Source organism: Centroberyx gerrardi, chromosome 14 (genome assembly GCF_048128805.1).
Source record: "Centroberyx gerrardi isolate f3 chromosome 14, fCenGer3.hap1.cur.20231027, whole genome shotgun sequence".
Lineage (NCBI taxonomy): Eukaryota > Metazoa > Chordata > Actinopteri > Beryciformes > Berycidae > Centroberyx > Centroberyx gerrardi.
This window is the reverse complement of record NC_136010.1, coordinates 23,674,213-23,746,301: the sequence shown is the minus strand read 5'-3', so window position 1 is coordinate 23,746,301 and position 72,089 is coordinate 23,674,213. Positions and strand designations below refer to the sequence as shown.

General features: G+C 43.2%; 2 protein-coding genes across 4 annotated transcripts in view; both read right to left on the bottom strand.

Annotated features, from left to right (window-relative positions):
* Nucleotides 1-976, bottom strand: part of lamb2 (laminin, beta 2 (laminin S)) — a 34,810-nt gene extending 33,834 nt beyond the window's left edge. Inside the window, exons 1-2 of the mRNA XM_071927560.2 lie at nucleotides 940-976; nucleotides 595-606 (exon numbers count right to left, since the gene is read on the bottom strand). Of these exons, the coding sequence (XP_071783661.1) occupies nucleotides 595-606; nucleotides 940-976 (49 nt within the window). The remainder of the gene's footprint in view (nucleotides 1-594; nucleotides 607-939) is intronic.
* Nucleotides 977-14,712: 13,736 nt separating this feature from the next.
* Nucleotides 14,713-58,878, bottom strand: lamb2l (laminin, beta 2-like). 3 transcript variants are annotated; one of them, XM_078288276.1, is made up of 35 exons: nucleotides 58,815-58,878; nucleotides 51,198-51,277; nucleotides 42,216-42,385; nucleotides 38,100-38,235; nucleotides 37,401-37,474; nucleotides 36,592-36,780; nucleotides 35,717-35,780; nucleotides 34,881-35,083; nucleotides 34,633-34,753; nucleotides 34,089-34,277; nucleotides 33,824-34,003; nucleotides 33,526-33,638; nucleotides 32,744-32,823; nucleotides 32,412-32,568; nucleotides 29,626-29,766; nucleotides 27,454-27,615; nucleotides 27,177-27,298; nucleotides 24,190-24,310; nucleotides 23,221-23,413; nucleotides 22,955-23,098; nucleotides 22,341-22,572; nucleotides 22,050-22,213; nucleotides 21,700-21,924; nucleotides 21,259-21,473; nucleotides 20,981-21,077; nucleotides 20,025-20,397; nucleotides 19,595-19,779; nucleotides 19,036-19,283; nucleotides 18,045-18,260; nucleotides 17,798-17,942; nucleotides 17,459-17,666; nucleotides 17,190-17,331; nucleotides 16,546-16,722; nucleotides 15,729-15,894; nucleotides 14,713-15,472 (listed from the first exon to the last, which is right to left on the bottom strand). In XM_078288276.1, exons 2-35 carry the CDS (start codon nucleotides 51,235-51,237, stop codon nucleotides 15,339-15,341), a joined length of 5,526 nt encoding a protein of 1,841 aa, XP_078144402.1. In that variant the 5' UTR covers nucleotides 51,238-51,277; nucleotides 58,815-58,878; the 3' UTR covers nucleotides 14,713-15,338. The 3 variants fall into 3 exon arrangements, with proteins under 3 accessions (XP_078144402.1, XP_071783632.2, XP_078144403.1); XM_071927531.2 differs by lacking the exon at nucleotides 58,815-58,878 and adding an exon at nucleotides 54,058-54,162; XM_078288277.1 differs by lacking the exons at nucleotides 14,713-15,472; nucleotides 15,729-15,894; nucleotides 16,546-16,722; nucleotides 58,815-58,878 and adding exons at nucleotides 16,737-17,041; nucleotides 54,058-54,175 and having other exon boundaries at nucleotides 17,085-17,331.
* Between the last annotated feature and the right edge of the window lie 13,211 nt (nucleotides 58,879-72,089).

Below are 72,089 nucleotides of genomic sequence, written 5' to 3'. Positions count from 1 at the left end.
CAAACAAAAAGGTGGGTAAACTAAGTGTAGATGGCTTTACCCTCCACTACAGCAAAGTTTTGAAACTTGAGACACGATTATCTTTATTGTCTATTCATTCTCCCCAGCACTCCTATTGTCATTTGCAGCACATACCCATATACTTATTACATTTACACTTCAAGCATTTGGCTAACACTGTTTTCTAGGGCAACTTACAATAAAGACTACAGCTGAAAAAGTCATAGCGAGCAGCCTTGTATAGAAAGCTATGATAAACCATATAAAATAAACTCTGTCAGAAGATGATCTTATCACAGGAATGAATGCAAAGGCGGCCGGGTGTGTAGGAGAGGAGAAACAGCCCGTGATGATGAATCTCCTGTTACTATCACACAAAAGCTATAACAGGAGCATCAGAGCATTCGCAGGTCATACAGTTGACAGTGATCAGACCACTGCTTGATATAAACCAGGGAAGGAAGCAGAGGGACGAGGAGGGAGGGAGGGGAGGAATAAAGTAGTGATAAATGAAAGGTGGCATCTGCTATTTCGCCTTACAGTACCATTACAGTACATTTTAGTGGGTGGCTCCGGTGGGAATAAACCCCTAACTCTGAGCTGGACCTGTAGACACAGGACACAAAAAGAAAGTGAAGAATAAAAGGATGAAAGGATGAAGGGAGGAGGGGATGTGAACAGGAAGAGGTAGGGGGGTTACAAGCGGTGAATTGGAATGATTGAAAAGACTTTAAGGCTGTGGGTGTGTGTTGTATGAGTGTGGCCAGTGGTGAGCTGGTTGTGGCTACCAAGGCGAGGCAAGCAGCCACAGAGCAGGGAAGTCACAGCAACAATGGTGAGATGTAGCAGATGAAACTTGTTCAAAAACACGGCGAACATCAGCCTTACTTGTTTATTAAAGTGCAGATTGGCTGTGTTCGGCGTCTGCTACCTCAATACCTGTGGAGGCTTTACGGATGCCAGCCTCAGGCTGCATGCTGTTTGAAGGCAGACAGCTCATCAACATGAGTGACAAGTGTGAGACGTGGGCACGGGGAGTATAAGGCGGGACTAACAAATACACTTCTTGCCTCAAGGCGAAGTCACATATTGTAGCTTTAAGTGCAGAGGCGATACGGCGGTTGATTAGACAGCAGCCTCTCTCTCTCTCTCTCTCTCTCTCTCTCTCTCTCTCTCTTTCTGCTTCTCTTTCTCTCCTCTCTTAGCCATAAATGGAGAGGTAGGGAGGAATGCAGGCTGACAGCTGAGGGAAGAGAAGGAGGGTGGTGGTGGTGGTGGTGTGTGTGTGTGTGTGTGTGTGTGTGTTGGGGAGGAGGGGGGTCTCAGCTCACAAAGCACTGCTGTTCAACCAGCCATTAGCCTGTAACAGCAGGATACGTACTGTAGCTCTGCACCACAGAGTGATACTATTCAGCTTGCTTGGCCTCTTGCACCCACGCACCACATACAGGTATTGTGAGCTGCTCTTAGTAACACATAGTTCACAATGCCCATATACCACAAGGAGTACTGTATCTAGTAGTTTATAGTAGGAATGATGCTGTATGGGCGGCCTAAGCAGGTGACACTTATTAACACTTATTAACCTATTCTCAGCTACTAGTAAAAGACACATGATATCATTATACTCATGTGCAGGGACAGTGAAATCTGACTCTGAGCAGACAGGTCATGCCACATGAAGCTTTTCTTGTAAAAGGCGGTGATAGAGAAAGCGTGGTGCAATCCGCAGGGCGACCGAGTCTCATTCCCACGGACGAATTCCATCGATCCCTCGCCACCCCCACGTGAGCTGTGCCTTTATTCCTGGCTTTCATCCCTGCCTTTGATTCCCTCTCTGCTTTCAACCAGTCTCAATAAAGAGCAAATACAGTACACAGGGGCGGCATGCACTTAACTCTTTTTTAAAAGGCTGCAGCAACTGTCTGGCTGCCTCCATCTTCTATGTAGCATGTGACAGAATTAACACTTGTCTTTCATCTCCTCTGAGAAGGAGTTTGATGCATGTGATGCGGCCCAGGAATGAATCTCCTTAGCTCATTAGATGCTACCATTCCCATAGTCCTCTGGTGTCTAATAGTTTGACCTATATTAGTTTGGAAGGCTTACACTAATATCGATACTTTTGGATTGAAGCTGATAGCCGAAACTTTCAATATCTCTAAATTTGACTATTTTCATGCCATAAAATTAGAAGTGCTCAGTGTTTCCCCCAGAATTTTATTCCTGGCAGGGTGGAAAAGCCTGGAACACTAAAACACTCCATTGAAACCCAGGATAATAATAATAATATAATCATGCATACTTGTGTAGAATCAATATGCTGCATTAGAATCAGAATTGTGTCTATCTATCTATCTATCTATCTATCTATCTATCTATCTATCCATCTATCTATCTATCTATCTATCTATCTATCTATCTATCTATCCATCTATCTATCTATCTATCTATCTATCTATCGAGCAGCTAACTTCTCCAGCTCTTCCCTAAGCGAGTTTTGTGTCATTTGTCTCTGGTTCCCTGGTTTGTGTGTGTGAGGGTGTGTGTGTGTGTACGTGTGTGTGTGAGGGTGTGTGTGTGTGGGGGGGCGATGTGGCATCAACATGACACATTCCTCCAGGACTGACTAGGGAGGACTAGGGAGGACAGAGGCGAGACACAGTTTGCCGTCACACATCTATGGGAACAAACAATGAGGGCAATTACTAAGACAAACAAACAAACAAACAAACACACACATGGACCGGCAAGCACACATGGACACAGTGCGCGCACACACACACACACACACACACACACATTTACGCAGAGGTTGAGACGGTGAAAGAAGACAAATATAGAGGCCGCACTGTTACAGCACTTTAACTGTTTTTCCATAAACAAAACGCAATGCCGAGAATATTCCAATGGTGAAATCCAGTATCAGCATGCAGATCAGAATAGCAATGTTTTAAGACAGGCAACGCACTGCATACCTGACCTGAGTGAGTGTGGGACTGGAAGGCGGCACAGATATGTTTAGCACTAGACATCAGAGAGCTACTTTCAAACCCGGGCAAGAGAAAAGTCAACAGCCTTTTATTTTTAACTCCTCTGAGCTAATTAGTTTACATTCTCTCTCTCTCTCTCTCTTCGCTCGGTGTTCGCTTGATGGATCGTCCGCTCCCATCGCCAAACATCCAGCTGTTCTCCTCCCTCCTCCACTCCTTATTATCCTCTGCTCCTGTCTCTCTCTCCCTCCTCTTCTAATATCTGCCTCCCTCGCCCTTTCTCTCTCTCACTCCCTTCTCTGACCCGTCGTTCACCTTCCGCTCCTTCTTTCATCCTCCCTTCCACCTTCAGAGCCCGGGAGCGGCGTTTATAACGAATCTCTGACCCGGATCTCATTTATCATTCCAGAATATGATTAAAGAAATCAATGAAGATGATGTCCGTAGCATTCAGACCTTGGGAAATAATCGAAGTTAGTTTTAGCTTTTCATATATCATAGAATGCTGTTAAACTGCTCATTTTTGAATCAAAAACAGTTTTATTTAATCTCACTTTTGGCTTGGTCTCACAATCTCTAGATCCTTATAAAGTTGTATGAGAAGCATGAAATCCTCTGGCTGCAGAAGAAAGGATGGTAGATGGTTTTTAAAATCTGTCATATTTTTGACTCGAGCAACCTTTCATTTCATTTTCCAGGCACTAGAACCAACAGCATAAGTGAAGCGATCACTTGCAAGATAATGCAGGGCAAACTCATGCTTTTTTCCTGCGGTGCTGTTGCCATGGCGTCATTGTCTTCAAGATACAATGGAGCTCAGTCAGGCGTCAGACACTTCACTTCTCTCCTGTACAGTACTTGAGAATGACATTTTCTACAAATGATGCCTGTTCTTTACCTTGCTGCTGATTGATGTTTGTGAAAAGTCTCTGGTTAGTCACTGGGAAATGAAGACTGTTGTTATGAAAAACAACACTGGGAAATGGTAAGTTTTATTATGAAACGAGATGAATTAAATGCGACACTGTTATTGTGAAAAGGGCTATTATGAAATGTTTATAAGAATAATTGGTATGTTTTAATGGAATATTTCAAAATAAAATGGTACTTATTGAACTATTGGTAATTATTGATTGATTTAATTATTTATTGATATAATAATTTTATTTTGAGTATTTTGGGCCTCCATACTTTATTGAGCAAAATCAAAAAGGAAAATTTAAGTTCTATTGAGATCTTGTTGATGTTCTGTGAGAAATTAACTTTAACATGAATCTTCACATCTTAGCTGCGATTTTTCATTCAACTCCCAGAATCCCCTTCTCGTATTTGGCAAAAAACATACATTACTGCCAGGAACTGTCTTTTTCCATATAGTCCAAATGTATTCGACAACTATTTACTCCCGGTCTGACAGTTGGTGTCTGACTGTTCCTCTGTTGTCTCTGACAGTGCTTCGCTGACCGACTGGCCGGCTGTCTGACTGACAGAGGGTTTCAGTGAGTGAGGCCAGACGCTGCCCATTACGCAGGCCGTTAGATTAACAAGGCACGGCACTGAGAGGCAGCTGGTCCCGCTGGAAGAGACATTCGCATTCCTGCTCCGACTTGGAGACGTCTGAAACATTCCATGTCGGAAAAGAGAGGGGGAAACACGGGACAACATCATCAGCAACAGGTGGGCACTGGAGAGCGGCGGTGGATGGAAATGCTCACATGCTATAGGAAACGCATGTTCTCACTCATGTGCATTTACATTTTGGATTTTGGACATTCTTATAGAGATCATAAACATGAAACATTCTTTCTGTTTTTTCTATCCGCTTATTCCTACTCAGGGTGGACTGGGGGGACTGGAACCTATCCCAGCATGCATTGGGCAGAAGGCAGAAGGCAGGGAAACAGATTTCCAATCCATCACAGGGCGAACACAGATAGACAGAGAATCACATTCATAACTATGGGCAATTTAGAGTCTCCAATCCACCTGACCTGCATGTCTTTGGACTGTGGGTGGAAACTGGAGCACCTGGAACACAGGGAGAACATGAAAACTCCACACTGTCGCTTCAGTTGGAGTTTCAATCCCCAAAACCTTAGTCCTGCTCAAAGTAAAATCCCCACCAAGTCCCCACAACAAGATTTTCCACACAATTCCTCTTCACTATGGACCCATAGTGCAGCCACAGTGTAGTAAATAAGCAGCACAGTGGGACTGATGATTATATCTGTAAAACTCTCCTCTATAAAGCCAGCTACCGGCCACAGCGTCTACACCATGCAGCCTGAATCCACCAGATGAGCGGCGCACATGTCCGACAGATGTTGGGTGCAGCCTGTTGGTCAGTCAGCTTGTCAGTCAGTCAGCCAACTAGAGCTGGAGCGAGTGGCTGTCGGTTGGATTTACGCAGTGATTACGGTGGTGTGTGTTTGCCCCGGTGCTCGCCAGCTGCTCAGGGAGACGCGGGGCTCCCCACCCGACGTCTCCCAGAGACAGATGTGCTCACTGTGGGTGCTAATCACAAGCTCTCACTGAGACAATCTGGCTCCACTTAGAGGGAGAACTCAGAGAAACTACGGCACATTTGGGACTTGTCATTAGTTGAGGCACGAATTTTGTGTTTTTGTGTGTGTGTGTCTGTATTGTGCCTTGTGCATGTATCAAAGGCAATCAATGAGCCTAATGATGTAATGATAGTGTGTCTGCCTGCTAAATGTTGAAATTGTTTTCCTGTATGCAGTATAGTGAGAGTAACTGGAGGGTAACGTCTGCACGGCCCACAGCAAAGGGCAGATACTTTAGGTAATTTAGAACACACAGGGGAGTACTGTGTGTGTGTGTGTGTGTGTGTGTGTGTGTGTGTGTGTGTGCGTGTGTGTGTGCATGCGATGATAGGAAGTCATTTTTCTTCCCCTAGATTTGAACCGAGACACATAGATGACCTTATGCCTTAGGGAGAGAGAGAGGGCAAAAGAGGGGGAAAGAAGAGGGAGAAAGACACACACACACACACACACACACACACACACACACACACACACATACACACAGAGATATGATGTAAATCTGGCAAACACAATGCATCGTATTCCCTGTCTTTTCTCTCCAGGTGTCTGCAGAGGCTCAGATGAGAGATGGTCGAGGATTAGGAGGAAGAGGTAGAGGAGCAGCAGAAGGAGGAAGAGGAGCAGCAGAAGGAGGAAGAGGAGGACGAGGAGACATTTCATTTCCAGAGGAGATGACAGTTTTACACCATACCTACATCCATCTGTCTAGTAAAATGCTGCTATAGTGCGCTTTGTGATGCTACTTAAAATACAACAACATAAAGCTTTGCCCTATAGGATTTCTCATGTCAACATTATTCCAATAGAGACAAGCTGCAACATACGAGACAGCTGGGCTGTGTCTACAGGTGAAGAAGTTTTATTACACCTGTGTGTGTGTGTGTGTGCAAGTGTAATTACAGGGTTGCAAGATGAAGTCACAACTAAGCATTGCGGCTAGAGGTTAACTTGTCTTCCCTAACAACTAATTTGAAAATATAGAAGTATATCTGGAGAAAATGAACATCACATCAAATGTAAAGGCAGTAAGTGACTTTAATCCCTTCCTTTCTCTTCCCTTCCTTCCTTCCTTCCTTCCTTCCTCCCTTCCTATCCTTCCCTCCCTCCTTCTTCTCTTTCTCACCTCCCCCTCCTGCCATGCCACAGTATCATACTATCAGTGCTCCTTGTCCACTGTTAGCTAATTGAAGGTGTGGAGGTGTCTGAGAGTGCTTTTTAACAAGCCACACAACACAGCCTGTTATTACAGGTGTCTGTTGGCTTGTAGCAATAAAAGACGCAGTCAGAAAATGAGAGAGTAGGGGGTGAACATGGTGGACAGGACATAGAGGCCTTTCTCCTTTCGGAACAGTGTAAAACGTAGGGATTCATGACTAATTTCAGCGTTACCTCTAATCATGAATGGAAAGGAGTCCATTTTTAGATACAGTAACTTAAACTGAGGTAAGGTCATATGAATGGCATGTATGCATTTATTCATGAATCTAACTAAGTTCTCTTTAACTTCTTATATGTTAGTGATGATACAGGTTATATCAATCCCACCCTCTTGCTCTGACATGTTAGTGTGTTTACTCTGCCTGTAAGTGCTCTTTGTCACACACAACCTCAGCTTAACCTGCTTACAAAACAGGCATTATTGATATACAACTGCCACTTACAAAGGATTTACAGTCACACTGCAAAAACTGTCAAACTTGTGAACTTATTGTATCTTGTATCCAGACTTATCAAGCTTATTTTAGGTTTTTGTTTAGTGAAATCATCTTAATGCACAACAAATTTCAACAAGTTTCAATAAATTTGACTTTTATTCAGGGTAATGTAACTTGTTTCAGGACATTTACTTGGTAAAAGTGAAATTGTCTTGGAGAAAGTTTCTGGTTTCAAGATTTTCTTCATTGTTTTATGATGATTTCTTGAAAGAAGTCATTTTGGCATGTATCAAGTGAAATTTATTGAAACCACCAAGATTATGTGCCAGTGCAGTGAAATAATTTAACTAAAAACATCACAGAATAAGCTTGATAGGTCTGGAACTTGTCATTTTTTGCAGTGCACGTTAATAGACTACATGTAATATAATTTACTAGGATTGGTTACGTTTCTCTTACATAATGTGCAGTTTGTTCTTATTGAACCACAGGCACAGCGGGGAGGAAAAGAGTTGTTCTTGTATACTTTTCCCAAATTCTATAGTGATCAATGGGGATGCATCTGATCAATTTGGCACTGTGCATAGAGAAGACTGGGTGTGTGTTGCAGGTGTGCATGCTAACACACTAAATACTGCAGTCAGAGGTGAAACTGCGACAAACCTTCTCAATGTACAATATAAAAAAGTGCGGAAAAAAAAAATCAGTGCATTCCTTGATGCTGTTGGTTCATCGCCCCACTGCCAAACTGCAGCCAGATTGAAAGTGACATAGTGTGGTGGCACATCAGCTACAGTCAGGTTCAGCACTGTACCAGCCGCCCCATTGATTTTAATGAGACCATCTCCATTTCCTATTCCTCCTCCCTCCCTCCCTCCCTCCCTTTCACCGTTCCCCTCCTACTCCTCCTTTTCCTCCTCCCCCCTCTTTTCATCCAGAAAAGCCCCTGCCTACAGGACGGGAAACCTAACTCACTATTCTTTCCTATACACAAACCTGCTCCCTCTCTCTCTCCTCACCCCTCCCCCTGTGCCTCAGCCGTTCTCCCTCTTCTTTTTTTTTTTAAATTCTCCTTTCTCCCCCTCTTCTCTCTCTCTCTCTCTCTCTCTCTCTCTCTCTCTGTCTCTCTAGTGCTGGTGGTTGGTAGGCTTTACTGCCCCATTGTTCTGATATCCACACATTTCCGGAGGCTGTCGCTCACAAAGGCTCGGGAACACGCTCTCTCACTCCCACCCGCCTAATACCAGCCCTCACCTGCACACACACACACACACACACACACACACACACACACACACACATCTGAGGAGGACGTCCACACTACAAAACCCCTCTCCTACCCACAGAAGCCTGCAAGAAAGGTGACTTCCAGAGGATTTACTCTGCTCTAGCGGGCAAACCCCGATCCCCTTTCATGTGAAGTCTATCACTCCTCTGCCACAACACAGCTTTTCACCACAGATTTAGGAGCAAAAAAAACTCCCAGAGCCCTCTCTTTCTTTCTTTCTTTCTTACTTTCTTTCTTTCTTTCCTTCCTACCTCCCCTCCTTCCTTCCTTCCTTCCTCCGGAATAATGAAGAGTTGGCCTCTCCCTCAGCTGCTGACCTCAAGCAAAAATGGACTTCCATTTTCTCACAGACACTGTTTAAAGTCTATAACCGGTATTGTGGAAAGCTATGAGAGATACAGACTTTGCAACAAAATTTGTTGGATGTTGACTGGCCAAAAGCGACTTATAGTATCATCAATGCATTTTCAGCATGGACCTTATACTAAATCAAATCCCTAACTAGGTTAATGTTAATGCCATGCTCTACCCACTCAGGACCTTTTGTATAATAAATGTTTTATCTGTCTGAACATGCTCAGAAAAAACACAAGCAACATTATTGTGGTACTTTGGTCTGCAGTTTTTGCTCAAACACAGAGGGATCTGATGAGGAAGATTTATGCGCGCGCGCACACACACACACACCCACACACACACACACATGCACAGACCAGCGCATGTATGTAAAGGGCCTTAAGGTTCTCCTTCCACCCCCAACCCCTGGAGAGGAAGAATAGAAATGGAAAGTGAAAAGAAAAGGAGAGAAGAGAGGGGCACCGGTGGTTCTTTGTCCCTGTGATCAGCTCGAGTCCTTTCACTCTCTCTCTCTCTTTCTCTCTTTCTCAGTCTCTCTCTCTCTCTCTCTCTCACACACACACACACACACACACATACATTCGCACACACACCAATTAGCCTGTCTCTGACCCGGGGGTATGGAAACGACCCTTGACCTTGCAGGTTGTCCTCAGAGGCGTCAGGAGACTGAATAGACAGCTCCCTATCTCTGTAATGACAGAGTGTGGTAGGCTTATAGACACACACACACACATACAGACACACTTGCCCCCCTTCTCACCCTGAAACACCCCCCTCCCCCTTATCTTCCTCCTCTTCTTGCTCTAACACACTCTTGGCTGAAGTTTTTAAAAAAAGATCCTATCTCTCTCCCTTGCTCTTATTTCTTATTTCCTTTCCTGGCACTTTTCTATCTTATCTGACCATTCTAGGGTCGCAAGGATATTTTCTTACATCTATGACTATTACACTTTGACTCTGACCCTTGACCTCTTCACTTCTAGCTTCTTGGGATGTTGCTAATCTAGGAATTGAAGCTCATTCTAGTGTTGCTCTCACCACAAGTCGCTTGGGAGAAGAGCAAAAGCTAAGTGCATAAATTGCAAGTGTAAAAACATACAAATGGGAAAGGAACATCTCATAGGAAAAGATTAAGCAGCCAATGCTTAGATGTACACAATCATGTAAAATCAAATGGTCAAGCAGCTCTATTTGGTGAAACACAATCATATCTACAACTATCATGAAACTACTTTAGAAAAAGTCAAACTGTCAGGAGGAACTGACAGTCAGTCATTTTGAAAACCTTCCATAGGTGCTGTGTGTCCTATCAACCTCCATCGCATCTTTATTACCCATTATAAAGAGCTGCAGTTGTGAAGAATGACAATGTCTGAGTCGGAGGGGACAACCTGAGTGTTAACGGCAGGCGCTAATAGACTTTAACTGGAGCAATGAGCCCATTGTCTTCTAGCTTCAGGGGAATAATGCATTAGGGCCCGTTTTATTGAGGGCCGTTACTCTGATAAATCATTAGTTCAGTGATAGCATTGAGCGTGGCTTTGAGGGTGGCACTGATCCTCTTCACTAGGAGTAGTACAGGGTGTTTGCAGGTGTCAGAAAGACTTATTTAAGACTTTTTAAGGCGAACTGGAAATGAATTTAAGAGCAATTTAAAGACCAAAACTGCTTTTTGACTGAACACAGCTAATAAAAGCCCTGAGACTATAAATGGTGTTTAGTAAAGCAAATATAATGCAGATTGTCCTACTAACCCTGTTCTGTATTAATCTAAGAAATGCAACACTCCATGGTGAAAAAATAAAACCTCTAATAACTGGATTCAAGACATTTTAATACTCTTCAAGTCAGTTTCCTTCTCTGCCTTCCTTTGTCTCTCCCAATCTGTTAGTCCATCTCTTCCCCCACACACCCACACACCCACACACACACAAAACACACATGCATGCAACACCGGACACACACACACCCACACACACCCACACCAAGAAGGGTCTTCAGCAGTGCTGTAGGTAGGGGTAGAGTGGGTGTCTCTATTTGCGGATTCAGCTGGGCTGTTTTAGGAGGACCATAAACAGAGCGACACCACCCACCAAGACAGAGACAGAGAGAGAGAGAGACAGAGAGAGAGAGAGAGAGAGAGAGAGAGGGAAGCGACCCCGGAGACCTATGCCGGAGGGAACCAGGGGCCCTAAAAAAGAAACAGCAGCTATCTTATCTCTGTAGAGGGAGATGCAGGGGCCGACGCTCCCATCACCCTCACATCCATCAAGTCCAGGCTACTGTTTCTCCCTTATGAGTTACGGGCTGCAGCATTATTTCTCAATGAATAAATATTACAAGAAATCACAAGCCTGATACTAGTGGCGAATATGACTAACAAACATTTCAATCCTCTACTTCCCTTGACTCTTGAAACTTTTGTTCTCCGCACGGTTGCATATTTATACAGTAGATAGATAGTCAAACACTGCAAGGCATAACAGCTTCTAGCTCATACAAAAAAAAGTGCCAAAAGTCCAATTCCTGGTGGAAAAATTGGGGTTCAGAATTCAATAATGTAATGGCATGTGGGATAAAAGACCTGCTGAATAGAGTCTTTCATTCTGTCATTGAGTGACTTGAATCACCTTGGCCAGAGCCTTGCCATTACTCGGCAAAAAATGTTCATCTTAACAAGTTATTGAATTTCTGCCAGTGGGATGAGATAACGCCTCTTTGTTTCCAATGCGTTTTAATTTGTTTCAGGGATTTGCTGCTGTATCTTGAAACCACTACTACCAAGAAAATGACTTCATATTCAATAAACAACTGGAATTATCTCACCCAGTCGTATATATATATTTTCCACTTGTTTTAAGAAAAGTAATGTCTTGTTAAGATGAATACATGTTCCAGAAACTCATCAGACACAGTCCAGTGAGCTGAAGACAGCTCCCAGCTTTTATACCCGTTAATTGAATCACTTCTGAGGATTTGTTATGGAGCAGAAAACATGAATTGACTTCAAAGCGCTCGGTGCACAGTCTACTTACCGCAGACGAGCATTACCAGTGACGCTTGCATGGCTGTGCGCACATCGATCCGCGGCTCTGCAGTCAACCTGTGACATGCAATGCAGTTATGTTAAAGTGAGCAATGTGGGGATTTGCACAGCACACATGACGGAGCAGGATAACACAGCAAACAGAAGAGATTGTGGATTTTATTCCAACAGACTAGAAAAGGGGCAGAATAGAAGAGAGCGCACACTTGAAGATGAAGTATGATGGATGCGGGCTTGGAATAACTTATTTTCCAGCCAGTGCGGTTCAACAGGTTAGAAACCGGGGGATCCCATTGTTGGGTCGGGGACACCCAGGGGTCCCTTAGAGGGATCCAGGGGGTCCCGAGCAAAATTAGGAATAGTTTAATTCAACTATTATTTCACTAGAAGTTATCACAATGAGAATGTATCAGGATGACTATTCTCTCCATTGTTATTTCCCCAGCTACAGCACAGGCAGTTATGTAATTCTGTATAAAGTCATATCTAACAATATAAATCAGATGGGGCTCCTTAGGCAAAATCTTATCTAATGGGGGTCTGGTGAGGTCGAATGCGGATCTAACTGGGGGTCCTTGCCATGAAAAAGTTTGGGAAGTAGTCCTAAAGGAAGATACACTCACCGTTTTGGTCGTATTTAGGTCTTTTGGTCTTGTGTTTTAAATCAGCGGGTCTCCCTCCTGGTCCACTTGCTGCGGAGTTGCCGGAGCGCAGCGGAGCTGAGCAGTATTATTATTACTGTGTGGAGTCCGCAGCTCCTCCGTCCTGCGCCTCTCCTCTCCTCTCCTCTGGATGGAAACCCCGAGCTGGAGTCCCGCTGTGGACCGAACCGGAGCGGAGCGGGAGGAAGGATGGAGCCGCCGGGCAGAGAGGCGGGCTTGTGACTGCAAGGTCGCCGGTTCGAGTCCCCGGGTGGACCGGCTGGGGAAAACGTGTGAGGGGAAAGTGACCCGCACACTTTCAACAACAACCGTCGATGTGCCTTTGAGCAGGGCACTTAACGTTAACACCCCAACGGTTCCAATAGGACAAAGAAATACTATAAGATCAGTGAGGTCAGTAAGGTCAGTATAAACTCACTATTAGACACCACAGACACACTATACTTCCCTATAGGAATACTAACTTTAAGAATATAGGCCTACCATTATATCACTGCAAAACTTTAAGTTTAAGAATATTATAGAAATATTATTAGGAGATAAAAATAGGCCAACCATAAAGTACAATATGGTCAAAAGTCCTTATAGGAATATTATAGGAATATTATTGTATTTTTTTTTTGTCAGAGAGTGGTGTCCATTATTATTATAGTGTTGTTACAAAGGGTCATTACAAACTGAAAGACGCTATTTTAAGTGTACATTTTGAATGATGAGGTCAAAGGTCATAACCGTCATGCTTTATAATTATAAACTGCCTCAGTGATCAGAATGTAGGCCTTTTAGCCTCTCAATGGATCCAAGTTGATTCCCCAAAAGTTTTCATCTGAAATCCGCCGCAGGTTTTCGGACAAGCCCTTGCGTCTGTCGGGGAACTGATGCGCGCTCTCGGAGCAGGAATGCGCGCTCCCTGGTGGACGGATTAGGTTCCCTTTGATTGCATCAATGAGCAATCCATGCCCGCGCACAGATCCTCTGGCTGTCCGCTTACACTCCAAACATCAGCCTCGTCTAACAGGTGGCTGGGACAATTCCCATCAGGCTTTACAGTCAGTGATGTAGTGGGAAATAAAAGAGTGGGTTAACTAAACAAAAACCTATTATATTTTCAGAAAAGACCCTATCCTCATATAACCTTCATCAGTTTGATACTGTTTGCTATGAATGTACTAAATACACATTCATGTCAGCCTCAAAAGGTTGGTAAACTCTATTCTGCAAACAAAATGTTAAAGTGAGTAAATTACAGGCATGTGAATGAGATTGCACGTCTGAGCATTGTCAGACAAGTTTTTGATTAATTAGAATGAAATTCAATACATCATGTTTCACAACAAGTGCATTTTAACTTATTCTATTCACTTTATAGTATGTTTGATAAGCACAGTTGTTTGACCCATATTGGTGGTAGGCTGTGTTCTCCACCTGTTGTAATTCTCTGTCATATTACACATTCCCTGTGCTGGTAGAGGACAGTCTCTCTTTGTTAGAGCCCAGGATCCAGTGCCAGAATGCAACAGATAATAGCAGAGCTCCTTAATACTGAGAGCAAGGGGGAATGGAAGTAGACGTACAGTGAATGAATCACTGCTGGTATACAGGTGAAAAGGAGAGGAGCCTGTGACTGGACAGAGGCAGTGGTCAAAAGGTCAAACTTTAACAAGGAGATATTGGAAAGGAGAAGCAATGATTTCTCTTATTTTCTTCCCTCTAAAATAAGAGTGAGGTACTGTATGTCAATTTGTCTTGACAAGAGAGAGCTGGAACAGAGGGAAATGGGAGTGAAAGTACTGCAGTCTGTGTTGTTATAATGGATGTACAATGTACAGGTCATCCATTGAAAGAGAATGGAGAGGAGGCTGTTTGTACACACAAGCACATCTGTGCGCACACATACACACATACATGTGACATGATGCACATACATGTAATGCAAACATACTGGAGACAGAGTAATAAACAGATACAGTGAGAGTGAATGAATGATGTTACTGCATAAAACAGAGAGAGAGAGAGAGAGAGAGAGAGAGAGAGAAAGAGAGAGAGGGGACAGTACTCACACTACTTTGCTGAATATGAGGCGCCACCTTGTGACAATGAATTGACACAAAATGTCAACGTTACATAAAATGTATCAAATTTATTCGTCTTCCAAATTGGTCAATCACACTTCATAATGGGATTCACTTATAAGAATATTTGTGTATGCATTCATATTTATTTAATCAAGACCATATTTTGTAACAAAAATAAACAGCAAAATTTGTCATTTCTCAAAATCTGTCTGTTTCACATATTACTTTCTCAATAGGAATGTCATATTGTAAACAGCATTTACATACTGTGGTCAAATTACAAAACAACAAAATCTTGACTTTTGGTCAAAATAACACATTTCTGATAGCATACTCTAATATATTTCTTCTCTTATTATTTATGAAGTCAATTATCAAGGACATGTACAATAAAAAAAATCTTCTCCATTGGTCCTCAACTTAATAGCTTAAAGACATTGCCACCGTATGGCGTTGATATCCTTGGGTCAAAAAGTAGTACAGTACATGGACAGAGAAAGGCATTTCTGTGATAAAACACTTGACAGGTAATGTGTAAAACTTGAGATAGCAGTGAATTAATGGAGGTACCAGTGCTTTGTGTTTTTTTTTCATGGGAGTTGTGGTTTTTCTGACCCAGTCACAGCATCAGTAGTGACTCTGCCTGGACTATAAGACTACAGCAGCAAACAGTAAACAGGGAACCATCCTCACTAACAGTTGCTGTACTTGTGCACTTGTTCCCGAATCTCTTCCCGTACCACGGTGGCGTTTTTCTCCAGCTCCGCCAGCTCGTCGCGCTGCTTCTGCATTCGCTGCTCGTTACTCTTGAACTTTTTCTCCAGCTCTGGAACCATAGAAAATAAGACGAGTCAAATTCCATCAAGGTTCAAGATTTAATGACAAACCAATCCAATGATTGTCAGCATCTTTATAAGTGGACCGAGATAAGTCACGCAATTCACGAAATCCAGACACAGCCGTAATAATCTTCCCTTCCATCTTCCATTCAAAGATGAAGTGGAAACAGGAACAAAATTGACTGGGAGAGTTAGTTAGTACTGTCCCCAACAAATAGTTTGATGGAGTAGTGCTGCACTCACTCTTGAGTTGTTCTATCCCCTTGTTGGCCTTGTTGAGGAGGTCTTCTGCCTCCTTCTTCATATCCTTGGCCCTCTGGTTGACTGTGTCCAGGCCCCCCGACTCCCTGCCAAGAGAGTCCACCTTCATCTGCAGCTCGCGGTACCGCTCCTCTGTCTCGTTCAGACGCTGGAAAAATGTTCAAAGTTTAGAATTTGACGCATCATTCGTTTGTTGGTACTGCCGTGTTTGAAGAATAAATGAAGACACATTAGTCCATACATTTGGAGTGCTGATCGTTTCTGTCTAAATTCAGTATCCGTTGGACCTTGCACCCATTCTGAGATATATATTCTTTGACATTTGAACCAGTTTGAGTTATGCATGCTATTTCCTGATCTCTATTATGTATTAGGCCATGCTCTTTGTCATTGTTAGTTCATTGGTTAATGGTGGCCATATTGTTTATCCAAATGGACCCAGGTAGTGCACACCATTAGCTGTCATTGTGCCAAATTGCATGTCTGCCGTGTACCATCTAACAGTAAATGAACAGAAAAAGAATAACAATAATATTGATAATAAACCAGCACAAAATCAATCAAGACAGCATTAAGATACTGTCAGTCAATTCAAGAAAATTCTCACAACAAGTTCAATTTCATTGGAAACAAGTGAAATTATCTCACCCCACTGGAAATTTGCTTTTCACTTGTTTTAAGAGAAATAGGACTATAAGGCTCAATATAAGATGAAATAACTTAAATGACTAAGATTTTTTGCATTACACACACATGCCCAAAAACATAACACTTCCCCCCCCCCCCCCCCTACACTCACATGCTGCAGCGAGGAGGCCTGGTGCGTGGCGTTGTTAGCCAGCGCCCTGGCATCCTTTGCCATCTCCCTGTTCTGCTCCGTCTTGTTCCTGAGGGCCTCCACGCCCAAGGAGAGGTTAGCGAGACGCATCATGGCCTCCATCTGCTTGTCCTCCAGCTGCTGCAGCCCTTCCTCCACCTAGGAGAGGACGCAACATGAAAGCTAGGTTGGAGCGTATAGGAGAGGAAATGAGAGATTTGGGAGAGAGAGAGTCTAGAAAGTGAATTTACGGTTGCCTGTAACCTCAGACATGTGAGAGGAGGGTGGATATGGACCTGGGGAATACAGGTATGAGAGGATTACAGGCTGAGGACAGAGGGCTAAGAGCGGGTCAGGATATAGATATACAGAAATATCATATTGTCCACAGATTTAGGGCATATTTCAAGAAGCAATATTATGATGTTAGACAGGTAATCCCACTCTAAATTAAAGGATGCGTGTGGAGGACTTAAGCCTGTCCTCTTGCCTATAACTCAGACACATAAGAGGGGAGAAACCTTTCACTGTGGCACTGATTATTTTATGACAACTTCATATATTACTGCTAACATGCATGCACACACACACACACACACACAGAAAAGCACTGAGGTGTACTGTACCGCCACAGTAGCGTTCCTGGTGCTGTTGAGGTTGCTGATGGCTTCCTCCAGGGCTTTCTTTGCTTTCTCTATGGCCTTCTCAGACACATCCAGCGCCTGCTTGGTGTCATTGGCTGTATCCTTCACTCCCTCCGCTCGGCTCCTGCACACGGGCACAAGAGTTGCAGGTTACACCTCTGCTGACATGTTCGAAAAATGTATTGTGATAGCCCTGCACACGGTGTAATAGCCCCCCCTCATCCGTCCCTCGCTCCCTCCCTCCCACTTACTTGGCGTCTTTAGCCCTGTCGAGCAGGTCCTTGGCCTTGCCGAGCTGCTGCGAGGTTTGGTTGAAGACCCCTTCGATGTTGGTGAGGTTGGAGAGGCTGTCCTTTATCTCCTTGACCACTTTGTCCAGACTGGTCCTGTTGACCGGTAGATTGATGGACAAGACCTGCAGAGCCACTTTCTCTATGCTCTCTGGGTCTGCTCCCTCCTCTGGACAGCACACAGGGACGAAGAGACCACAGTTAATTACCAGGACATCTGATTTGCACAATCCCCATCGAAATAATAAGAATTCACTTCATTCAAAGTAAAGATAAGCAGTTAAAACAATGTCAGCATACCGGTGAGGAAGTCTCTGATCTTCTTAATGAACTCTTTGAGCTTCTTGTTAGATTTTTCAAAGTGGTCCTTCTTTTTCCGGGCTTTCTCCAGAGTGTTCATAGCCTGGTTCTTCACGTCCTGAGTCAGAGAGGCTATATCCTGGAGCTGGACACATGAACCCAAGATGTGAAGACAATTTGGAGTCTTTAGAGTTCATAGTCTCCAATCAACACAAATAGTAATGTTTGTGTAAATCAAACACCGTACCTTCCTGGCCATGCCCTGCAGGTCCTCACTGGCAGCGGTCAGATTGTCGGTGATGTCCCTGGCCCGTTTCAGCGCCATTACGGAAGCGCTCACCGTCCCGTTACAGCCTTCTCCACCGCACACACGATTGCCCTCAGCGTCACGGCAACCCGCACCACCACACGGGCTGTCTGGGCAGCTGCCATTGGCACTGGGGTTGCTATGGCCACCGCACACCTAGAGGGAGTGACGATGCAGTTGTTGTCTTTCATGTACTTGTAGATTAGGGTTAGGGTTATGGTTAGGGTTACTAGGAAAATATAGTAAAATATAAACGTTGCTTGTTTCTCTCCTGCGGTGTATACTAGGGTTTGACTGACATGGGTGTTTAAAGGCCCATACCAATACCAATGCCAATATTCTTTAGATTTAAGCTGCCAATACCCAAGATTGTTTCTTGGGTATTGGGTATCTATAGTTTCTTTAAATTGGACCATTTTCAAGCCAAAAAATGCAAATTAAAAGTTAAAAATTCAGTGTTTCCCCCCAGAATTTAATTTTTAATAGAATGGAAAAAGCTCTGAAACAGCATTTAGACCATGGGATACTAAAACACCATTAAAACCCAGGATAATAATAAAGATAATTGATGCATACTTGGGTGGAATCCAATCAAAATGTCCCATTAGAATCAGTTCAGGTTAAGGACTTCCCATAGACAACCAATAAATCAATTATACAATAAATATGTAATTAAACAAACTGATCATATCCATCATATGAGGTGAGGGATACTGAGTGGCCAATATCTGATTTTTAATAGAATATATTGGCAAACCAATGCACTGGTCTTATTTTATCAATTTTTATAAAGTCTGGTTGAATCCTACACACACACACACACACACACACACAGCCATATTAGACATGAAAGCATGCATTCACACACTCAGGTAGACAATTACATGAATAAATGAACACACACAGACACCCAAACACCTTCCCTGCCTACCTTGTGACTGAGGTGATGGACCTTCTTATCCAAGTCGTGGCCTTTACGCTGCAGCTCGTCTAGTGATTTCTTCTGAGCGGCCACGGTGCGGAGGAACTTGTCTTTACTGGCGTTCAGCAGGTCTTCAGTGCGCTGGCGGGTTTCTTTGGACTGCTCCATGGGGCTGGAGGGGCCGGACACCGAGGCGTTACATTTCTTCTGCGCCTCCATCGACTCCCGGTAGTACTTCTTCACGTTCTCAAACTGATCTGTGAGGGAAAGAGGAGTGTGTTTATGTGTGTAATAGCTATACATGTACATTACTTCTGTTCAGTGTTGGGGAGTAGTTTCACAACATTTTGCAGCAGCTTGGTGGAGGTTCGAGTAATTTCACTTTTTTTTTTTTGTAGTTTATTACTTTTTGGTCAAGTGTAGTTAACTACTGCAACTGCCAATGATTTTGGGCTTTAAAAGAACATTTTTCATCCCTTTAATTTTGACCTTTATTGCTGCCTCCCCTGACTTGATTCAGGCTCCTTTTACCCTCCTCCCTTTTTACTGATTTGATCGAATTCACTACCTGCAAATCCTGAGCTGATGTAGTTCTCCAGCAGGCGGCGTTTCAGAGCCACAGTGGTGTTGATGTCCCTCAGCTCTCTCTCCAGGCCGCTCAGCGTCTGGCTCAGAGCCCCATCTTGTGCCGCTGTCGCATTCAGCTCCCGGGCCACGCCCATCAGACGCCCGTCAGTCAGTGCGATCTCAGCTCTGAATACACACACACACACACACACACACACAGCAGGGTGAGACGGATGTGTACATGTAATGTAGTTGTTTTTGTTTTTTAACCATACTTTTTACACTTTTTAAACATCTCCTGTTCTTGTGTCGCGTCACATTGTTGTATGAAATTGGGTGCACAAAAAATTATTTGATTTTGAATGTACCTTGCATTACTGTAAGATGGATATTTTGGCAGAGTGTGAACAACTATAGAGTGGCGTCATCACCTGAGGTCATCGATGCTCTGTCCAATGAGCTGGTGCATCCTGTCGCTGTCCCCGCCGCTGAGCAGATCCTGGACCTGCTTCAGCTTCCTCTCCAAGTCCTGGATCCGGCCGTCCCCGATTTCTGGTGTCACCCCGCTCTCCAGGAGCTTCTGCACGGTGTGCTGGATGTGGTCCAGGTCCCGTTTGATCTGGCACACCGCGTCGTCCCACAGCTGGAAGCACGGGTGACACTGGACGCACTTGGGGAAGGCGCCGGTGAAGCCGCGGGCACATTCGTCGCAGCGCCGCCCCGCCGCCCCCTCCCTGCACTCGCATGCCCCCGTCACTCGGTCACACTGGGCTGTCTCCGAGCCCAGCGGGTGGCAGTTACACTCTGGAGGCAGGAGGGGAGGGGAGAAAGAAGGTTGTCTTAAAGAGTTTTACTGCCCCATAGCACAAAACGACCATACTCACATCTTGAAACTCATTTTATAGACTTATAGCTTTATTTAATGACCTTTATTATTGTTTTTGACTTCCCTTTTATGACGCTTACCCTCTTATGTTTCTTGCCTTGTTTTTATTGCTTTTGCTGTTGTTTTAATGTCGTTTTTATCGATGTAAAGCACTTTGTAACAGTGTTTAGAAAAGTGCTCTATAAATAAAGTTTATTACGTTTATAATATATCTGTGGCAGAGACCTGTCAATGTTGTTGCAATTCCTACTGGTTGCCACTAGGAGCTGATAGAAGGTTATTTAATGCCCCCTAACAAGTCATGTTAGATATACAGATATGTTATATGAACCTCTGATAGGAAAAAGACAGTTGTTGAATATTGACTTCACTTGAAAGCTGAATGGAAGTTGAGTACTCAATGCGATCAGGTAGGTATCAAAGTAAGTAGCAGTAGGTGCTCAAATTCAGAGTGAAGCTTTTTTTTCATTTTTTCTTTTTTCATTTTAATTGGTGCGTTACCTTCACACTGCACCCGTGGGTCTCCCCAGTGGAACTGCTCACACTCAGTACACTGTTTACCTCCAAAGCCTGGGCGACAGTGACACTGGCCTGTGAACTATAGAGGACCCAGAGAGAGACAGAATGACAGGTAGAGAGACAGACAGAAAGAGAGGCGGATTATGCTAGTTAGCACAAAGGATATCAAATAAATTAGAAAACAAATTCAATGTGTGTTAATTTTTGTAATAAAAATGTGTTTTGTTTTTCAGGCTTTCTGAGGCCTTTGTGGTTCTTACCATGTTGCAGTGAGTTCCCAGGGCGTGCTGCAGGTTGCAGCCACAGGGCTCACAGCCTCTGTCCTGACCGTAGTTCCAGTAGTTAGGGGCGCACTGGTCACAGTTATGGCCCACCACATTCTCCCTGCAGGGGCAGGCCCCGGTCTGCCTGTCGCAGTGGCACTCTCCATCATTACAGGCGGACTGGACGGTGCCGGCAGTCACACAGGTACAACCTGAGGAGAGGGCAATGCATATATTCAATGCACAGGTGGAGAGAAGGCAGTAGATAGAGGTGGGAATGCCATTGTAAAAGTCTGGTTGTAACCATCCCAGGTGACAGAAGTTAATTCTAATACTGTGCAACTGGACAGCTGAAAATCCACATCACTTTTATACAAATGGATATTAAAGGAAACAATGACAGCTGGATAGTTAAAAAGTCCACCCATCATCACTCACGTCTGCAGTCCTGGGCCAAAGCATTGCCATAGTAACCGTGTTTACAGTGGGCACAGGAGGGGCCGTCGGTGTGGTACAGGCACCTCAGGCATTGGCCGGTCCTGGGGTCACATGACTCTGGGTCCTGGGTGTCGATGTTGCCATGACACTCGCACGGGCGGCACTCCCCTCCTTGTTGCTCCGGGTTGCCATAGTAACCAGGGGCGCATCGGTCACAGCGTGGTCCTGGGGGTCAAAGGGAGAATAAATAAAATCAATAAAATAAATTGTTGGTGATTTGTAGAGTCCTGAGAAGAAATACTGTACACTTAGATCACATGGATAGATGACATTGTAGTGTAATATCTCACCGCTGTAGCCTTGTTTGCAGTTGCAGATGATCTGGTTGGAGGAGTGGTCGGCGTGGCAGGAGTCTCCGTTAAAGTGATCGGTCCCTGGGTTGCCGGGGCAGGGGCAGGGCCGACAGTGTTCCCCTGAGCCCAGCACTGGGTTCCCGAAGAATCCATCCACACACCTTGGACAAAGCAGAGACATTCGTCATCGGTGTCGTAACCAAGGCTTGAAATTTAAGTACATGCTAAATGCTGGTCAGATTACACTAAACTAAACTAAACTGAACTGAACTCTCCCTCCCTCCCTACCGTTCACACAGGTGTCCTGCTGTGTAGTCCCTGCAGTCTCTACACTCTCCAGTGTGGGGGTCGCAGCTCTCTGCATGGCCGTTACACTGGCAGGGGCTGCAGCTGGGGAAGCCCCACTGGCCCGGCTGGCAGTCTGAGCACTGGCGCCCGGTGGCCCCCTGCCTGCACTGGCACTGGCCTGTGGCTGGGTCACACTGGTGGCTCAACGAACCCTGGGAGTGGCAGTCACAGGCTGGAGGGGCGGAGGGAGGAAGAGGGAAGGGGTTAGGAAAGTGGAAGAAGGACAAAGGTTGATGTTCACTCATTGATAAATAAATGACATTTACATTCAAAGAAAAGTAAAAAAATAAGTGTAATAGTATGTAGTAGATGAGGTCAAAGATGATTTTGGTTTACTTAGAGGTCTGAGACAATGTTCAGTGAGCTCTACATCTTACTGTCTGGACTATTTGACAGAAATCACCAATGTAATTTTTCAGGTATTTTTCCAGGGATTCAGGTATATCTATAAAAGTTTCCATTTCAAACTGTGCACAAATGTGATCTGTAACACGGTCTGCTGGACTTGCAAATGTATGATGTGACAAACTTTGTAGATGACCGAACAGACTCACCAGTACAACCATGAGGTCCGAAGCCGTAGGTTCCTGGGGCGCACTGGTCACAGCGTCGACCAATCACATTGGGTTTACAACGACACTGACCTCCGACCTTGTCACACTCTGCACTGATGGAACCCTGGGGGTCGCACTGACAGGCTGCAGGCAAGATGGAAGAACGACAAGAAAAGATGAGGGAAGATGACAAGAGAGTACGGATAGATTTGAACGCACAAACTTCAACCTGTGTGTGTGTGTGTGTGTTTTCTCTCTCCACTCACACAGAGCCCCATCATGAATGATGGCGGAAATGCTGCAGATGAGTTTAGAGCACATCTCAGCGAGGGCAGGCATCGGCGTGATCATGAAGGAGTCCAGACACATGTAGCGAATCATCTCCTCCCGCCGCTGATCCGCCTCTGGCTCGTTGCCTTGGAAACCAGGAAGCTCGGTATACTTGGGGATCAGAACCAGCTATCAGGGGAATAAAAAAGGTGGAGAAAGGAAAGGATTATAATTTTTTATAGGGTATAAAAATGGCTATGAATAGGCAAGGGATTATGAGCCATAGAGGTTTTATTAGTCACAAGAGGTCGATGAGTCACTTTTTTTGTGCAAAGACCCCATAAAGATATTAAAGAGCTTTTGAGAATTTAAATAAAGTGTTTGATAAGAGTTGAGAAGAGTTTGAGAGCCTGCATTTTGTCAAGGTTTTTTCTGGAAATGTGATTTATGTTAACAAGAAAAGACAATGATAATATATGTTCAACACAAGAGATAATGTGATACGGTAAAACAGGGTGCAAAGTTGGACATCCAAATTCCCAGCAAGAGTTGAATTCAAAAATTGCATTTGCATTTTTCCAACACTAGGGGGCGACATCAGAGCAACATTCAGAGTGTCTCCACTGTCCCTGAACTCTGATGCAGGTAGCTTATTAGAGACTTTTAGTACAGTTCAGTTGGGAGGATCACACAGTAGATATGTTGACTATGAGTGTGTTAATTGTTTCATACATTCATTCATTTATGTATATAACGCTGACGTCACATGAAAGGTTTTCCTGCACCAATAGGGTTACAGTGTTGATATCTCTTGGGATTGGACCATATTTGAAACAGGCCACTATCAAAGCCATGGTGACATGGGTTTCTGAGAGTACCACTAGGGAACTGCCACCTTTCTAATAGATTAATAGATGAAAAATAAAGGTGGCAGGCTGAAAGAGCAGAAGAGCGGGTTATCTCACCGAGTCGATGAGGATGAAGGCGGTGAGATGCCTGTGTGAGACGCCATGACGCTGGAACCTGATGGCCACCACATAACGATTACTGGGCTCGAAACAGAATGGCCGGGGCATCTGGATGTATCTGGAAGAACATAAACATATTTAAATAGATGTATACATAGATACATTGGTACATGTATACATATACATATATACATACATAAATGCATACCTAAAAACATACATACAGTACATACAGTACATATATACATACTTATATATATGCATACATACACTGATACATACAGTACATGCATGCATACATACACTGATACATACAGTACATGCATGCATACATACTTAAATTGATACATACATAGATACATTGTTACATACAGTACATATATTCACACATGCAATTCAGAATCAGAATCTATTCAACAAGTATATGTTATATGCACCGTGAAGATGACCTACAAGCACAGACAAGCATATACAGACACACACACAGACACACACACACACACACACACTTGCATGTGCCCACAAATAGACACACGTGTTAATGTGTGGCCTCTCACCCTTGGCATATCCTCTCTCTCCCTGACCTGACTCTATCCCTAACTACCAATTCTCTCTCTCTCTCTCCCTCTCTCTCCCTTCCTCCATCCTCCCAATGTGTCCACCTTACTCTTCTATCCCTCCCCTCCCTTGCTCATCTCCCTCCTCTGACTTTCTAATACACATATTCTCTGGCTTCTACCCCTCTGTCTGTGTTTTGGGGTCACTTTGCTAATTGGTTCTGGCTGAGGGACCAATCACAGAAGAGAACGGAAGGCGAGCTACGGTCTGCTGAGCCAGTCAGATCCGGGCAGGGTCTGATCTCTTGGTTCCAGATGAGTTCAGACTCTGAAAGGCTTTTCAACAGGTTGAAACCAAACAGTCAAACGCCTTAGTATTGGTGCAGAGAGCTTAAGTTAGCCTTCTCCTGTTCTTTATCATATATCCTATACTTTGCTGCTTCCATTTCCCCACGGGGATCATTAACGTTTCGTCTAGTCTAATCTAATCCGTCTAATCTGTCGACTCATCTACAGTGTAATATGGATTTCATATCAAAAGATGAATGAGGTAAAATAACTGACTGTCATCTTTTGATTATGGGTCTAACCCTAACCCTTTTATTGGCTTTCCTATTAAAGCAGGTAAAATAAATCATACCTGCAAAGACATGCTTAGCTTTAGCTCACTATTCCAGTGCTTAGTGTACGCTTTTGACTGTAGATTGGTGAATTGCACAGGGAATGGAGTTGGGGATTAGAAAGTTTTTAGATTACACTGGGCAAGAAGAGTAAAGTAAATAAAGGCAACTCAGAGATGCTGAAAAAATATGATAGGAAATATGTGATGATCTGTCTAAAAAAGCAAAGCAAAACCATATAAAAACAGAAAAACCACGTAACCTTGGTTCTTTCATAACCAGTGATGTCATTAGGTGTAAACAAAGGTGTGGTAAAACTAAGCCATGGATACTTTCAACTATAGCCTTTTGTACAAAGAGCTAGTCTGGGCTTGGATTGACGTTTTAACAGTTACAGTTCGATATCTCCCTTGGAAGTGGAACTCATCAATGTCCTTCCAGACCCAGTCACTCCATCGGTCTTTACAATGCACATTGAACAGTGGAATCTTCTCCCTGTAGCATTTTTTTATATAGCGTGTCGGAATGAAACCTTCATTTTTTGATGTTTCCACCCACAAAACCACCTCAAGTAGACAGTAAAATTAGATTGTATGTATGTCAGTGCTTCTGTACTGCAACACTTTTGATGTTAGTGGAAGCCAATTTATCACTCCTTCACCTTTTGTCAGTAGCCAAGCTGGGAAAAGCTCCGCTGTGAAAGCTTTTGTTGGCTTGCTGTTATCTCAGCAATCTTAAAAAGGCATTAAGAGAAAGACTGAGCCAGGACAAACTCAATGAACCTAGAGCAAGTTTATAGATTTTTATTTACAACTTCTCCACCATAGATCCATTTACTACTGTGCTTTACCTCTCTCCGCTTGTCTCCAACAGGTCTGATGATATTTGCCAATGTAAACAGCTGCCACCTTTGTTTCATATCACATTAGTGGAATCTTACACAAGCGTTCTGGTATGTTCAGGTTTGCCTTCTTATCGCTGAATCAATAGTAAACATAACCGGAGGGTACAGAGAGAAAATAGGAATAGATGGATCACAACAGAGGCCTGACTCACACTACACACAAGTCAGTGCAGGCTTAAGTGACAACAATACCATGATGCAATTCTTCCTGAGCTATATAACAGCACAGAACCATATCTGTGTGTTGAACACTTGTACAAGTCCTTCAGTAACTTGAACTAACACATGGCTACAACGGCCTCCCCCTCAGGCACATCATACTATAAAGCAAGGAATCTCTGTCTGTCTGTGAGTCTGAGTGAGTGTGTGAGTGTGTGTGTCCTTCGCATATCTCGAGAACCGTTCGTCCGATCTACTTCACACTTGGCGGGTGTATTGCTGGGGACCCAAGGAGGTACAGTGTCGGATTTGGTGCAATTTGGACACGCGACACGTTCAATATTAATAAACTTTGAATAAACAAGCGAACACCGCTCTGTGCAGCAGCGGGGCGAACGGGCACTGCACTAGTTCATACAAAAGGGTGAGCTCACACACACACACACACACACACACACACACACAGTGTACACATTGGTACTGGTTGAGCTATCTAAGATTTGTGCCCTCTCCACCTCACCTACAGACGGGTATCTGGGTCAGTGTTAATGATTAAAGCAGGACGACAATGTATTTGTGTGTGTGTGTGTGTGTCTATGTAAACTGCCAGCTTGACTCAATTTGAATGAGTCATTGACACTCGAATCCTGCAAATACATTTTACATGCACAGGGTGCAAATGACAAAACAACAGCTTCATACACACACACACACACACACATGCATACACACAGGTATTGGTACCTCTTGCGGTGTGGCAGGGTCACTGTGTAGAGCTGCTCAGTTGGTAGCAGGTTTCCACAACGGGGACTGGAGGGCAGCAGTACAGAGGTAATACTAACTATGGCCTCCCAGTCCTCTGTGGACTACACACACACACACACACACACACATTGGGGATTATTTCAAAAGACTTTCATTGAGCAGCAAGAATCTCATTAAGAGTTTTATAATTGCATCATCCACATCCAGATCCACATCCATCTATCATAACCGTACAGACACACACACACACACACACCTCGGGTTCGTAGCGTATCATGATGTCATATTCCATGGCGTAGGGGATGTTGTCGACGGTGAACACCAGGCCGGCGCCGTCTTTGACCCGGGCGAAACCGGGACCGGTCCATGTCACCATGTGGCCGGGGCTCCGCTCTCTATGGACAGTCCTCACATCCGGCTGGAGAGAGAGAGAGAGAGAGAGAGAGAGAGAAAGAGAGAGAGAGAGAGAGAGAGATTTTCCGTTACATGCATATTTCAAACAAAACGCCTGGTGTGGCCTACAGCGAGAGCCCTGCACATACATGTAGAAATACTTGTGTCATATAAGACTTTATACATGTCATCAGCTGGTTACGTAAACATATATTTGTGTTTGATCACATGCTACCTGAGGGGCGACTTTAAAAACACATACCTGAGTGTGTGTGTGTGTGTCTGTGTGTGTGTATGTGAGTGGGTGGGTGGGTATTGGATGGGTGTGCTGTAAAGTATGATAGCTCCTGTCACTCTATTCACACACAGGTGACAGTATGGGAGACAAGGAATGTGTGCACGTGTATGTGTGTTTGTGTGTGTGTGTGAGTGTGTGTGTGTGGTGGGAGGGGGTTCTCCTCCCGATTCCCCAAATCCTCCTGCTATCTCCTTGATGTTTTCTCTTTTGACTTTGATCATGATGGATGCCTTGGCTACCGGCCTCTGATTCGAGTCACAAACACACACAAACACACACACACACACACCCAAACACACGCACACACACACACACACACACACACACACACACACGGCAGTCTAAGTGATGTGGAATGCATGTGGATGCTTCCCTCTATCTTCTATCTCTTCTATCTGTAATGTGTGAGCAGAGAGTCACTTTCACTAGAGGTTATCAGCTTAAATATTTGCACAGTAAATACAATTCCTAAAGGTATGCCTAGTATTATTGCAACACTGACTTTCTATTTAGTTTCTGCCATAATATTTAAAGTAAATTTTAGCTGTGCTAGTAGGCAGGAGGGGGGAGAGTAGAGCTCCTTTAAACTCTGACCTGTGTAGGAATTTTATCAATATTGATTCAATGTAGAGAGATTATGACAGCAGTGAGTTGTGAAATGTTAGATGATACATTCAGCAGACCAAATACCACACTGCTCATACTCTCTTTTTCAACTTGACTAGTTTGACTTGAATTAATTAGAGTGGATGTTAACTTTCAAGAGCCAAGCACTTAATTAGGTAAGCCTCAAATTGCCAAGTGGTGCGTAGGCCTACATCACACCACAACAATACTTTTAGAACGTGAACTTGGGAACTTTGTAAGGGGCTTACTTAAGTTTCACTTCACTGTGGTTGAGAAGAGTGAGACCTCCAATTCCCTTTTACATGGTGGCCATATTTGATTAAGTCATAGGCCTATATGGGGTGGGAAACCCTACCTGGAAGACAGCAAAAAGCAGGTGGAAACAGAGGGAAACTCAACCAGTCTTTTAACAAACAATTTAAAATATGAACCAGTAGCTTTCAATATCATCAAGAGATGAGCAGAGCTGGAGGCTAAATTACGCAAGAGGGTCGTCAAAGGCTAGGCTACATGATGATGATAATGTTTATCCATAACATTAGCTAATGTACCAGTCAGCAACTTCATGTTGTCATCTCCAAACCAATAACTAGGCCTAGGTTTCATTTTTATTATTTCAGCGTTAACCACCTTTATCTTCAGTATTATTAGCAATAGCTAACATTATGCTTATTATTCTTTGACAGTGAAATTGTTTATGTCCTCTAGCAGCTAGCTAAAGCTAGCAGCTAGCTCATGCTAGTAGCTGGTGATTTTAATTGGTTAAAACTGCTACTGTTAAAACAAGTTGTAGGGTGCAACTTATACAATTCAACCTATTTGGTTTGCAGAAATATATAACATTAATATTTAGTAGCTGATTACTAACATTAAGTAGCATTAGGGATCAATGTCATGGATGTTCCATTTAATTCAGTTGCTGTCTAATGTTAGCCTTAGTTTGATCTAGAGTAGACTGTCATGGTTAATTTGGCTTCCAGCTCTGCACATCTCAAACAATTTTGGTGCACATTTTTTGTCCAAAGACTGGTTGAGTTTGCCTCTGTTTCTACGTGCTTCGCTGTGTTCCAGGTAGTGTATCCCCAGAATAAACTAAAGAGAATTTCCTACTGTTTGTTGAAGCTGGCGGATGCGTCTTAGTGCTGCCCTCTGTTGCTGAGCGGTGGCGATGCGTCGGTGGCGCCGGTGCCTCCTCAGCTGGTTGTTGAGGTGCTGCACACAGTCAATCTCTGCCTGGGGCCGAGCTTTTCCCTGGGAGAGGAGAGGAGAGGAGAGGAGAGGAGAGGAGAGGAGAGGAGAGAAGATGAGATGAGAGTGTTCATTTATACTTAACTTCTTACAGAAATGCGTGGTACAGAGTAAACTTCTCATTTTGAAAGTGAGTATGAAAATAGCACTGAGCAGAAAGAACCAAGACTGTGGGAGCGAGAGAGAAAAACAAAGGCTGTGTGTCTGAGAGTGTGTCTGTGCATATGTGTGTGTGTCGTGCGGCACTAACTCATTGTGACAGGTTGGTATCTGAGCTACTGTCTGATGTTTTTATGGGTCACTTCAGCTATGGACCGTGAGCTCTGCACAGAAACACAGCACCTTGACAATAGCCTCTACACTCTGTCTTTCTTCTCTGCGCGGTGTCCCAATGAAAACTACTGAGGCACGGTGTGTAAAGTCAGTTTCCATTGGGCATATGAAGGACACACACAAGTACACACAGTTACAGAAACACTCGAGAATTTCACAACCATGTTCACTCGAAAGCAACCCCCTGAAGCCAACAGCCTCACATGTAAAAGCCACAATCCCCTCATCTCTCATATTTTCTTTCTTTCTTTCACAACATCCTGAAGTCAATGCTTCCCTTATTTCCACATTCCTGCAGTGGTGAAGGTGTAGTGGGGACTGCCTGAGCTTGCCCTGAGGGTTAGGGCTGAGGAGCTGGTGGTAGGGGGGCAGAACTGGGTGAGGGGGAGAGCTACAGGGGAGAGAGGATGGAGGAGGGCGGTGGAGGAGAAAGAGACGGATGGAGGAGAGAAGAAAGAAGGAGGGGAGACAGAGATGGCATGATACTAGATGAGATTAGCAGCAACAGGCCTCTCTCTCTCTCTCTCTCTCTCTCTCTCTCTCTCTCTCTGTGGCTACCACTGCTGTCGCTGCTGGGGATTATGGGACATTGATGGGGATGATGATGGGATTGTTGTCTCCTTGTTGTTCTCGGGACTTGCTGCAACAGGTTGGGGAGGGGAGGGCGGGGTGGGGAGGGGAGGGCGGGGTGGGGAGGGGACGGTCGACAAGGTGGAGATTTGAGCGGGAGCAAGAATGAACATTGTCCCCTTTGTTCATGCAAAAATATGGAGAGCATAACTCTTCATAATGAGAGACTTTAAGGGAACATTAATGGGAAGGAATGCTTTAATTGGCCTGCCAACCTCTTTGTTAAATTTGACTGTTTAAGAGGGATGAAGGTTGTGTTTGTGCATGAAATGAGAGGTAATCTGGCTAATTTGAATATGCGAGTTGCTGGACTGAATTTACAGTAATATGTAAGATACACTAATATATATTAATAATGCATTTTCCTCTAAGTCTCCTTGCCTTCCTTACCTTTTCTCTCTATCGCTCTCCTTTCCTTCCCTCTTGCTTTCGATTCTTCACTCTCTCTCTCTCTCTCGCTCTCTCACGCGCACACACACACACACACACATGCACACACACACAAAGCTTTATATCAGCCAATCTTCCTGGCCTGATAGCCATCTGCCTAACTCTGTCTGTACCTGCCATGTGCCTGCTACTAGCCTCCTTACACACTCCTACACATAGATTTCAGATACTGCAACACACACCCAAGCACATATACACACACTGCTGCAGTACATCTAAATACACCGCCAACACAAGCATACACTTCCAAATCCCCTAACAAAGACAACCTTGGTTTGGGTCAGAACAGTATGAAATCTCCTTATGTTTTAGTCATCACATTTTCCAAGACACAATGTGGGTGTTTGGTCTGGAACTGTGCAATATCTAAGATATACAGACGCTATCATAAGGTCAGACCCTCTATGAATGGTGTTGCAGACATGTGTCTTCTTTAGGGAGTTATAAGGTAAACTATGTGACCTTTATCATCATTGTGACCTCTTGCTTACTTCCTGATGGAGTACGAAATCTTGATCACATGTTTTACCATGCAACCTTTACCTCTCATAATCGAGAGTGAACATTTCAATAAGCACAGAATAAAAAATATAGGCTATTGAAAAGAAAATGCTGCTAATATAAATGTGCTTTTTTTCAGAGATGTTAGACAGATTACAGTTACAGTCTACTCTCCCACCTCATAAATAATTTTAAAATTGTAGCATTACAGTAACAAATGCGACTGATCTACAGTAGAATACTGTATATGTATGGCTTATATTTTACAAGAACAAATCCAGTGTTGGTTGTATCAAATGGTTTTAGATCATTTTTGTTAACTTTCAATGCAGTCCTTGGAACAGGTTGCAGAGAGTTACAATGAGTTACAGTGAATTCCAGTGTGTTACAGTGAGTTGCAGTGATTTGAACTGAGTGAACCCTGTAGGTTTGCTGCAGAGAGTTATGGTGAGTTATAGTGAATATATTTTGTGAGTTACAGTGAATTACAGGGAATTATTCTTTTGATTTAGTGACTTGCAGTGAATTACATGTGAGTTACAGTGAGCTGCAGTGAGTTACAGAGAGTGACAGTGCGTTATAATGAGTAAGATAAGTGAGTGAGACATTGCGAGTTGGTGATTTATAGTGATTTGCACTGAGTTGCATTGAGTTACAGTACGTTATAGTGAATGAATGTTGTGAGTTGGTGAGTTACAGTGAGTTATAGTGTAGAGTCAGTGTGGTGTGCTCACTGGCAGTGCGGAGTCATCGGGGGAGTGTCCAGTGGCGTCTTCAGCCTCGTATTTGTAGTAGTCCAGTGGAGCGCAGAAATACCCAGGCTGCACCTCTGAACACTGTCGACCAATCAGATGCCTCCTACAGTTACACTGGCCGTTCTCCACCATGCACCTGAAGTTACAGACGCACATACAGAAAATGGCCTGATCATGAACTTTCCCTCTTTCTCTCTCGTTCTCTCACTCCTGCTCGCTCACCTTCACTCAATCACACATCGAGAACAAATGCACATAGTTTGCATACACAGTTTGAAAAGTGAAAAACTGTAAAAACAGGAAACCCATACCTGTTGTTGTAGGATCCACCGAAGTCGCAGTCACATGGTCTGCAGCCGGCCAGGTCATTACTGAGCCCCCAGTATTCAGGCTGCAGGAGTAGAAATAAACAGTGATATGCAGAGTCTGCTGTCTGTATAGCTCGCACTGTCCCTTTGTACTGTGTGTGAAGCGCCTGTACTTATTTTTTCATTGTTCTTGGCAAATAAAGTGATTCTAATAGAAGGAAACACTCTACCGCAAAATTGTGAGTTTCACAATACTTGACAAGAATTTTTAGCTTGTATCCAGATTGATCAACCATATTTCAGGATATTATTAGTCAATTTACTTTCTTGCAGTGATAGATAATTTTGCTAATTTCAGCAAAATTCACTTGATTCATGTCTATATTATTTACATGAAATGAAATATTTATGAAACATACATTTAAACAAACTTTTTTTTCAAGACAATTTCCCTTGATTCAATCAAATGTCTTAAAACAAGTTACATTATCCTGAAAAAAAACCAATACCAAAATGATCTGCCAGTACGGTAAAATAATTTCACTAAAAATATAGCCTGAAAAATAATATCCCCTACTTCATTTTTGCAGTGTAGACAGCCAAAATACAGCCAATTGCATTGGGACAAAAGGCTAAACTCTGGGTTTTTTTCTGGTTTTCTCGTTTAAACATGTTTTAACATGAAGGAGCATTACAACCCATAATCAACAGCCTCACATTTGATCTTTTGATATGAAACCCACACTTAGGAACAGCTTTTGAAGGAAAGGACAGTTATTACTAACCAGACACTGGTCGCAGTTGCGTCCAGTGACGTATCTTTTGCAGGAGCAGTCCCCACTAATCTGGTCGCAGGGAGCTCCCATCATGATGATGCCGCGGGGGTCACAGTTGCACGCTGAGCAAGACACACACACACACACACACACACATGGAATAAAACACTGGTAGATGCAGTATTTACTGATCTTAGGTGGAGATCAGCTGGTTTTATAGTTCAATAAAAGAGAAATCCCTGTTCATCCCTGTTCAAATACGAAGCTCTTTAGTGGCAAACACACACACACACACATACACACTTACGCTGGCAGCCTAGCGGGTCGTTCTGGCTGAGTCCATAGTAGCCCTCCTTGCAGTAGTCGCAGCGCGTGCCTTTGACGTTGGCTTTACAGCGACACTGTCCGGCGATCATCCCCATGTCCAGGTCAGTGTGGCTGTCGCACACTCCGCCCTCCAGCGACCCCACCGGGTCACAGTCACAGGCTGGAGATCAGAGAATGAATGACAGACCAAACGAAAAAGGACTCACAATACCTTTCCAAAGGCTAATATACAGGTTTTCACTCACCAACACAGACCCGAGGGTCTCTGATGTCCCTGCTTGGCTCCTGGTAGTAGAAGGGTTTACACATCTCACAGTTGCGTCCCATGGTGTTGTGCAGACAGTCGTCACACACTCCTCCGCTGGCGTTGCCCGTGGCCAAATACACCGCCATGTCGAAGTGGCACTGGCTGGAGTGACTGTTACAGTTACACTCTGGGGGATACGAGGGAAGGAACTTGAATAAAAACGAACAGAGGAATATTCCAGAGCAATTATTTATTTATCAATTATTTAAAGGGATATAGAGGTAAATAAGAAGGTGGGTAATGCATGTGTGGTGCATGAAAAATAAGAGAAATATGGTTTCCCAACACGATTACATGGAAGCAACATGACTAGAAACAGGCAATAGTTTGACATTGAAATAGCGCGATGGAAAAGTAGTGGAGGAATATAATCTTCACATAATTCATGTCTGTACACAATCTGTGTTTCAGAGTTTATTTCCCAAACTTCTGTGAGGTGTTGGTGTGTGTATGTGTGTGTGTGTGTGTGTGTGTGTTCCTACCTCTGCAGGTGTGTGGGTTGTCTGCCTCGGCCGGTCTCCATGGCAGGTCATTGTGGAAATCTCGGCAGTGTTCGCAGTTCAGACCTTCTGTGTTGTGTTTGCACACGCAGCGACCGTGGATCTGGCCAATCACAGCACAGCAAAACAAATGCAGCGGTTCATTTTTGGCATTGTGAAATACGGTTTTTAGTTTCACATTTCACATTCACTACACTACATTCAGTTCACTATGGTCCAAGTGGGCTCACCGTGCCGTTCTCGCGGGTGTCCACCCCCGGCACCGGGGCGCACTCCGAGGCGTGTCCGTAGCAGAAGCAGCTCCCTCGCACCACCAGCTCGTAAATGGAGTAGTAATACTTCTGCAGGACGTCGGAGCGCCGGTCCAGCAGGTCGTCGCCCAGAGTGTGAAGCTTGGTGAAGTTGATGCGCAGGTTGGTGATGCGCAAAAGTTCTGCAGAGGAGAAACAGAAATGCTTAGAATATGTTTTTTTACTTTGCTTTGGGGTGCTAATGAAGCCTATGTTTAGTATTTTTCTGTCCTGGCTGGTGCAAAATTGTCCTTTTGTTGTTATAAGAAATAATGGATTTTAGAGGAGCGGTTCTTTTCTGCTATTTCTCATCTGAGGATGATGATTGATTCTGATGAAAATGAAGTATGGGCTAGATATACAGTAGTTTAACAGCTGGGATTTAGTCCCAACACTGCTTACTAACCAAATTGATATGGAAATAACGTGGATAATAAGTGGATAAAATCCTGAGGTTCTATCTTTAATTCAGTACAAAATTACTTTCAATGCATTCAACAGAGTATTCAAATTCACATATCACCGTAATTCTGTTGCATAAAGTCTGGGGTGATGGGAAGAATAAAACAAGTGCCGAACTTATTCTGGAGAAATTGTCAAAATTAATTTTGTATAAGACTATAAACTATGCGTGTTAGTATTGACCTCACAAGTTCTTGAAATGGTCTGTATTCGCAGAGTCAAACTTCTGCTAGATGAGATTATCCTACTACACAATAGCCCACAAAATCAGAGAAAAAGTTAGAAAAATCACCGCCAAACACTATTTCACCGACCTTGAATGTCCAAGCCGTATGGGTCTTTCACATGAATGGCAGGATCCAAAACTTTATAAATCACCTGGAATTGAAAACAGAGAATATTTCAGCAAGAATGACATAGAACAAATGACAAAGAAATTCTAAAAACTGATTCTATGATGAGAAATACAACTAAAAGGTATGGAATCCAGCTAAAACAACAGATAATGACCAACACAGGTGCAATCCAGGGTAAAATAATGTAAAATCTATGATAACAAACACATGTCAGTGAGAGAAATCCCATAATCTCCCTGCATCAGTGGGAGATTTGCACAAATGTACAACGGAGGACTGAGATCTGGTAAAGTGTTGTTTCTACACACATCTCCCTAAAAGCTTCAGTCAACAAAGCGAATGCCTGCAGAAGTTAGTATGAACAAAGCAAAGCCAAGCCGCCCCTCATCACCCCTCAAATTGCCTTCTGCCTCGATAAATTCTGCAATTTTCCATCATTATTTGTATTATCACCTTCTGTGTTTCATGGTGACCTCGCCTCTCCCTCCCAATCACAATGATCTTATTATTCAAATTATGTTAAAGAACCCTGAACTCCACCTCAACTCTGCTGTCTCAGGCAAACAAGGAAAAACAAGAAGCTCTGTTCTATCTGCCCAAGCTACCTGTCTCTACTACTACTGCTACTACTAGTATTACTATAGGGATGGGACGATATATTGAAATTCAATATATCGCAATACAAAAATGCGAAAATACGTATCGTGGGGCAAAACATTTATTCTACTGTAGTAATCACAAATGAGACGGCTTGTCCATCACAATTTCACAAGCTCTCCATTGAAATTATATTATTTGCACTTTGTAATGACTGCACTGATTGCACTACTTACCTCTCCCTCAGTGGAAGGCTCGATGTCGGAGTAGCGCTCCTCGCAGGTGACGTCGTTGATGTGGTGCAGGCCGTTGGAGGGGATGCTGGGAAACGTCTTGGTGCAGTTGTAGGCGAAGTAGCGGTACGGGCGCCACGTGCGGCCGAAATCAGCCGAACGCTCGATCAGCATGGCCGCAGGTCGGAACGTCTGGGAGAGAGAGAGAGAGAGAGAGAGAGAGAGAGAGCAGTCTTCGTAAATCCATCTGCTTTGTTCCTGCTTCTTTAGTCTTCCTTTATTAAATAATCCATACATCATGCATGATGCTTAACATGAGCCATTTGGTGAATGTTTAGCATGGATGGGCCTCCAACTTCTAACCCCATCAGTGAAAAATAACTTAGTTAATATGACTATTTTTCTTGCTATCCCTTCTTTTTATATATTCTTTCCTGATACTAGTATGTTGGTGTATTTTCTTTTTTAACATTCTAGCACTCTTGAAAAAAAGAACCTCTGGAACACGGTGGGATACTGTATATAAATACAGGTGTCACATCAATCAATATGTTATAGACAATAAGAGGAAAAAATCTGTGAGATTTGTGATTTATGAGGACTTTTATTCCATGTTTGCTTCACTAACAGTAGGATGCTGGATTTATGTGTGCTGGAATGCAGTAGATGAAATTCTGAGGTGGGATAAGGCAACACACACACAAGTATGCATACAGACATGCATAAGCACATACACTCGCACGTTCAAACTCATTCACAAACGCACACACATACGTGCAGAAGTGTACGTACACACACACACACACACAGACCTTGAACTTCATGATGAGATGTGTAAAGTGGAATTCGGCCTCCAGGTTCAGTCGGATGCTGACGCTCTCCTGTCCTGTGGAGGAAATAACAGTCAAGCTCTGTCACAACAACAACACAGCCTGTCTCCTTCCCCCACTCACTGTGCTTCTTGGTATTTGTCTCTTTCTTTTGCTCTCCTTCTTTCTGTCCTTTCTCTCTCTCTCCCCTCATGAAAAAACCCAGCAGTATTCCTGTAATATTTCTAGTCTATAATAGTCTTAGAGAGACTTTCAGTGTCTGTGGCACTCAATAGTGAGTTTATAGTGACCTTACTCTATGGTATTCTTAATCTCCTCCGATATCACTATAGTATGCCTATAGTATTTCTATAGGGACTATAGTTTCATGTATATAATTATAGTTTTGTGATATGTATGGTATCTTTCTAAGATTTATTATAGGAATACTTTTCATAAGGGTTACACTCTCAAATAACACCATCATGACATCATCAAAGACATGACAAGGAGCACAGACAATACACACACATACCCCCCCACACACACACACACACACACATACACACACACACACACACACACGTGAAATGCAAGCTGCAATAAGCACAATGAGCAAACGGATCATGTTCATACACACAGTTCTTACATACAGTAAACACTGACACACACACACACACACACACACATACACACACACACCATTGACGGACTGCCACCAGGTGAAGTCTCCATTGCTGTCCTTGAGGTAGATCACGTTTTCGACCCGGTGGCTGTTTCTGTGGCGGTACGGGTCGTAACGATGCTGGGAGTTACACTGGAAACACTTGTCTGACTCCTGCAGAGGGGGAAAATACACAGTTACTTATAGATTATACCACAAATCTCATAAATGTAATGATCTCAAAATTATTAATAATATTTTGAATATACTAGTTCAGGACATTTTCAAGTTCTTCAGAGAGAAAAATAAATTAATACATGTAAAATACCAGAAACTGATCCAATCTTGTACATATCAGATGAGTCTGTATGATAGAGCTGTTCCCTCAGATTAGGGCTTTCATCTGACAGGGTGAAATGACTACCAGAGAGTTTGGTTGCCCCTGGAAACATCCAAAAGTAGGTTGCGCCCTTGTGTGCCAAGCCCAGACTAAAGCCAGAGGGGACTGGACTGTGTCTCTACTGGGTCACAAAGATTAAGCAGGGAAGGAGGGAGGGAGCAAGAGCAAGGGGGGAGAATAAAATAGAGGGAGAAGGTAAGTGGGAGAGGGAGGAAGGGGTGGGCAGTAGTTTTGTCACGATAACTTCATCTTCAATTATTGCTTTAATGGAAAGAAAAGGGGGATGGAGTAGAAGGCAGGCAACGGAAGAGGCGGGGAAGGCTTTTGGAGGGAGGGCATGGGAAAGACACAAGAGTGTGGAGAAGGCTAAGACCAAGAACTGAATGAAGGGGTATGGAGAGGGTCAGGAAATTTAGAAAAGGGGGTTACAGAAAGGGAAGGGTGTCAAAATGAAAGGTGCAGGTGAGGAGAGATGGTGTGCAGTGGAGCGGGGACTCAATGGGTAAGAAAATGGGCACAGCAGGGGTGAGGGAGAATGAAATTGGGGCATGGGTAAGAGGCAGTGGGAGGGGGGTGAAGCGAGCGAACGGGCCAGCAGAGAGCGAGGGAGATGGTGAGAGAGGGTAGAAAGGGGCCAAGAAGAGGGGATCAGGGAGGGGAAAGAGGGGTAAATGGGGGGATGAGTGGAGGTTGGCACGGAGAAACAGTGGATTCCAGGGCAGTGTTTCTTAACTAGGTTGTTGTCAGGGGAGATTAAGCTGCTAACAACAACATGGCTGTTAAAGAGACTGGGCTGGGAAATAAAAAGGAATGCCTAAAGTGTGCTGGAAGTGATGTGTGTACGTGCGTGTGTGTGTTTAAATATAAATGTGTGTGTTTCTGCATGCATGCTTGCCTTTTTCACCTACCCTCCCTAATCCCAGCATAAATCTGCTCACACCCTCATCTCAGACCCCGGCTACTTAAAAGGCCATTCCTTTATGCACAGTAGCCCATCCATCTCAACAGCTTGTGCCATCATTAAAGAGCCAGTCTGTAAGTTCAGTAGCAAAACACCCGCAAAGTTTCTCTGTTGCTTTATAATGTCTACAGCAATTTAGATCCAAGGCTTTTGTTTGTGGAAGTCTCAACAGTGTGAATAGTGATTAGCAAGACTTCAGTTATTGCCAAAGAAGTGGAACAAAAAATATCTTCTGCTTCTCAATTACTTAACCAAAGAACATTTAACTTCTGTTATGATTCAAAGCTCCTGCTGTTCATACAACAAATAAAAAAAGTTCAAATAGTCACATTTTCATCTGTTATAAACGGAACTGCTACTGTAAAACCTCACATGGCGCTGGAACTAGTGTTGGATTGCGGCTGGTGGCTTTAAGACCCTCCCTCCTCTGAGCTCTTATTTATCTCCCATTAGTCAAGCCTGGTCGGCCCAACTATAAGGCTTTCTGCTGCAACAATGCACTGATGTAAGACTAATGTTGATTCGAAAACACTTCTTTGTCACACTACGATGGTGGCTTCACGAGAGGCACGCCCCACTACCTCCCTCATTCAGCCCCCCCTTCCTCCCTCATTTCCACCTCGCCAACTGATACTTCCCCCACTTTTCCCCTGCCTGTTACCTTTCCTCTCCTTTTCCCTCCATCCATTGCTTGTTCTCCTCTTCTTCCCCTGTCCTTCAATCCCCCTCCACCCCATTCTCTCTGTCTTTCTCCTGTGTCTCCCCTATCATCCTTGCCTCCTTCTCCCCTTTTCTCCTCTCCTCCCTCTCGCCACGGGAGCTCGTCTAGAGTTACAGTTTTAGTTCCACTCCATCAGGTGGGTCTCAGGGCCAAGCCAGGGCCCCTTTTAGAGATCCTCAAAACAAGTGTCTTCTTGACAGTAGGCCCCTGAACGCATCGCTGCTCCTGGGACACGAGGTAAAAATGGCAACATGCAACCCGATCTCGCAAGGAAAAAACGTAGAAAACAACCTAACGGGAACCAAAGTCAAACACTAATGATTGATGAAACACGGGACGTTTAAAGATTGATGGTGGCAGAGAGAGTTGTGTTTGGTGTGGGCCATGAAAGTAGCTGCTGAGTGACTCTGACAGACAGGCGATGGTTCACACCTGGATCTACGATACGACAGGTTGTCACCGTCTCCCGCCCCTTACAGCGGTAGAGAGGCTGTCACCAATCACCAGGTGTCAGTCATGTTCACCTGGAGGCTTGGGCTGTCTGGTTCCCCTGCCTTAAGGCATGGAAGTGCAGGCACAGACATACATGTAGATGCACAGGAATGAATGTACTGCATGCGTGCAAGCAGGCCAGGTGTCAACAGGACGGTGTACATGTCAAGAGTCTGGGTACGGGCAGATAGAGAGAGAGGAGAAACAGAGGTAAAGAGGAGAGGTGCAGAAAAGGAGGGGCTGTAACAACATGTAAGGCTGGGACATCATTCACTTTACAACTGGCTTTTGTTTTTTCATCCAGCATCGTTCCAGAACGTCAATTTCAGTCATAATAATCAAAGATGTTTGAAATAATCACTATGGTCTCGACTGGATCGGCAGGCAAGAGATGAAAGTCCTGAACTCTCATACACTAAAGGATCATTGATTGTCCATTGCAACTGTCTCAAACTAGCGTGGACTTGGGTCTGTTGGCAAAATTGTGTCTATTATTGGCCTAAACGTCGTGTAGTGTGTCACCAGCCCAAGTGAGAGAGATAGGTTGGAAAGGAAGAAAGGCAGCACAGTGGGAAATGATGAAAGGAAGAGAGAAAGAGGCTTGTCAGAGAGGGAAGGGTAAAAGGGAGGGACTGCAAGGTAGAAAGAGGTAGCATTTGAGAGTGAGAGAAAAACAGAGAGGGAGAGGGAAAGAGAGAGAGAGACAGAGAGAGAGAGAGAGAGAGCGAGAGAGAGGAAGGTATGGGTCGGCCTGTGTGTGTACACCTGGGGCCTGGCACTGAAAGGGTTGGGGGGCCTTGCTCATGGAAACTATGCTACAAACAAACAGACAGACGCACAAATGAAGATGGAAGAGTGGAGATAGAGGGCTGAAGATGGATGAATGCATGAAAGAGAGAGAGAACAAACAAACCATGCCTTTTTTCCTTTTTTTTTTTTTCCTCCCTAACTACAGGATGCCATGCATGGTGAAGGGTGGGGCGGGCGGTGAGAGATGGAATAAGGAGGAGGGAGAGGAAAGCTGAGCATGTTGAACACAAGCGGTGGAAATAGGCGGCATTACTTGTAGCAGGGATAGAAACTGGCAACTGGGGTAAAATCAATGTCGATGAAAAAATACTGTTGGCAAAATAACCCAACCTTAGGAGTTAGGAGGTATAAAGGGAACGAAAGAGAGCTGTAGAGCACAGAGAAAGAAGAAAGTGTGTACAAAGCTGCTGTATTTAAGTTTAGATTCCATATACAGAAGGACAAGGAGAATGTTATTTCCAGGCAAAATAGGCAAATAGGCCAAATTATTCAGAACAGATCTGAACAGTCTGTGAAATATGAGTATAGCCAATTTTTTTCCCCCAGTCCTATCATAGTTGGTTCAGCAGATATGGAGGAAAACCTATTTTCTGGTAAACTGGCTGCCACGGCTGATTGGTGCCTTTTTTTTTCAATCGCTCCAATTCTGAAAATGTTCAGAGCATCAAACTGTACTTGTGTGCTAATTCTGGTGCTTTCACACAAATGATTCATGTACATTTCACCTTGTCTCTGTGTGTGTGACTGTGTGTGTGCACACGTGTTCTGACCTGCAGATGGCTGACAATACAGTAGTGCTCCGGCCCGTCCAGGCCACAGGTGGAGGTGGCAGACAGGTTGACAGCCCGTCCAATCAGAAGGTTTCCTGTCGCTGGGTAACAGCTTCCCTCCGTGCATCCGTGAGGGCCTGATGGGAGTTCCTGTCCAAACACACCGAGAGCTGGACATGGTGGGATGGAGGGGAGAGAGAGAGGAGAGACAAATTTGTTCATAGACACTGTTAATTTGATTCATTCTGATCATATTAATATATTTTAGAAGAATAGTTTAGAATACAGACATAAGTCACATTTGTCAAACGGGTCAGCTGCTTTACAATACTGAAGTGACCTGCTATGAGGTAATGTAGGGAGAGTATTTGAACCATAACATCAATGCATATTTATGAGATCAATTATGGTGCAAACGTATTAAACCCAGATGCAGTGCAGGGCAGTAGTTTAACACCTAAAGTTCTGGCATCCTGTACCCCTATTGGCCTAAGATTGATTCTCTCTAGTATTAGATATGTGCTATCCCACACATGTATCCCATACATTCACATATACTTCATAATATGTTTAGAATTATATTTTAAGACATTTAAAATTGGCCAAAGATGTATTTGTATATTTACTGTAGAAATATATTTTAGCCAAATACATTTTTGGCCAGTTTTTTTGCATAGTTTAGAAAATATCTCTACACATATTCTGAAATATAGGTGAAATACACTTTTTCCATGGGATCTGGGTTTAGAAAACAGGGAGGGGAGTGCCCACTCTCCTTTGATTTATGCACTTTAAAGTGAACCACAGGTTTGACAGAGGACAGCTGACAGCGATGAGTCTTGTGAGAGTCTTGAGATGATGTGAGGTGAGTATTTAGTATTTGGCACCTTTACCTCTTCCCTCAGGACGCTGCATCTGTAAACCCAGAATCTCTGGTTACCCAACTACCTCACTTGACACTTCTGGCTACACAGATGCTTGATGATGCTGGATTACCAATACACAGCCAAATCAATGTTGTGGTATAACCTCACTTTTGAACCTCTCTCTGACTACCCAGCAAGCAGTCACCTTAATGGACCTCAATTACTTTCAAAAAGAGCTGGATACACTGCTTGCTGTCAAAAAGACTGAAAATATAAAGGCCAGGACCACATTAGCAGTAACTGTGGTCCCTAATGGTTTTTTGGCCCTGTTCCCTCACTCCCTGTCCCTCACCCATGTAAACACTCTCTCCACATCACTGACTCTGAATAACGAAGGCCTCATCAGGGATATGAGAGAGAGAGAGAGAGAGAGAAAGAGAGAGAGAGAGAGAGAGAATGAGGGAGAGAGAGACAGACAGACCTAAAGCGAAACTTAGAGAGGGACATCAAAACGAAAGAGAAACAGAGAGTGAGAAAAATTGGTGAATGTACAGAGAGTGTGCACAAACGAAGATGAGACCGCCACACAAAGGGGTCCCAGTGTCATAAAAGATCGTAAGGAGGAGGCAGTGGATAGAGAGTTAGGGGATGGCAGATGGCGACAGAGATGTCTGAGGGCCTTAGATCTATAAAACACAACAACAGAGCAGCAGCATGTCGAGGCATGATGGGAGAGACATGGAAGGTGTGAGATGGAATCATAAGCATCCCGTTAGCAAAGCTGTAGATCTGCATTAAACAGACAGCTCCGCAATGCCAGAGGACTCCATAACAATGATTTATGTAACACACAGACATTTTAATAAGACCTGAATTTATAAAGGCGCACTCTAACATTATATTACAATATGATTACTATGATTCAACGTGAATATCTGCACGGTTAGGAAGACTTAATTGCTGTAATGCCGTTTCAAAATGTTATATGATACATAGGTTAATGTGGGAGGTATTTAAAATTTAAACCTTTTATGTAGGGAAAGTCAACTGAGCATGCACGCTCTTTTTCAGAGACGCCCTGCTTCAGACAGTTACATACACTCACACCTGGGAGCTGCCCAGAACAACCACAGTCTTGCACTGTTGGCCACTTGAGCAACTGGTGGTGAGGTGTCTTGCTCAAGGGCATGTGGATGGTTGAGGGAGGAGAGAGCATGACTCATTCACTTTCCCCACCCAGATCTTCACAGACGGTCCAGGGAGTTGAACCAGCAAGCTTCTGGCCACAAGCCTGCTTCTCTAACCTTTAGGCTACAGTACCACCGTACCGCTGCAATAAACAAACAAGAAACCCTTGAAAACCCCTGAAAACTCAGAAGAACTTATCCTTGTTTTGGTTTGTTCACAATTTGCGCAAAATGTTTTCATGTAAAATCTACTTTGTAATAAGGGACACAAGATCAGTCCAGCTCTGACCGACTAACAAACCCTTCTAAAGCCTGCCCTTCAGCGCTGTACTGCTGGGTAACACACACGTAGACGCACGGATACACACACACACACACACACACACAGAATAATGATCTTATACTGACTTGGCCCCCGTTCAAGTGAAAGATTTAACAGAGGCAAATTTTCTGAATTCCTGTGAGGCATTAACAATGCCCGGCTGATGGTTAGCGAGTCTCTCTGTACTGATCAACCTGCCAGTGGAAGTTTACTGCACACTCTGCCTGTAATGCTGCTCCACTGCATGAACACACAGTAAGCGTTAAGACACACATTCAAGCATATCGGCAGGTGCACACATACACAATAACTGGGAGAGATGGTTAACCTATGGACTGTAGATTGAGATCAGACACACCCTGATCAAACATCAACGACAAGACAACACTGTAATACTAAATCTAAAGGAACTAATGCATAGATGTTGCACATGATTTGATGGGCACAGAAAAGAATGAATCCCTTTTGTTGACAATAGATTTTAGGAAAACGTTGTGAGAAAAACGACTGTATCTGTATACTGTATCTGCCCACCTTCACCTTTGTTAAGAGTGGAAGGAAACACACATTGGTCCCACTCCCTACTCAAACAGCCCCTCCAAGAACACAGAAACTGAACTGTATCTGTGTTTCACCTGACCTCACATTACAGGTATGACATTACAACATAGGTTCACACCCTGGTCAAATAACCTCCCCTGGATGAGACACCATGAAATACATGGAAATTCAATCACGGCCGTGCACACACAACAGCTGTATTTGGCTTTGGATTGAAACAGCCAATGGAAAATTCACTCATGTCCCTTCCATGTGTAGCTGTATTTCCACTGGTTTTGTAATTCATTACCAAAGATCTTTTCTATCGTTTCTATCGCTGCTCCTACCATCCGTGCATGGAAATCTCCATAATAGCACTGTAATGCAATTAAGTCACGAAAACATCCACAGTAGCCTAAGCATGATCTCTGTTCATTACAAGGCAGCTCGGTCTTTTACTTTTGGTAGGTTACTTTCATTCGTTGTAATGCTGTTAAATGTTTTTGAAGCTGTTTTACCATGTGAAATACCAGAGATAGGAAAACAATCAACAAATTGAAATGATTTTGTTATTTTCTTCCCTGCATGAAATCGAGGAGAAGATATTGCCAGGGGAGAAAAACGTTTTTAGGAGAAAAACGTTTTAGCACAACACCACATGATCTCTGGGAAGTGCAGTGCAAAGATTCCACAACAAAGTACCAAAGAAAGAAAGTTACCACTTTAATTTAATTTGTATGTTTTGTAATTAAGTAACAATAGAAATCCAGATCTGGTGTGACATTCTCCTGTTACTTATGACTGTATTTCTCTAGGCATGCACCACCTTATCGTCATAATTAACCCTCTCAGGTTTAATGACTGGGGCAATTTTTTGAAATGGACCACACACTAAGACACACACACACACACACACACACACACACACACACACACACATGTAGCTACTGTAAAGTTACCCATGCACAAAGTCTCTCTGTCAAAAGGCTTTCTCCAATCTGTCAGGCTGTGTTGAAATAGAAACGACTGGTGTTTGTCTTGATAATTACAAGGCAGGGCCATCAGCAAGGCACACACACACACACACGCACATGCACACCTACTCACACTCATGTGAAAGAACCTCATGTGAAAGAAACTCATTTTTCTAAAGATGCTTTCGACATCTGAGACGTGACGGTGGTGTCCGTCCCCCCAGCCTGCGAGGCTTGTGGGAAACGTATCCTTTACCTGCTCCTCACCTGTCCCGACTAGCATGGAGAATGCCAGAATGTGTGTGTTCGCGTGTGTATGTGTCGTGTATTTAGTGCAGTTGTGCATGAAGTCACATAAAGATGCCATTATGTTCAGTATTTGTTTTGTGATTGCATTTACAGAGGCATTTATATCTACAGTGCATCCATATATGCATGTGAGCATGTGTGTGTTGCAGTAGGAGTGTGTTTGTGGGGGTTATTTTGCCTCCCTGAGGGGCTGCTGCCTTCACCTTATTGCATTCCACATTTTTTTCCTCAGAAATGACTAAAACAACAATAACGCAGAACATCTCAAGCCTTTCCGATCGTGTAACACAGGAAGAAAGTGACCAGAGGATTTGCTCTCTTATATCGCCATACCAGGCTGGAAAGAGCTGGGAAAATCAGAAGAGTCTAGTTCCAAATTTGAAGAGTCCAATTCCAGAAAGGGGAAAACAGAGCTAGCTTGCATTACAAGACACAAGAAAAGAGGCAGCTCCTCGCCTTGGGCAACACTATTGAATGTCAAGAAGACAGCGCCGATGTGTGACTTGTGCTGAAGCAGGCTGTGCGACTGTTGTTGACACCAGCTGGTTTACCGATGTGTGATTAGAGCGTTGGTCAAGCACGTGGCCGTGAAACACACACACACACACACACACATACACACACACAAAGCGGACACACAAAAGGGAAGAGTCACAGGTAAACACACCCTCGGCCATCCGATCTCCCTCCTGTATACAATGCTATGACAGGAATGCAGGGACAGAGAAGGAAAATGTTATTCATTAGAGAAAACATTCCAGGTGTCAGGGTGTCGGACATGGACGGATCCAGACACACCCTCTGCTCCTGCCTCTCTCTCTCACACACACATGTACACACAAATGGTAGATCTATGAGCAGAGAATGGAGGAGCGAAGGCCTGTTTACACACATTCTGTACAGCCAGTCAATACTGTAGCATCTTTTTCCTTGAGTTTCTGGAGGTAGAACTCCCTTCTTTGTCTGTTCAGTGTTCTGTTGTGTGTAAGGGAAAAATAAACTTCACCCTTTGTGAGTCAAAATGAATAAGCAAAGGTTCAAGAATCTTCCGTGGATTCTTTATTCAGACATGCATGGTTCAGTTCAGTGTTCCAGACAAGTAACAAAGAAGTGACAAAGATTGTGTTATATCAATCTGCGATAGAGAGTAGCAAACTGACATTTATTCATATGGAAATGTTGCAGATTATTACTTTAAACTACTGTTCAGGGGTCACAGATGGGAGAGGGCGTTCAACAAGGCACAGTGCGCTGCAACAGTTAGTCACAATGTTACTGTTAGTCTACTGTACAGTCCTGTGACTCATCCTCAGCGCTTAGTGATGCAAGATTAGTTTCTTCAAGACCTTGACAAAGTACTTGCTGAAGGCATTCTGAATACTGGCATCAGATTTTCATAAACTGCTGATAATTATAGTATTAGTATTTACAGTATATTTTGAAAGAAAGCACGCCTTGATTTACTTTAACAATGTCAAATTTTGAGGCTGTCATAGTCTCTGGAAAGATAAATCAAGGCCACCTCAGAGAGTTCAGAAATTAAAAAATGATGAACTAATATTTTAGGTCCAGTTGGTCTGATCTTGAAGTAAAATTTCAGCAGAATTAAAAAACTGGAAGACTTGATTTATGACCTCAACTCTCAGCTAATGAGCTGTTTATTTTTTTTAGAGAAGAGAAGAGAAGAGAAGAGAAGAGAAGAGAAGAGAAGAGAAGAGAAGAGAAGAGAAGAGAAACCACAAGATTCAGTATTAATCTCTAACTGAATCCCTGAATCCCAAACCCAGATGGATGACCAGAGGAAGACTCCTTCCAGTTAAACAAAAGCTCCCTAAACAGTGGCTGTGCACTCTGCCTGAGTGTGTGGGTGTGGGTGTGTGTCTGTGTGTGGCCTTTTTTTTTCAAAAATACCCCTCAGTCACCAATTAACCCTGCGAGGGCCCATTCTGCCTCGCACAGTGCTGCTGTCAGTAGCCCATCATTTACCACACATTCCACAAATACCCCGGATTCTGACGGATTTAAATGACAGATTTTCAGCCCAACCTTCAAAAGTTTCCAAATCCTGCAAGTTGACCTAATAAGCCTGTGTTCACATGATCACAGAGAGGTTCAGCACTATCGCCAGTGGCACTGAACCAGTCCAAGGCTGCTGGAGAGCAGCGGCACAATGCAAAGATTTTAGCAAGTCATCTCATCTACTGAGTCTTAAAATCGTATACACCTGAAAATAAGTGAAAAAAATCTACCAACGGTGCCAGATTATTTCATTTGTATCCAATGAAATTTCATCTGTACAAGAATTTTCTTGAAGCAAGTGGCAGCGTCTTGTAATAAAGCAAATCACTCTACTTATAATGATAATGATAATGATGATAATGTCTCTTGACTCAAGGACACCTTTGAAAAAAAGTTGATTTGCATTGGAAACTATTACCTCACCCCAATGACATCATTTTAAGACTCAACTCGCAAAAAAAAAACTATGAAAATAGTGTCTGTCTTGAAACATCTCAAAATGATCCTGGACTCTTCAATGTTCTAGCTCACAACAGAAAGGGAACGAAAACTACAGAAAATAGACTCCTAAAGATATCTATTCATTTATAGTAGGTGCACAGTATAGATGAGAAAGAAATAGTATAGTTTTATGTATTTTTAGCCTTATAATAATGCATTTTAAGGCATGGGCATGATGTGTAACACTAGAGCCAAACTTGCCTCTTCTACATTCAGTTGGGCAGTTGAGCAGTGTCTTGCTCTTTGACAGTAGTTGTTACAGAAGAGGAGAGAACTGCTCCTCTTCTGGTCACATCACCTTATAAGAGGTTGGTTAGTTAGAGAGAGCGTCCTTTAACCCAGGACCAACGTTCAAGCATCCACCCTGCTGAAGTGTCCTCGAGCAAGACACTGAATCTCTACCAGCTCCTGTAACTGACCCCGCACTCTTGTTATTATCCTTTAGGGTCAGTGAAGGAGAGTAAAATCCTCTCTTGGAAACTTCACTTCCTGATTCGTTCTGTTCCCTAACGTAAACACCATGCAGAACAAACATGTGGTTACTGTGCAATCCTGTGATTAGGGTGCATGAAATAATAATGGATTAGACCTAATGACAACGTATAGGAAGACTCGGAGAGCTGGGGAGGAGCGAGAGAGAGAGAGAGAGAGGGAGAGAGAGATACAGTATGAATTACTGAGGATGTCCTTTGCCCACGGCTCTTGTAAATACAACAAAAACAACATATATGACAGGGTTGAAGGCTCAGAGGGAGAGGGCGAAGCTTCGGTGTTTTACACACACACACACACACACACACACACACACACACACACACACACCCACACACACACACACACACACAGAGGAAAACAACAGGTTGTTCTTTCCCGCCCAGGGAATCTCCAGCCAAAGTCTATAGTCCAGCAGTGTGATATAATTGAGTGTGTTCTCATATATTAAACACATCAGCTGAACAACAGGCCAGTGATGACAGACTGATAACCTGCCTGACTCCACAGGCAACATCTGGGCCACTAGCACTGACACGGCATAATGAGCTCAGTCTCAGTCATGAACTTTGGCACAATGTGATGCTTATAGCCTAAAGTACTATTCTTATACAGCTGCATGTAGAAGTCCCACTTTTTATATGCTTGCTGCACTGCTGCTGCATCCACAAGGAGGAATTGTTTGGCAAAATCTGTAGTTTTAAAGCAGGCTGCATGCAACTCGTGATTTGGTTACATAAAATGAACAGAAATAGTGCTGCTCTTGTAGGTTTTTAGCAGTTCAGCAGAGAGTAAGTCAGCAGACAAAAGCTGACCTTGGTATCAAGATGCTCATGGGAATACCTCGCCCTGCCTAATATTATGCATATACTGTACATGCACTAGTATAAGACAGTAGCTCTTGCAATGCTGAGTTTAGAAAAATGTTGCATGGAGATAAAGAAGATGATGAAGATAAAGATGAAGAGTTGATAAAGATTACAGCCACTTTAGACAAATGTAACTAGAATTTGCATATATATTCATACACATACACACACACACACACACACACACACACACACACACACACACATACACACACAACGCACACAGCCTCCAATGTATTTCTCACACCCCATGCCTGCCATCAGAGCCCCTCTGTCTTCCTCTTTCCCACACTGATGTTAATGAAAGTGTGCTATAATAATCCCTTCATAATTTGTTCTCTGTCTCTGAATCTCTCACTTCCACTTACAAGACTAACTTTCTGAAAATAACAGCAACATCTTGTCCTTGCCATGCTTGACATGTGATCATTTATCTTGTGCATCTTTGCTGAAACAGTTGAACAAACTAAAAGCGAGTGGACAACAGAATAGAGAGGTGGTGAGAGAATAGAGGAGAAAAGAAAAGAGAACAGGACGGGTGGTCCGGCCTACTCCCAGGTGTACAGTTCCCTTGTGTCTTTTGTGTCGGTCTTTACCTTTCCCCTCTGTGCGTGGAAAGCTCAAACGCTTACACACAATACTACTAATTACAACCATACAAAGAGAGAGAGAGAGAGAGAGAGAGAGAGAGAGAAAGAGAGCATGATGGGAAACTGGAGATATTGGAGATATAAGTGCAAGAATGGGGGAAAGAGATGACTTCAAAGTACGACAACAGCAGAAAACACCAGCTCATTTCCCCAGTGCTTACATTACTTACTGTGTGCTCTGTGCAAACATGAAACTTTCTTGATGTTAATCAAAGAGATATGAAGAGGAAACTGCTCTAAGGCTTCCACTCACCCAGCATGAGGAGGCTCAGACACACAGCCATGATGGGCATCAGGATGCCTGGACGCTCGGACACAAGGCTGTCTCTCTGGCTGGAACACACAAGACAAAAATGATCGTGAGTGTGACGAAGAACAAATCAAAAAATTAATAAAAGTAGAAAACATTTCCTTCACAGCTGGCATGAATAATTAAAGGCACTACCTGTAGCATTGTGCTACCTTGGTATAGTTACTGTAAACAAATGAGACCATGGTAGCCTCTTATTAGTGCCAGTGTTTCTCAAAATGAAGACCGCATTTCCCATAAACCCCGTTGCTTCCTATTGCAAAGAGGATATTTGCTTCTTCAGTCAAAGGTTTTCTCTTTTCTTTACTGAAGACGATACACATGTTGGAAGTGATTTTTCCATCTGCCTTACATTCCTTCCACCATGTGCCATTGTAAGAAACTCTGAAAGATTTAGCTGAAGTTTGCACTGTAAGATCAGCACCCTCTTTCTGTTTCGTGCCATAAAGCAATCTCCCTTTGTGCCGTAAAGCTATACAGCAGATTTCCTGCAAACACAATGTAAAATGCAGTGTAGAGGCTGGTAGAGGCTGCCAATCTTCTCGCCAATGGCCTTGTTTGCTTACGGTATTTACACTAATGCACTAAAGCACATTCAAATTAAAAAAAAAATTTCTCCACTTTTTAAATCAAATCAATGCGCTTGTATCTTAGAGGCCACCATAATCAACTGCTGCTACTGTAGTGCAGTAGTTTAGGGGTTTTCTCCGGGGTCGGAGGGTCCTGTGTGATTGTGTTGTGACACAGAGGAAAGAAAAGGCCTCTTGTGTACTCAGGCTCCACAAACATAGAGCTCTGCTCACTGAATGGGGCCAGGACTGTGTGTATGTGTGTGTGCGTAGTGTGTGTGTGTGTGTGTGTGTGCGTATGTGTGTGTACCGTGTAGGCACATACAATGATGGGTGAGAAGAGAACGCATTATTCATGTCGCACACTAAACCAATCTGACCTCTCAAACAAATAAATGCGGCTAGAGGAAGAGAAAAGGAAGTGAGTGAAAAGAATGACCCACAGAATGTTAAAAAGCGCTGCAATGAATTTCACTCCACAGCAAGTCAACACGGCATTTATATCACGGGGGGAAACTGCTTCACGGTCTGACAAATGACAAATCAAACGTCTTCACTCTCAGAGAATCTCTAAAAGGCTTAAAGTGAGTCTCTAATCCAAAGTAAGTCCAGTGATGTAAAGTAGTTCTCTGTTGGAAAGCATTTTTCACACTCAGCTTGGCAATAAGAGGCCCACGTGGCGCTGCGCTCACACTGCCAGAGGGAGAAGCAGCAAAGAGGAGCCCCTCAATGAGTTCAGTGGGTTTACATGCACATCATTTTTCTGATACCATCCAGGACAATCAGGTTTTTGTGTTCAGATACACCAGTTAGAATAGCCTGGATAAACTCATATCCCTGGGATATGCCGATATTCGCCACAGCACTAAGGCATGTAAACCCCCTAATCCTGTTTACTCTTGGTTTCTGTGGTCTGTAATTCCAGAGGGCCATTCGGACGAGATAAAAGATCTCTGTGATTTCCCTCAAATTACTGCTCACAGCTCGGATGTAAAACGTCTCATCTGCACTTGCTTATATGCGCAGGCAGGTTGGGCAATCTGCCTGCCGACACAAACATAACACATTATTGCATTGCGGAGATGTCAATTGTCAATGTCAACAAAAATACTGCAGAATCTTTACTTTCAAGACTAAAAATGACTGACATATCTGATTCATACTGGATTAAAATTAAAAATGATGTCAATCACAGTCACAGGACCTGCTCCAGTAAAACTAATCCAGCTCAAATGGGGCTTCAGCTTCATTTTCATGAGAATATGCTGTTTATTCATATGCAGCCTACAGTGCCATTTATGAGCGGCATATATGAAAATGTATAAAATAGCTTATCCCGAATACGATCTGTGGGCTAGTACTGAGAATACTATTGAAATGCGATTAATAGCTGCACATGGAATTGTCCAAAAGTCCAGTGACTTTCACTGCTATGAGTATACTGAAGAATACTGCTGTCCTCTTTCTCATTACAGAGCGAGTAGCTGGTAGCTGGTGGGGCTGGGGGTGACCCTCTTCAGGAGGGTGGAGAGGGGCCCCTCACTGCAAACTCTCCAACACTCAACGAGTGAAGAGATCTGCCACTGAAGAGCTCCACAGATGAAGCCACTGGCAAACAATTTAACACTGATGACATTACAGTCCAAACACCTTCCTACCCAACACTCACTAGCAGGTGAGATCTGTAGGCCATTCTGCACATAGGCAACGTTTTGAGGCAAGACAGATGAGCAAATCTGATCAACAATCTCAATTATTACAGTGATGATCACCAGTATTTTTGCTGAGAATAGTTTCCGTAACATTTCTCTATGTTATACCGCAAGCCATTTCCCATGGAGAGCGAATTACCAACTGCAGCACTGTTAACCTACTAAACTACTGTTACAATTTAACAGCTAAACAGTTAAGTGAGTTTATAGTTTAGCTGCAGACTACAGTGGTGGTGACAGCACAACAAGGCCACATTTTAATCCTAAATCCTCACCACAAGACGTTGTAATCCACCAAACAGCCAATAATACAGCAGAATCCTAAATCCAATCAACATGCTACAAGTAAACAAACAATAACCCCATTTAGTACAAAATGCAGAAGAAACATTTAGGATATTAACAAAGTGATTGCATCAAGATTAATGAATCTGCTAAAATGCAGTAGCAGAGCCAAGTTCATCATTAATCTAATCTATCAGTATCTAGCAATAGCTGATCCCAGCTTCAGTCGGTACTCACACAGCCACAGGTCACCTCACTCTCCTCTGCACTGCGTGGTCAGAATCTCTCCCTCTGTGTTTCTGTAGGCAGGTTTCCTTTCACAGTGTGTGTGTGTGTATGTGTGTGTGTGTGTGTGTGTGTGTGTATGGCAGTATTCGAGTGTGCACGTGCGCCGGCCCGGTCCCCAATGTGGATATTTACGCGTGCATGCCCATGAGGGTGTATATGCGTGCCAGTATGAGTAAAAAAAAAAAACTTGCAAGCACAACTGACGGCGGCGATGTAAAAACAGAGGGAATGCCACCGGCCAATCAGGACACAGAGTGTGTGCGGGACCCCGTTCATTCCTCTCCTCCCTCTTTGCCTCCATTTCTCCCTCCCTCTGTCCCTCCAGCGCTCCCTCCGTCCCTCCCCTGCCTCGTCACCGGGGCACTGGGGTGAATGGACAGCTATTCTTATTCTAATGCCTCTGTCACTCTGTGAGCCACTGGCTGAAAGAGGGGAATGGTCTCTAGGCTGGTGGAATGCACCACCCCTTTCTTCTGGACACTGAGAGAGAGTGACGGGACGGAGAGAGGGAGAGAAGAGGGCAGAGGGAGAGAGGGAGGGAGGAAGAGGTGAGAGAGGGAGAGAGAGGAGAGGAAGACGGGAGAATGGGGAGAAGAAGAGAAGGGATACTGGAGAAGGAATGAGGGAAGAGGGAGAGACGAGAGGCGGAGGGATGGAAGGAGAGACATTTTGGCTTTCCGGGGTAAACTTGGCCACAGAGCCCCCATGCGACCCCCCCCACCCCCCACCCCCACCCCCACCCCACCCACATAACCCCTGAACCCCTGAAAGTGACCATCACATGACAGCTTCAGTTCTACTCTGAGATAGAAAGTCCTAAATTAATATGGAACATGTACAAAATTGCACTGCACCCAATATACTGTCTAGATAATAGTCTTCCAGGTCCAGGGAAGAAAAGAGAAACTCACACACTGCAGTTAAAGACCCGAATATCCCAGACTTAAGATCTTCTATATAATTCAAATTTACTTGCCCATAATGTTAACAGAATAAGTGTAAAAAGTGTATGAAAGTGCCCTGTATTTTCTGACTTGGGTATATGATTGAGTAACTCTTTTCAACTACAAAAGAATGACACTAACATGTAGCTGTAAAAGTTGACTGTCTATACACTGCCATAGTGTAAGAACTAAGCAGATAAATGAGCAAAACAAAGTTAATAGTTTACTAACACACACCATACTGTGCTAGGGCACGAGGATTGTAAAAAAGCTGAAATTCAGTGGTATTGCCCTTTAACAACTCCATTTCAAGAAGAAGATGAATTTGGATTTGGTTCAGCTAAATTAACGGTCCATCTCCATATCATCTCACATCTTAACCTAAAATACAGGGGATGTGAGACGTCGACTGAGTTGAAACATGGGACAGAGGCCATGGAGGTCGACCATAATATGAAGTCATTCAAACTCCATACAAAAGGTTGAGGGAACTCTTGTGCTATTATTAAGCCTTTGTACTAGACAGCAATGAGAGAGAGAGAGAGAGAGAGAGAGAGAGAGAGGGAGAGAGAGAGAGTGAAGGGGAGAGAGAGAGTGTGTGTGTGTGTGTGTGTGCGTGTGCGTGTGCGTGTGCGTGTGCGTGTGCGTGTGCGTGCCCGTTTTTGTGCGCGCATGCGTGTGAGCGGGCACCTCTTTGAGTGTGTGTCTGCATGCGTGTGTGGGTAATGCGCATGCATGTGTGTGACTCAGGCCAGACAATGACAACCGCGGGAGAGAACAAAGCAGCGCTCTGATTCACAGCTCTGTGGTCATGCGACCTTTGACCTCTACTATAGAGGGAGATGGAGGACATGGACCGGGGGGCTCCACATGTGACACAGCAGCCGCAGCAGAAACCAGTGGAGCTACTGGTGAAAGTTCAAGCCCAGTTCCCTCACAGCACATGCTGCAGAGATCAACCATGGTGAGGCTTTCTCATACTGTCATCGATTCACTGTGGGAATTTGAATTACCTCATACTAGCTTACTCTCTTTTCTGTTATTCATGTACTTTGCAATGCTAATTTAATATACACTTTAAAGGCAGTATATGAAGATTGAGATCTCCACCTTGTGAATAAAAGTGACACTTACTCCAAAATGACTGATATTACAAACAAATGATGGAATAGTGTGCAACTCACATATTTGACTGACAAAAGACTAAAGGATGAATCCTCCATCTTTCAAAGATAATGAATGAAAGTGCACATAGCTGCAGTATAATATCAACACTTTTATTGTATGCTTCTTACAGTTCTTACATGCAAGTGTATGAGGATGCTTTAGCACAGTGTACAATAGACTGCAATTCAACTGCTAGGGCTAAAACAAACCTCTCTACACATACTTCCATATTGTGCTATAATCCTCTACTTCACGAGCTCGCAGGTGTCCAGGTCTTCAGTAAAGAAACTACTGTATGTGTACAGTAAGTGAATGGAGAAAAGTCAGGCTGTACGATTACTGAGCAAAGACCTTGACACAAACGCACACACAATCACGTACGCAGTGATAAGAGGAAATATGCAGCGAGTACAGTGCCACCCCTATGCCTCCTGGGTAGCAGTGAGACAAAGCCAAGGAATCTCAAGACTCTAGTCCAAACAATCCTAGGCTCCCATATCCTTGAACATAATAACACGATAAGCCCGGCTCTGTGTGTGTGTGTGTACATGTGTATGTGTACATATCAAAAGAAGGGCTACAGACTGAGCTACTGAATACAGGGCTGCAGCATGACACACCGTTGCTGAGGTGGATCACTGAGATGAGGTCATGGAGGAAGTTTGCTTTCTTTATGCAGGCAGGTGACTCACTATTAAGAGCTTCCGCCACCTGCACTGATGTGAGGGTAATATTTTATGCAGTAGTCAGGAGGGAAATAAATGGAGCAAAGCAGGCATAGAGGAAATCCCCAACAGAAAAGAGGAGTGTTGTTTTAAAAAATCCCAAAAATTAAATCTTGGGGGGAAAAACATACATGGATGCTTGAAATTCAGAAGAGTATTCCCCACACAATTAGGGTGGAAAGGCCTCTGAAAACAGCATTTACACCTTCTGACTCTAAAACTCTCTGATGAAGCCAATACTAATGAGGTTCTTCTGGGTGAGGTGGCAGGCCCTGGCCCACCCCAGTTGTTCAATGGTAGGGGAAATCCTAGTGTTATCTATGAATTTACTGCACTGAAACTGAAGCATTTGCAGATGAAGCTGTCTACTATCTAATATCATAAGAATCCTAAGTAAACCGGCAACTTTCTACCAGACGGCAATTCAAATTTCTACTCAAATTGATAAGAAACAGACCACCCAAATGCAACATCTCCAACTGAAGGGATTTCATTTAACCATAGTGTCTGACAAGGAAACAACTTCCCTTCAAACAACTTCCTAATCCGCTACAGACGTCGACAGATCATCACCTACAGAGTCAAAGGAAATCTCATAATGTCGTCTGGCTCGTTGCCGTTTCTGTTGCCATCTTAAAAGCCAGATCACGATCAAAGATAATTCTCCATTTAAGGATTGTAAAGGTAGAGAGAGCCGTCTCTGGGGTTAAATCGCCCAGCGATGCACTGCAGATTTCCACTGGTGTTGACCCAGATCTCAAATGAAGCAGACACAATATTTCATCTAGTGCAGGTCTCACTTACTTAGCATTTTTCGCACGCCACCTAGCTGTGTGTGTGTGTGTGTGTGTGTTTATATGTGTGTGTCTCTCTGTGTGTATGTGTGTGTGTCTGTCTGCATTCAAGTTATTTTCCGTGCACATATTGGAATGAAAACAGGTTACAGTGAGTTACAACGGACATACAACAATAAAAATAAGTGCATGGGTGTGGTTTTGTGCGTGCATGTGTGCGTGTGTGTGTGTATGTGTGCTTTCCTGCACATATCCCCGTACAGTATGCTGCATGTCTGCGTTATGCCCTCTCATTCAACCTCACTATAACACTCTGCATCAGGTCCAGTCTCTCAGGTCAGTCGAGCCGCTTCTGATCTTAAGCCAAGTGACATGTCAGAGAAATTAATCTTTAACCAAACACAGAGCGACACACCTGAAAAACCTACAAAAAAGCTCACATGAGGGCATGACCAGACAGTAGCCAGTTAGAAACCTTAGGAGTGATTATATCGCACACACACACACACACACACACACACCAAGTTCATGTTTCGACTAGAAAGCCAGAGAATCGGTAGGTGAGAGGTGAAGGTGAACAGGGCGACACTGAGGTTACGGATCAGTGTAAACTCCTGTGGAGAAGGTCAGTACAGTGCAGATTAGGCAGGTAAAGCTTTAGCTAAGGCCACATTATTAATTTGTTTTTTTTTAACAATATCTTCATATAACTTAGATCAGTTTGCTATGACTTCAAATGATGCACTCTATGATTTAAGAGCCTAAAAACTCTATTCTGCAAATAAAAAGGTAAGTAAGCTGCATTTAAGTAGTAATTAACGGTAGGAATTTGTCATTGAACTGAATATGAAAGGTGTTTTATGCCAGTAGGTTGAATATGAAGCATTTTACCCCTTGTTGAATCAACTAAATTGAGGTGAAATGTGACGCCAACCTTGACAGAGTTCATACTGACATTCTAGTTTCAGGAAAGCATGCTTTTTAGATAGAAATGTCATATCATGATGTCTCTGTTTACAGTCTGCAAGCGAGGACAATCAGAATGCCCTTGTGGCTCAGACAGAGAAGGCTCATACCGTGTGCTTTCTCTCCCACCTCTCCTCTCAATCTCCACTGGAAGCTCTAATACAGCAGAGATGTCATGAAGTAATCTTGAAAATAAACAGGAGGCCAATCAGTGTTTGGAGCAGTTTCCTAACAATATAAAAGATAGGCAGGATATTTTGGCAACTTTTTTTCAATAGCAGGTGTGGTAGGAAATTGGGTCTAATTTGTTTCCTGTTATTGGTGGGACAATCTGGGATTTCATGCCATCAGCCGTTTCCAGTGTAGATTTCCCCTGTGTTTTGCGTGTATGTGTGTGTGTGTGTGTGTGTGTGTGTGTGTGTGTGTGTGTGTGTGTGTGCAGGAGAGAGGGGGAGACAGAGAGAGGAGACAGAGATTTGTGTTACATCCTGAGAGGTAATTGGCAGTAATTGCAGCTCAATAGACTGGCCAACAGAAATTTTACCATCAAAGGTCTCGATTATTACTGACACTGTGTAGAGAAACAGATGATTCATCGCCTTTCCCAGGCGGCCAGAGAACTTCACCAGGTCAGTCACACACTTTGACCTTGAGATCACTGCATACGGTACCGTAACTCAAATGAATGCATAGATTTACACCCACTCATCCACAAAAAATAGATGTGTGAACTACATCATATATATCAACAGATGTCAAAAGTCAGAGGTCGCTCTGTGCAACTTCCTAACATTTTGCTTAAAATTTCCTTGACAGTTGGATGGAAACATAGTTACTGACCCAGAGACACAGAGAGAGAGGAAAGAGAGAAAGAGAGACACAGATCCAGAGAGAAGGAGAGGTAGAGAGAGAAAGAGAAGAAGAACAAGAGAAGGAAATCCCTAATGCAGCGGTAATCAGTCCCTCTAGTCAGAGGGTTGCAAACAAGGGTTTGATTTATATCAGGGGACATGATTATGAGACCCACAGAGGCCCAGAGAGAGGCTCACATATCAAAGACACACTGATACAGTGCTGGGTGGCGGATGGCGGCCAGCGGTCTTTGGAGAGGCCCTCTGCTCTACAGATTACCCAAATACGCACATACACACACACACACACACACTCCAATCTGACCCCCCACCTTGGCCCCCCCGAACAGCAGGTGCTGACAAGTATAAGAGTTGACAGGGAGAAGCTGAAGGAAAGGAAGAGGGGAGGAAATGTAGAGTTTCATTCCAAGATATGAAATATCCACTATTCTAAATATATGACTCTAATATATGACTCTATCTATCTACTCTGCCCAAAGACTGCTGACATGAACGTAAAAACATTATGTATTATTATGTGAGTATTAACCATGTATCTGTAGCTGTAGCTGTAGCTGTAGCTATGTTGGTTACCTACTCCACCTACTCAGCTCTTTAAGGCAAGATGACCCACCCTGCCTACTCAATGGTAGGGGAAACTGGGATACATTACTGACATTAAATGAATAATTAATTTACAAAAACATTATTGAACAATTAAATGAATGAATAAAATGTCCAAAGAAAATAGGTTGCAGATTTTACAGAGTTTTTATGTAGATGTGGTATGGGGAGCCTCCATCATATCAGCAGTGGACCACATGGCCGATTCATAAAAGGTAAATATCAGCCCAATATGAGCAAAACGATCAGTCTAACACTAGTCAATGGACAGTGAGACAAGGCTGCCACAGGCCAGTCTCCCTCTCTCCCACCCCACCAGTTCTACCATTTGGGGCCTAGCTGGGGGCGACTCGTGGATCCTCTTAACCTTTCAGGTTAGAGTTGTTCTCAGCAATAGGGCGAGAGGCCAGCTCCCTGAGCTGATTAAAGCTGGACTAAGCCTTCAAGGACCATGGGAACCTGTATCTACAAACCCACACATGTCTAAATACTGCCACAACTGGGTGTTTGACATAGAGGAGTAGATAAAAGCACATAAATGGCAGTGTGACGTTCATGATTTCAAGGAAAAAGAGCAAGAATTCTCAAACATTTTTGTGCCGAGGACCTTAGAAACAGGTTGATAGTTGACAGAGTGAGGGCTTCTCATTTAAGAGTTACCCTAACTGTACCTTGGTATCTACTGCATGAGCTCAAGGAAATGCATGTCTAAAACCTTCAATACTGATATTAATAGGTTAACCATGGACGTCGCACAATCCATACAAACAAAATTTTCTTCCAGCATATCATTGTGTCAAAGACACTGTCAGCTGTTCACCTGCAGGAAACAAGAGCATTTGGTGGAACATTAACGTCAGTTGAATGGGTGAATCTGAGCTCCTGCTCCCCATTAATCTACACTGTTGGCTAATCTGGATGGAATGTGTGAAACAGTGTCAGAAAAATGCCTCCTAGCCACAGTGACCCACTGGTGTCAATCAGAGACCAGGGCTACTCAGATTAACCACAAATCATGATTGGAGGATTACCTCACCCCAAAAGTTTTCACTCTTAACCTCAACTCTAGTTTCTTAGCCATGGGTCTGGACCGGCTTCTTGTGGGTCCTCATGTAACATAGGTAGCTCTGTCTTTTTTGTTTTTCTTGGGTCCCAGGACCAGACTACATTTCTCTGTTGCGGTCTTGAAAAAGGTTGAGAAACCTTTCAGACTTGGTCTGAAATGTGTCTATCATATACAAGTTCCACTTCAAGTGTACTAAAAACCCCTTTAACAGTCTTAACACAAGTATTTAGAATAAAAGAAAGCATTGCAGCTTTATTGCTGGTCATCTTTCTGGGTCACTTTAATATTCATGTAGTGTCAGTAGTGAGATTATGGTACTCTATCATACTTAATTTTATTTGTTTTATCTCCTATGGTATCACTATAATATTCTGTTAATATTCCTATAGTGATTCATAGTTTTGTTGTTACATGTATATCCTTACTAAAATATCATAGAATTTCTATAGTTCTCTTTATAGAGGGTCATATCCAATGCCCACTGGACTGATGGGCAAAAAGAATAACTGTAGGATCCCATATGATGTTTATCAGGCGCCAGGCAGTTAAAAGTTGTAGAATAAAATATTTATCACTAGTGGACAGTGAATGTAGGCTATTTGGCTGCACAAACGTGCAGCGAACTTCCACCTGCGAGGGTTTTCAGTGCGTTAGAGAAGGCAGAGTATAATGACGTTACAAGAAAATAATATTCTGACCAAATGAGGCGTCATACCCCTGGCTCATACAGTCGCAATAAATCCCAGTCCTAATGTCCTGTTGTCCAAGATCCCATTACTGCTAGACAGTTGTAGGTAGCCTTGCACGCCTTGCAAGCACTACTGCAGTCCCTCACGAAAAATACGCTAGTAATCCTATAATACATTTTAGAAAGATACTACACAAATATGACTGTAAGTTCCTATAGGAATATTATAGTAACAGCATAGGAGGTAAATCCCCATAAAATACCATTAAGTACGATAAGGTCACTATAAACTCACTAGACACAGACGAAGTCCTATAGGAATATTATAGGAATATTATAGTGATACCATATGAGATAAAAAAAAAAAAAATAGCATTAAGTACGATACGGTCTCTATAAAGTCACTACTGAGTACCATAGACACTCTGGTGCTGTTGAGGAACAGTAGAGTGATTTTTCGCCGCGGTAAGGTGCGCGCTGCTTTGTAAAGACGGAAGGATAAGCTGGAGCACTCACCTGCTTGGTATAGTTCTCTGCGGCTCCTCTCTGTCTCTCTCTCTCTCTCTCTCTCTCTCTCTCTCTCTCTCTCTCTCTCTCTCTCTCTCTCTCTCTCTCTCTCTCTCTCTCTCTCACACACTCTCTTTCTCTTTCACACACACAGACACACACACCGCTCCACCACCTGTATGAGCCCGGTCTCCGGTCTGTAACGGAGCAGTAGCGCGCTGATCAGGAGGGGTGGAGCCCGCAGCGAGGCCCCCAGTATCACCAGCAGTATACCGCACTGGGGAAACAGGGCCAGTATGCGTCAGGTAGGTGCCGGGCCCCACCCAGTCGCTCTGTGGCCTGGCCCACTGTTACAGGTCGAGCTTTCAAACATGGACTTTCATCCCCTGTATGGCAGAGTACTTAGACAGCTGATTTTCCGGTGTTAGGCTACTAAGTGATGATTTTTCAGTCGACAAGTGCTGATTGGAGAGATGTGTGTCCACTCATAGAGCTGATATGGTTAAAAGGAGTTAAATTAGCTTAACTAATTAATTAATGTGGACTTATGACTTCCAGTTGGTTACCAAGCAACCACCAATATAATCAGAAATTAATTATATTTTCAGAAAAGTATTTTTGTTTGTATGTTTGTTTGTAATTTGTTGGTTTATTTGTTTGACCTTAAAAGACCTCATACTTATATAACCAACATCATTTTGTTACAACTTATTATGACTGCTATATTTTTTAGTCATAGAAATATTGGCAATGTCAGCCTGACAATGTGAGCAAACTCTGTTCTGCAAATAAAAAAAACTGGGTAAACTGAGCTGGGACCAGCTGGGATCCACTTAGCTTTGCCTTTTGCAGTGTATAGGGTGGGTTTCATTTCAAAATTCAATCCATTGTGAGAAAAAAGATGCCAAATAGCTTATACAATTTTTAATTAACTTGCAATCATTTTATTAGAATAGCTGTCCTCAAATGATGGAGTTCTAATTTTGAATTGAATCTACAGCCTTGAATGTTTTCATCATTTTTCTTTTCACCGGGCAACAAGACAACAATTCTAACTCTGATACACATTTGCTGCAGTTCTCTTTCCATTGCAATCTGGAGACATTTGTAATTCACCTGCCTCTCCATGCTTTGCCATGACACTTGACATTAATTTGATTCTGCGTCTTATTCAGCATAAGCAGTGGAAAGGTGGGCACAACAGCATCACTTATCATTCTTTCTATTTCTAATGACCCCATGTGGTTTCTCCCCATGTTATGATGAATTACATATTTCCCTCTCCCTTGTCAGACAGCGTGCAGCCCTGTTACCATCCCCCCTGTGGCTCCTTGAAGCCTATTGAAGAGAGTCCTCCCATAGGAGATATCAACATCTTTATAAAGAGATGATGACAATCTCCGTCGCCAAGCTCATTGTGTGGTGCCAGCCAAATCAACAGATACATATCAGATATCCCCGTCCCACGTCCAGCAGCCGCCCAACAAGAGGACAGTAAGCTGCTGATGAGTTACACCCCTTTTGTCAGAGTCTGGAGACAGGAGAGAGATAGAAAGAGAGACTTTAGTAGTGGTAATGTGTTATGTACTTGTATTTGGTTGAGCTAAACTCAAGTAAGTGAGAGAGTGAGAGAGAGAAAGCAGGAGAGAGGAATAGCTGTAAGGTCCACTGTCAGCAGTGAGCGCAGGTTGTGCAAGGTGAAGCCCAGGAATGGGTGGAATTCATAATTATCCACAATTTTGTGCAACAGTATTCTCCTGTTATGCAGACATGCAAAGTTAACAGCTTGTAGTTTCAGTGTGTGCAAGTCAAAAACTGCCCACATAGCCTGTAATTGAATGTAGGCTTTTAAAGATGACAGCCAACTGGCTTTGCAGCTATATTCCTTCAAACAGATATGACATTCTGTTGCAAATACATAGTAGTTATTGCTCATTTATTACCATGCATTCCTATTGCCGGGGTGTTTTTGTTTATTTGTGGGTTTGTAACAGGCAGCTGGGTGCGCAGACAGTCACCAAGGACAGCGGACAGCAAAGCTAAAGACAGAGAGAGATAAAGAGCGAGACTGAATAGAAACAGAGAGAGGAACAGCATTAGAGAGATAGAGAGAGAAACACTGAAAAATTAAGAAACAGAAAAACTGAGAGAACACTAGAGAGACAGAGAGAGAGAGAGAGAGAGAGAGAGAGAGAGAGAGAGAGAGGTTTAGAGAGAAGAAGAGATTGTTGGTTGTGAGGCTGTAATTTGTTCACAGCTATACTGTTTGGACAGGGAAACATCTGCAGGAGGTGTCCTGCCTGATTGCTACACACACTCTTAGAAAGCGAAAATGAACAGTTGGGGAACCAGGGTTACCCTCTTCTTTTCATACTACTCATGCTTGAGTGTTGCAGTGTGTGAGTGTGTGTGGGTCTTTGCATCTGCATACTTGAGTTGTAAGAATAACCCTGAAGGTCTACCACATTGTTATACCACACATAAATCTTTAAACAGTATTTTTACTTCAATGCACAAGAACAAATGCTGCAGAGTGAAGTTGCCCTTGAACTCTTTTGTGTTTATCTTCTGCACATGGTGATTAAGGCCTGCCCTGCCCTCTAGTGGGCAAACAGCTACACCGCCACCTCCCTCTGTCTGCAGACTGCAGCTGTGGGGCACCTTCACCCTGAGGTGACGTCGCTTCAGCCAAGGGCCGCAGACAAGAGCCTTATGGGTCATTTACCGCAATGCTGTATGGGTAAATTGTTATTACATACAGTGCAGTGAGCCATGACTAACCACCACTAATGGAACAACAATCCTCCCATTTAAATCTACTCAGCAAGGAATGACCTTGGAGTTTTAAATGTTCTACCTGAGTTCTTGTTATTATATATTTTAAGTTTGGGGTCAAATTGAGTTTAAACCTTCGCAGCATTATTAAAATTAAAAATGTAACCCAATTTGCGAATCACCTATTTTAAGTCTCCCTTTTTACCAATCCAATACCTTTAGATATAAACACATCCCCCCATAAGTCACCTATCCATGTCAGATGACCATTCTCACCTATGAAAGATGGCTATTTGTTTAATTTATGAAAGAATGTTTTGGTCTCATTAAAACCTGGAAAGAAATACATTATTAAAGAATACAGCAAATGTAAAAGCTTTCATGAACTAGATCACTGTTATCAGTAATCAGCCATAGAAAGTAAACAGATTATTATTTTAACAGTACAAATATTCTTTGAACATTCAACTTTGTATATCTTTCTCAGTGACTCCATGATGTTTGGCAGTAGCATCAGCAAAGCTATATCTAATAAGATGGAGTTCTATAGTGAGTTTTACTCAAATTAAAATGCATCAGACAGACTTCATTCAGTTAACTGCTTTTATTCTATATCAAAGAAAAAAACACAATAGTGAAAGCTGTTTTGTGCACTTTGGCTTTTGAGTGTGCAGCAAACTCTATGTGGACATGGTTCTTTCATATTTGATGTCTAATGTCAAAAAGCTGATGAAGATGCCATTTTGACCCAGCTGATCATTTGTTTCATTTTTCAGGAGAGATTCTTGTGGTTGCTATCTGCAGTTCTTCACATAGGGGAAGTTAGCCTTTATTATAGATTGATTATAAAATGTTCTGAAAGAATGGAAAAAGGGGTCAGGGGTGAGTGAGCTTGATGGGCTCTTTTGAGGATATAGTGGCTATATTGAAAACATTTTCCTCAATTAAAAGAAGCATCTTGTCGGTGTCAGTGCCCTTTTTAAGTCTGAACTGCTCTCGAAAACATCTGTGCACGGTCCTGTTCTGCGGAAACAGCTTGTTAGTGGATTTATGATTAATCAGTTGGAAGAAACTGGGGCTTTGATGCAATAAGCTGTGCAGAGAAAGCCTGGCGGAGCTGAGCCAGATGAAACATCGTTCTGACCCCTGCCCGGCGCCGTAGGTGACCCCGCTCTCTCTGGTGCCCCCCACACACCAGGGACACCTGAGAGACCAACACACTCAAACAGAATACAAAGTACACACAGAGAGAGAAGAGACACACATGAATGCACAGTACAGCAGCAGAAAGAGGACGATGCATGGGGTCCATCACGATGGCGTGGTTACTGTAATATCATGTGTGTGTGTGTGTGTGTGTGTGTGTGTGTGTGTGTGTGTAAGACCTTGGTATTGGCAGCCTCCTCCTCCTCCAGTTTAGCCAGTGTGCTGTTAGAGTGTTCTCTCAGAGCCTCCCACAATGCAACAGCACTGACCTGCTCTATAAGACCAACAACAGCACTGACTTTAATTACAATTCTTATTATAGTTATCTATAACAGACTGACAATGTGAAATATATTCTATTTATTTGTTGTTATTTTAATGTAAAAAATTTTTTAAAAAAGTAGTTGCGTATCAAAGTTTTAAAACAAATCTGCAAAATGCCTTGCTATAAACGTATTAATTTGTATTTAATTCAAAATTATTTCAGACTATCTCCACTAACATAATGTCTCTACTAAAGAGAAAATATTCAACAGTGCATCTTGTGATACTTCTATACCTCCCATGTGTTCGATCAGCAGGTTATACCAGGCAGAGGCTTCTCTGTGATCAGAAGAAGGGTCAAGGAAGTAGTCAGCTGTCTCTTTTCCAAACAACCTGCATACAAACCCACACACACACACACACACGCACACGCACACACATACAGGTAAGCACATACATGCGCACACACATGCAAACACACACACAACAAATGCAGGCAAAAGAAACCCAGCATGACTAACATCAGACTGAGGCTGCACTCAAGCTTAAAGACTAACTAAACCCCAAACCCAAATCTGTGTAAATCCTGACATCTACTAGTAAAAAGCATGCTACTGAAATTACCATTTGCTATTGGCTGATCTTTAGTGCCAGGTGATGAGTGCAGAGATGATGAAGCACTCCAGTTCTGTATTTTACAGTGAATTTGCACTATTTTGTATTGCTGTGTGACAGGCAGGTGTTCAGACAGCAGGTTTGATCCAACACTGTGAGAGACCTTTACCTGTACAGGTATTGGCGGTAGTCCTGCTCAGTTTCAGTCTCGCTGGCAGGTTTATACAGTTCAGATTCTGTTAACTCCATTTTAGATGATTCTGATGAGACTAATTTGTTTGAGTTGGGTTCAGATACAAATGATTCAGATGAGTGAGGTTCAGGTGAGTCAGGGTGAAGTGTGTCCGTTTCAGATGAGCCCTTCCTTCTCCTCAGGGCATCAGCTGGATTGTGCTGTGAGCTCATATCCTCCTGGGAAGGGCTGTGGAAATAGAGTCTGGTATAAACACCATGCAAATACAGAATGCAATGCAGTTCAACAGTCAACAATCCTAGTCTTTATGATGGTGTCATGATGAACCAGTTACTGTACACAAGACTGTGTTCTTGGTCAACTTCCCTCATTAAATAAGTGTTAAAGCTGCAATAGGCAGTTTCACACGTTAGCATCCACAAATGGCAGCAAGTGTTTGAAATTTAAAGGTTAATACGGGTGATTTTTTAAGTTTGTGCCAACTGGTTGCCTTTCTCCTTTCCATTATTCCTGGTGGAGTCTGAACACAGTCAGCATAGTTGGAGATATCAGGCTCGTTTTCCCCCGTTTCAGAAGAAGCCATTTGTTGCTGTTTGTTCTGGTATGATAAACTATTTCCACATACTTGAAAACTGCCCAAGCTAGATAACCCATCACAGTAAACATTCATTTGGTTTGTTCAGAGTTTCGGTTATTTCATTGTGTCTGAGTTGAGTGTTTAAATATCAGTGCTGCATTACATTCCACTCTGCTTACTGCCAATCACCTGACACCCACAGGAAGAAATGGAAGTCTCCACCAGGAAATAATCCCTCTTAAATATTTCTCCTTACAAACTTTATTGTCACATCCATGTCTTCTTATTTAGAGGGTCTTTGTTAGCTGGGACAGCAGTTAATTTCAAGCTAGGTTTGACACCATAACATTTGTATTTTAAAAACTACAAAAATATTAAAAGATCTAATAACATACGGCATGCATTGCAAAACAATTGGGGGAAATGTAAACTAGACAAAGACAGTAGCAAATGGGCTATAACTCTAAATGACACCGGTATTCTCCTTTAAAGACATTTACAAGTCATGTAACATGATGTCAGTAAACTGCACACAGCACACTCATGTTTACCAACCAGGCCGGTCTGTGATCACTTTATACCAAATTATACTAAAGGGACTAGAGAGCCAAAAGATCTAATGTTGGTGGGTCCAGCTTTCTCTGCACAGGGGATGGGACGCTCTTCTCTGTTACAGCCCAACTTCATGATTTAGGCTTATAAGACAGATGTATTTTTACATAGCAATCTTGCCTATAGCTTAAAGTCGTAAAGCTCAGGTAAAGTTTTTGTATGCCACAACACATGACTGTTGAAGTACAGTGTACAACATCAGCTTTAAATTAGTCAGCTGAGGGCAAGAACCGTAATTTTCATAGAACAGAGGAGTGAAATGTGTGATATTCCATCAGCTTACCTGTCACTGGAGGTGAGGAGAGAGATGAGTGTTTCGCTATTTCCTCTGCACAGAATAAGCTCTGCTGTGGTTAACCGGGTCTGTCTTAGCCTCCAGCTGATTGCCTGATTGCAGACATGGACTGGACAGAGAGCTTGGATGTCATTCAGACACCTCAACACCCTCTCTCTCTCCCCGCACAGAGGTGATGGTTGCCTGGTGACTCCCAGCACCTAACCCCCCTGTCAACGCAGAGGACAAAAAGCTGCTCCAATCACTCTCCTTCTTCACCTCCTGGGTGACAACAACCGTCTGTGTAGAGGGTGTGTGTGTGTGCGTACGTGCGTGCGTGCGTGTGTGTGCGTGTGTGTGTGTTTTCACTAGTAATCATTTACATGCCAACCTGCACACTCACCCTGTTAATTCCCAACTAAACACTAGTCAAAGGATAACAAAGAGAGGTAATTAGAAAGAAAGGAAGAAAGAAAGAAAGAAAGAAAGAAAGAAAGAAAGAAAGAAAGGGAAAATCTTTGTGAATAGGAATTGTTAATATTCAGAATTGTCCACATGGATAAATGGGTGTATTTCATTTGATGATAGTCAAATAAGCAGACTGAATATCAAGTTTTAATATTTATTTACCATTAGTATGACATGTTTTAGATGGACATTCAATTACAACTACAAGCCCAGGAGGAGGAAGAACCGACATAATTCATTCAAGGCTAACCTTTACATTTTAAACGGTGTAAGATTAATGTTTTAATTAGCTCAGCCACCTCAATCAAATTATACTGCACAAAGCGAAGAACCACACATTTCAGATAAGCCTCCACATAACATTAAAGTTCAGCCGTATCCAGCAGACACACATCTGCTCGCTGGGCGTCCCCTATGTGGACAACTTCACAGCATTTTGGAACAGGCCCGACCTTTTTTCTATAGGGAGACTCTTCCTTGATTGCAGCTCTTCACCTTCCCCCCTTTACAATCTGATTCTTAATTCAATTTCCTACCAGACTCCAGTTGTTATCAGTTAAATATATACTCTTTTATATAAACACTACTTCCAGCCTATTGCACATGCCCCTCTTGTTACTGTGCCTCAGACTAGTTAATATTAATGTGACACTACTGGCTAATATAAGATCACTCTCCAATAAGACTTTAATGATTTTATTGCTTCTACAAATTTTCTCTTCCTGACTGAGACCTTGTTGAAGTCTGGAAGTGGAAAAGTACTGAGCATATGAAGGAGTTATTACTATCCTAGAATCAAAATATTAATATGCAAGAGCAAAATATTTCTGTGAGCTAATGTCTACTAGCACAGTCCTAGGTTCTTGTTTAGTACTACTGATCACCTTGTGAACCCCAGTCTCCCTAGTCTCTATTTCTTCAAAATGCTATCTGTGCAAAGTTTCTTCTTTTTAGATAAGATTGAGGGCATCAGGTCAAAGATTTCGCACCCCATTTCTTTACTCAGTCAGTTTAGGCCGATCTGTCTTAAAGGATCATTCCGGTTTGCAGTTTCCGGGAAGCGCTGCTCTCCAATACACACCAGAAGGGCCAAAGCACTCTCCGACAGTTGAACCCCTTAAAGTGACTCGATGACCCATTTCAGCGCAACCGATTTCAAATGGTGCTAGAAAACTTCAATCCACTCTGAACACCAGAGGAAATCAGTGACATTAAGAGGGAGCCGTGTTCACAGCAGGCCATCAGTGTGAAGCTGCTCGTCTACAGATGGGAGAGAGGCATGAAAGGAAATTAAACTTATAATGAGTGTGATGATGTACAGAACACGGAGGCAGTGTGATTTTTCTATCTTGAGATTATGAGATGTGTGAGATTCCAATCATGTTTTTCCTTGACATTTGAGCCTCTGAGAGAACCTATGAACAGTACACCTATGAACAGGTTGAATTGGAAAGGTGACACATACACAAACACTTTCTCACTCTCGCTTGCTCTCTCTCTCCACCATGCCTCTCCTCTAGAGTTCAATGCCTGGTTGGGGGTTTGCGACCGGGTCACGAGAGCACAGAGTGAGGACCCGCTTATACACCAGTTATTGTTTCCCTCCAAAAGCAGAGGGTAATTTAGGGGTCTTTCAGGGGCCTTGTGTACCCCATGCAGCAGGATATTCCTCACCCAGAGACACACACACACACACACACACACACACACACACACTGACACACCCTATTCAGGGGGACCAGTGACGCCATGCAGTGTCATGACTGGTTAGCCACGCGCCACTGCAGCTCCAAGCAGTAAACCCAGAGTTTTGGCATGGCAGCGACTTTGAGATACAGACAGAAATGAGAGAGAAAGAGAGAGACAGACAAACAGGTAGACTGTTAGGTAGACACACACAAAATGAATGGTTATCATAAGAGAAAGTGCTCCGCTCCACTTTGAAATTGGGGTGAATGACCCAAAACTGCAGATTGAGTAAGAATTTTAGATATTATCCCAAATTTATCTCCCTGGACAGAGATTAGAGTTAACTCTCTTCACTGTTTCTCCCTCTTGAAACAAATGAAGCCTTAAGAAGAAGAACCATGCAAGTCTGTTATGCTTTCAGATGAGTGATATTTCAAATCGCAATATTTAAAGACTGTAAGATTTTGTGTTTTGTGCATTCATAGTTAAAAAGACTAGGGGCTTAGTGCTCGCAGATAATGCACAATATTCACACTCCATGATTTGGATTGACTGCAACTTTGAGTATGTCGGATGTTGAAACAATTGTACTCAAAATGGACCAATATAATTATTCACCAGAAGGCCTCAGTGTTGACTGTTGACAGGATTAAATCCAACCAGAAAGTCACCTGGATAGCTACCCTGCATCCCTCTAATCCTCTTTGAATTAATAAAGATGGTTGACTGGGTTAGCACTTGCCTAGGAAATCATACTGTATTGTTGTGGGCCAGCATGGGTCTGACTCATGCTTTCTTCTCATCTCTGTTGTCTCTTTATAGATCCTCAGTGCACAAATAGAAAAAAAGAATTAATTAGTCAGGCAAGAAGATGGTTTTCTCGTAACTAATAATATGGGTCTGACAAAATAGCACATGGTTAACTGGCCCTTGGTAGCATGCATGGTATGTGGTAAAGGATAATGGGGTTAGGCAT

Excerpts from the sequence above, each read along its gene's own strand:
- lamb2l (XM_078288276.1), bottom strand. The coding sequence starts at position 51,237 with ATGCCCATCATGGCTGTGTGTCTGAGCCTCCTCATGCTGG. Across the intron at positions 32,569-32,743 it reads GGTGGATCCTACAACAACAG|GTGCATGGTGGAGAACGGCC; the intron begins GTATGGGTTTCC and ends CTGTAACTTCAG. Across the intron at positions 21,474-21,699 it reads TTTGGCCCAGGACTGCAGAC|GTTGTACCTGTGTGACTGCC; the intron begins GTGAGTGATGAT and ends CCCTCTCCTCAG.